General features: G+C 42.0%; 1 protein-coding gene across 2 annotated transcripts; it reads left to right on the top strand.

Moving 5' to 3' along the window:
* Positions 1-24,840: 24,840 nt before the first annotated feature.
* On the top strand, positions 24,841-68,623 carry SOCS6 (suppressor of cytokine signaling 6). Of its 2 annotated transcripts, XM_061594614.1 has the most exons (3): positions 24,841-25,790; positions 26,506-26,583; positions 60,334-68,623. In XM_061594614.1, the coding sequence occupies exon 3, from the start codon at positions 60,459-60,461 to the stop codon at positions 62,064-62,066; it is 1,608 nt and encodes a 535-aa protein (XP_061450598.1). In that variant the 5' UTR covers positions 24,841-25,790; positions 26,506-26,583; positions 60,334-60,458; the 3' UTR covers positions 62,067-68,623. The 2 variants fall into 2 exon arrangements, with proteins under 2 accessions (XP_061450598.1, XP_061450588.1); XM_061594604.1 differs by lacking the exon at positions 26,506-26,583.
* Positions 68,624-72,089: the final 3,466 nt, after the last annotated feature.

The raw sequence follows: 72,089 nt of genomic DNA, 5'->3' as shown, positions 1-72,089 counted from the left end.
CTGCAGGCTCAATCAGAGGCAAGTGCGCTGGGCCCAGTTCTTCGTGCTCTTCCACTTCAAAATCCACTATGTTTCCCAAGCTCAGAATAAGAGGGCAGACGCCTTGTCCCATAAACCGGAATATTTGAAGGACCTCACCCCAAAGCCACTGCAGTAGTGGTCGGGGCATGCCAAGATTCCTGGGAGTCTGAGTTATGTGAAGCACAGAAAAAGGACCTGTTCACTCAGGTGCGGTGCGCTGATTTAGCGGCACTGGCCAAGGGAGCATGGAAGGACTTCACGTGGAAAGGGGAACTACTGCTTCATCAGGATGCCCTCTACATTCCCCCAGGGGAACTAAGAAACAGAGTGCTACGTCAATGGCATGACTCCCCCACGGCAGGCCACTTTGGAGTCTTTAAGACTATACAGGCTGTAACCCGGGAATTCTGGTGACCCAAGGTGAGGAAGAACGTAGAGAACTATGTTCGATCTTGTCCCACTTGCATGAGAGCCAAACACACCGCTGGGAGACCAGCAGGCCTATTAGAGCCCTTTCCCACTCCACCCGGACCCTGGCGGATGGTCATTATGGACTTTGTTACAGACCTCCCTTCTTCTCAGGGGAAAACCACAGTCTTGGTAGTGGTAGATGCCTTCTCGAAGATGGCTCATTTCATCCCATAATCTGGACTTCCCAACGCTCAGAAAACTGCCAGTTTGTACGTGCAACACATGTACAGGCTGCACGGACTGCCAGACAGATAGAGTGAACGCCATTTTGGAACAGTATTTACATTATTACATTGGCTACCAGCAAGACAACTGGGTGTCCTACTTGCCGTTGGCAGAATTCACTTATAACAACGCTGTGCATTTGCACACACAACAGACTCCCTTGTTTGCCAACTTCGGCTACCACCCCCGTGCTTTCCCCATCCCACGGGACAATCTCTCCATACCGGCAGCCAAGGAATTTATGCAAGAATTTCAAGCTATGCAACAGTTGCTCCAGGAGCAGTTAGAACGAGCCAAGACGGATTACAAATGGCCGGCTGACTAGCATCATCAAGAGGGGCCCCTCATACAAGTGGGTGACAAGTTGTGGGTGTCCACGCATTATTTACCTATGACTGGCAGGTGTCGCAAACTGCAGGACCGGAGAGTGTGACCTTTTGAGGTGGAGGCACAGGTTAACCCCGTGGCTTACTGACTCAAACTGCCTCCCACTTTCAAGATGCACCCAGTGTTTCACTGGACGCTACTCACCAAGGACTCTCCTCCTGACCCCCACCGGCCGCAGATCGAGCCAGCTCCTCCTTTGCTAGTGGATGGAGAGGAGGAGTATGAGGTAGAGCAGGTGTTAGACTCCTGGAAACGCCAGGGGAGACTCCAATACTTGATCCATTGGAAGGGATACGATCCATTGGAACGTTCGTGGGAAACTGTGAAGGATGTGCACGCCCCGGATTTGGTGAGAGACTTCCATGAGGTGTATCCAGAGAAGCCCAGACCTTGGGGTGGGAAGGGTTAATGCATGGAAGGGGGGATGATATTGAGCCTCCGCTGCCCCACGAGGGCCAGGGAGGGGGGAGACATGAGTTCTAGGTTTCCCAGCTGTCAGAGGGCATGGAAGACCAAGGAATTGTTGAGTCTGAGCAAGACCTTGGGAGGGGGAGTGAGTTTGACTCCAGGTCAGTTCCCACGGATGGTGTGGTCTCGGAAGCGGAGAATGCGCCACTCCCTGACAGGTTGGAGGAGCCGTTGGAAGATGTTCCAGAGGGGGCGGTGACTCTCCCTTTGCCACACAGTTCCTGGGATGCCTCAAGCGCATCACCACCTCCTGACCTCAAGTAGGTTGCTAAGGAGACGGTTCTTTCGGACAACCCGTTGGAAGCACACACCCCGTCACCCTCTCTCGATGCTGCGAGAAGCAGACAGGACAGAGGCAGGACTTGCAAAGGAGTCAGAGATTACGATCTAAAACTTTCCCTACTTAAGACTGCCGCTCTCTGGGTTAAATTGCTGAGTCAACTTTCTTCACACGTTGCAGAGCATGTCTAGAGTGCAGTTAGGGACTTCTAGTGAGCTAGTTTAGAGATTTCTATGAAGCATACTGCTTTTGATGCATCCATTACTTTAATAAAACAAGATTTGATTGCACCTGCATCTCAGCCTCGTGAATCCCGCTCTGAACACAACAGTGTCAAGTTTGTGTTCATTTATTCTCTAGTGTAGAGTCTGTCAAGTTTGTCTTGTGTGTGTGGATGTGTCTTTCTAGATATCAAAGTGACCAACCTAAAAGCGAATTTCAAAGACGGCACAGCGGGAGACCACAGAGATACCTCTATAACCACTGGCCCGTGCCCACCTTTTTCTAGGCTTGCCAGTCAGATGATGATTCAGGCAGACCCATGACAAGAGAAGCCAAATCCAACAGAGAACACTAGAGCCATAAGATAGCACAAGTCTTACAATCCCTTCCCCTAATTATCACAGAAAGCAAATTTTTATTGTTTTATAATCTGCAAATTATAGTTAGCTACTAAATTACTGCTATAAAATACAAGGTAAGAAAAGATGCAGAGGCTTCTGATGGTAATATATCAGTATCTGCCACCTTAACCATTTGTAGTCAGTGGTATGTGTTTTAGTCCAATACTGACATAGGCCTAGTTAAAAAGTGGCTTAAGACACTTTGGTTGCAGTCCTGCACATAGGCTGCAATGGGATTTAAGCAGATTTCTTATCTTGCTTGCACTTCATCTTTTTGCTTTCCCCCCCCCTGATTTTCCACTCAACTATCAGATTAATTGACTAGTGTTTGTGGCACCAACTATTAGTTAAATTCTAGACTTCATTCGTCTTGACCTTTATAGCCATTCATGGGCATGGCTGGGGATATGCATATCTCAGTAAATTAGGCTGACGCTTGGACCATATTTAGGAATGGAGACACTGAGTGCTACACATGGAGCAGCCCAAATTAACCATCTACCACAGATTAAGAAACACACATGTGCTTCTGTTTCCTATAATTATTTGTGAGCATTCCACAACATGTGGGGTCTTACTGGCTAGACTGTAGAGTAGTGGGGGAGAGTCATTTTTTAGTGTTGATACAACTCTTTTTTTAAAAAAAAAACACCCTGCATATCTGTGAGCTTTCAGCTTTCAAACAATGTAAAAACTTAGGTTTCCAAAGCTTGGATTCAGTTTCATAACATGACATAGGTACAGAGGCATGACAGACTGATAGTGGGTTGTATCCCAGTGGTTCCCAACCTCTATGAGCACGGAACCCCCTTTATAAGCTGAACCTTTTTTGTGACCCCCTCCCCCCAGGGAGGCAGGCTGGCTGCCAGGAAGGAAGGGGGAAAGCAGCCTTTCTTTGCAGGCTTGCTTCTTTTTGCTTCACAAAAAGCTCTCTCCTCTATTCTAAGCATGGGCGTTGCCAGTAGCGGCAGTGCAAGGAGATGGGAATCAGTGATAGTAATCCCCTCTTTTTCCTGGTAGCTCCACCCTCAGCCTCCTTTGGCATCTGCCATGTATTTTATAGGCAGATGCCTGCCCTTAGTGCGCCTGAAAGACGCTCTGGCGCTTCAGCAAAAGGCCTCCCCTCTCGTTTGGAGCAAGGGGGAGGTGTCATCTGCAGCGGCAGTGGAAAGCAGACAGTGTAGAAGGAGTGAAGACTTTTTTAAAAAATTAATAAATAATTCATTTCTTTACTGTTCACGGCCCCCTCTGGATTACTTCTCAGGCCCCCTGGGGGTCCTGGCCCCCAGGTTGGGAACCACTGTTGTATCCAATGTTGCTGTTCTGCCCATGCAGTAGGGTTATGCAGTGGAACTTCACCCTCCTTCCCTGGAGTGCCCTGTGCACACTCCAAATCTGCTCCACAGGGTTGGGGGACCCTCTGAAGCAGAGTTTGGGGAAATGTGAGGAGAAAAGAAAGAAAAGTCCTATTGCGTGAGTGGAACTCCACTTGCAGAGAATTGGATACAATCCAATTTTTCACTATGTAGAAATCCTGTTCAATTGTATTGTTTTGTTTCTGTGTTATACTATTGGACTGCTTTGGACTCTCATTTTCATTCTTCATGTCAAAACAGCAATCATTGCAGAGAACTGAAATAACATCACTGCAAATCCTTTGCTAACAAAGAAGAGTAGTGAATGCTCACAAGTGGCATTGTTTGTTAATTTGTAATGTGGCACTCACATATAATGGAATCTGACCCCTAAGGGTGAGAGGAATTGCCTATATGCTATTCCCAGAACCAAAAACAAAAGATCTACACATAAACGGAGACTGCTGCTCAATGGCTGTTGCAAAAAGAACAGCTTGTGCTTTATTTCTTCGTTTATTTGAGGAATCATTTTTTTCCAAACTCAATTACAGTGGAGTGGACCAACAAAACTATCACCATTGCTTGTTCTATATGGCAAAAAGCTCAACTTCAGGCTGAAATAGGAAAGGGAAAGGAAGCCAATATGACATGAGACTATCTGGTCATACAAGATGAAGCTGCCTATCTGACATAGCTTTAAAAGGGTTTTAGCTCAAGGGTAGAAATAAAACATCTTGCACTTGTCCAAGAGAAAACAAAACGATTATATTTTTGGATAGTTTTATTATGACCTTACCTCTGCTGATGGGTGATCTGCACAAACATATGCAAGAGGCTCCTGTAAGAGTATAATACCCTCCCCTGCCTGCAGATCAGTGTGTACGTGTGAGTGAGCAGGTTCTTTGTGGGGAAATCTGCTTGTACAGTGGCTTGCTCTACAAACATGTTCACTCAATTCATGGAGCCCCTGCTTCTCCTTAGTTGGAGTGAAGGAACTTCGGTCGATCATCTGTTTGTTGGCAAGATGGGTAAGTGAATTATGAGCATAGTGGAGTGCATGAATATAGGCTTATTGTGCCCCGCCCCCAATGAATGATCTGAGTGCAACTAGTGCTTTATCACTACTGAAACTAATGAAGTACAGACCTGGTCAGTGTTTCAAGAGAAAGTCACAAGGAGCTTCATATAAGCTGCTCTGAACTTTTCTTTCATAAACTGAAAGTTTAGCAATAGCCCATCAGAAGAAAAGATGGATAGTTTATTGTTTTCATGGCAAACGAATACATTACTGTCCCTGTACAACACAATTAGCATTATACAGTATTAACATTATACATTATTAGCATTTACAGTTTCTGAATGGTTCAAAAATTCAGGTGTTCATATTTTGTCTAGAATCTAGATACAGTAGAGCCCCACTCATATAGTGGGTTACGTTCCGGACCCCCGCCGAAAAGTGAAAACTGCTGAAAAGTGGAACTCATTTAATAGAATGGTGTGTGACGCCTGAAAACCGCCATAAAAGCGGAACAAGTGCCGTATGAGTGGGGTTTTAGTCTGAGACTGCTGCATTAGCGAAGTGCCGTAAAGTGAAGCGCTGTAAAGTGGGGCCCTACTGTAATAAGAAGGATGGTGTTTACAGCTTGAATTTTAGGACTCAAGATGTTCCAACATAATGCTTTTATTTTCTATAATTTCTGAGTTCCAAAAGTAGTAGGCTATTCGCTGAGGAAAAAAATAAGTGGACACAGGATGAAGAGGTTTAAGTCAAGAGTACCAAACTTTTAATGTTTCCATTAATGCATGCACTTTGTTTGATTATACAGCCACAAGAGTGGCTGTATACTATAGCCAGCATGGATTTTTTGCATTCCTCCATGTTAAATTGAAAATATCCCCCATGCAATTCTGCTGCTTTCCATAAGCTCATTTCAAAACAAACTCTTACAAAACATATAGTCCTGAACTCAGAAACACTTGATTAACAACCCTGTAAGTTTTAATGGCAATACACAAAACACTCAGAGAATCTAGAGTTCAAAGTCTAAAAAGCGTAAAACAATCCAGACCCCTGTTGGACTTTTTTCTTTCAGTGGTCTCATAATTTGTTGAAATTAATTAAAAATCAGCCATGTTCAGAGTCCCTGCAATCCTATTACTGACCCTTCCCCATAATCTGACCTTCATCTTCTGCAGTTTAAAAGTTTAAAAAATGCCTGGCTGATTTTAAATTATTTAAGAAAGTTAACATTGGATGTCTGTGATACCACAGGCATGCTCAGTAAGAACCAACTGTCAGTGTTCTAAAAGCCAGACTGCTGTTTGGCTTAGCTAATCAGGGTCAGCTTTGGTTTACATTTGGGTGGGAGACTATAGGTGTCTACTGTAGAATGAAAGGGGAGGGGAACCAATAAATGATACTGTTAACAATGTTTTCCTTTAAAAAGGGGCTTTCCCTCTGCCCAGTGCCTGTCTACCCACCCAATCTCCTACCCTCTCTCCCCCTACTTCTCTCCCTCCCCTTCCTTCCCTCCCCCTCCCTGCTCCTCTCCCAAGTCAGTTTCACCTATCCTAAGCATGATTGCACAGGAATAAGTTCCACTGAACTCAAGAAACATGCAAATGATCAAACCCCTCCTATCCCCTTCCCTCCTGCCCCCTCCCCCTCTCCCCCTCCCTCAAGCCCCCTCCCCTTCTCCCCCTCCCTCCAGCCCTCTCCCCCTCCCTCCAGCCCTCTCCCCCTCCCTCCAGCCCTCTCCCCCTCCCTCCACTCCCCCCTTCCTTCTCCTCTTACCAACTTCTTCCAAGCTACACAGGAAGGGAAATGGACTGTGAAAGACCAACCCAAATTGTGTTTGCATTTTTACATATTTGTAGTGCAGTACAATATCTCAGAGAGGAGGTCAGGTCTCCTGCTCCCCTGGTGCATTCACTATAGCAGCCCAATTTCCCTGCTTTTAAACATTTAATAGAAATATCTGTTGGCTGTAGGTAGGTTCTTAAACCACAAGGTTTTTGCCTATTAGTGAATAAAAATATATGATGAACCCCCTGATTTAACAGCCTTTGAAATATTTATTTGAGCCCCTAGATGTACATTAAAGCCACTAGAATAGAGCTTTAGATTTCAGGTAGGTGTTACATTTAATTATTCAAAATATATACAGAAAATGCCAATAGAAATGTTCTAAAATAATGGTAAATTGATCTCGCAGTATTGTAGCTGAACTAACACTTCCAGATGTACTTATGATTCATTCTACCTTTATAGATGTTTTCAAAAACTTTGCTTGTTTTTTTTTCTATTCCCAGCTAAAGCAATATTTTTTTGGAGGACACCTTTTAGCTTTGAAAATCATTATTTCTTAAGTGCTGGATTGCACATAAATAAATTACGTGCACATCACAGGTAATAGAAGATGGTTCTCTTCACCCCTATTCTTCATGGCTTTAGTGCTACATATCTTGAATAGCAAAACATGCTATTGTCAAACTGAGGATGCCTAGCCATTTCAATACAAGCTGACAAACCGATGTTTGGTGAGTTATTGTATAAACAGCTTCCTCTGAACAGTATAATGAGCTTTACTAGGATGACTTGAACCTGCAAGAAGGGAAAATGCTGTTGAGGTTAGATGCTTCCCATAGGGATCTAGTTGGCCACTCTGAGAACAGGATGCTGGACTAGATGGGCACTGGCCTGATCCAGCAGGCTCTTCTTATGTTCTTATGTCATCCTGACCAGGGGTCTTCAAAGTTCAGGTCTTTTAGTCAAGAAAAAGTTGACTTAACTTAGATACCCATTGTGCTATTAATCTGTGAAATGCAGGGTGGTTTTTTTCCTCATCATCCCCGATAAACCCCAGTAACACAAGTTGGTGAGCATACTGCTGTGGCTTCGAATCTAAGTGCACTTCCTTGGAAATCACTGAATTTTGCAAGACTGGGGAATAAATTGGGGAGGGGGGACTGTGACGATCCCACCTTTGGCTCCACCTGTCAGGTTCCCACCTGCTTGTGGCTACCGCCTTTCACTAGGCACCACCTCAGGACACCACCAGTCAGGATCGTCATTTTTATTTTTTTCTCACTTGGCTCTAGCACAGATATCTCAAGATCCCACTGCTAGGCAGCACCACCAGCCACTCCCTGTAAACAATACTGCTAGAGACTTCGCCTTAGTCTCCCTATGGCTTGTTACTTTGGGTCTGGGTGCCCTTGCTGTCCACAACCCCCCTGTATCTTTGTCTATAAAGCATACAATCCTGGGTTGCTCTAGATACTTGATGATGTTACAATTTCTTCCTTCACCGCTACCACCATTAGATACAGTTTCCCTTCAGCCTTGGTAATTACCCTGCCCTCCCTTCTGGTCTGTATATCCCCAGCCAAGGATCAGGCTTTTGGTAAACCAATAAAAGTATTTATTTGATAACATTAGGAAAAAACAAGATTACTTTAGGAATGTTTAACAAGTGTATGGTTTCATATAGTTTCATTTCATTTCATTTTATTAAATTTATATACCGCCCATAGCCGAAGCTCCCTGGGCGGTTCACAACAATCAGCATAAAATACAATGAAACACATATTTAAAACAGTTTTTTTAAAAGCTTAAAATTTAAATTTAAAAACATAAACATTTTTACACATACTAAAATGCCTGGGAAAAGAGGAAAGTTTTAACCTGGCGCCGAAAAGATAGTAATGTCGGCGCCAGGCGTACCTCGTCAGGAAAACTATTCCATAATTCGGGGGCCGCCACTGAGAAGGCCCTCTTTCTTCTCGCCACCCTCCGAGCCTCCCTCTGAGTAGGCACCCAGAGGAGGACCTTCGATGCTGAGCGTAGCATACGGGTAGATTCATATCGGGAGAGGCGTTCCATCAGGTATCATGGTCCCGCGCCGTATAAGGCTTTACAGGTTAAAACCAGCACCTTGAACCGGGCCCGGAAACATATAGGCAGCCAATGCAAGCGGGCCAGAATCGGTATTATATGTTCGGACCGCCTGGTCCCCGTTATCAATCTGGCTGCTGCATTTTGCACGAGCTGCAGTTTCCGAACCATCTTCAAAGGCAGCCCCACATAGACCGCATTGCAGTAATCTAGTTTAGAGGTTACCAGAGCATGGACAACTGAAGCGAGGTCATCCCTATCCAGATAGGGGCGAAGTTGGGCCACCAAACGAAGTTGGTAAAAGGCACTCCGTGGCACCGAGGCTACTTGATCCTCAAGTGACAGTGAAGGTTCTAAAAGAACTCCCAAACTACGAACCTGCTCCTTCAGGGGGAGTGTAACCCCGTCCAGAACAGGTTGAACATCCACCATCCGGTCGGGAGAACCTCCCACTAACAGCATCTCGGTCTTGTCTGGATTAAGCCTCAGTTTATTAGCTCTCATCCAGTCCATTGTCGCAGCCAGGCAATGGTTCAGTACATTGACAGCCTCACCTGAAAAAGATGAAAAGGATAAGTAGAGCTGTGTGTCATCAGCATACTGATGGCAACGCACTCCAAAACTCCTGATGACCGCACCCAGGGGCTTCATATAGATGTTAAAAAGCATGGGGGACAAAACTGACCCCTGTGGAACCCCATACTGGAGTACCCAGGGTGTCGAGCAGTGCTCCCCAAGCACTACCTTCTGGAGACGACCCGCCAAGTAGGAGCAGAACCACTGCCAAGCAGTGCCACCAACTCCCAAATCAGCGAGTCTCCCCAGAAGGATACCATGGTCGATGGTGTCACTCTTATGTTTCCAGTTACATATATTCTGTCCAAATATCAGCCTAACAGAATCCAAACCTCCCTCAGAACTCTGTCAACTCAATCCCAACTGCCTCCCACTTCAACTCCTTTCCAATCACTCTTCTGTCAACTCCCTCCTACTCAACTGTCATCCTATCATTTATACCTTCAGCCATTCAAAACACTCAGCCAATCATCATCCAACATTCTCCCGCATTCTGGCCCATGTACTCCCCCCTCTTACTCAATTCACTTACCATATATCCCTATATAAACCCGCACTTATCATATTTACAGTTTTTAACATATAAGGACATCACAGGGACAATTAACAAATTAAGCTTACTTTACTGTTTCATAAGAAAATAGTGAAATGAACTCTAGCAGAATATTACTCTAGCACTCTCTCAGCCTTTCCCAATCTTTGGGTCACCAGACGTTGCTGGGCTACAATTCCCATCAGCCCCAACCAGTTTGGCCAATGGCCAAGAATTATAAGAACTGTAGTCCAACAACTTCTGGGGATCCAAAGGGGGAAAGGCTGCAAAACTATAAAAAAAATTGGTTTTTGTCAAAGCTCTACACTAAATTTAAACCAAATATAGCTAAGGATTCATGGTATGGCTGGCTGCTCTTATCTTATGGGCACATGTACCCTGTCATGCCAAGGAGAACAGGCACATATTGCAAGTTAATAAGCTTGTGCCTATGAGTCAATAGTTTCTCTGTGGTGTTCCTTTTCACACAGAAATGCCTCCAGCCACTGTCCCTTTAGCAGAAGACAATGCAGGCTTTATCTTTAGAGAGGCTATGTAGGAAAGTCTCACACTACATTGCCACAAGCTAGGTTCCTCTGTGAATAAATACAGTCTAAAATGACTGATATGGACATAATGCAGATTAGTTGGGTGAAAAAATAGTTGCATGTGATGCTTTATTAAGCTGCTTTCTTAAGTAAAAATGTAGTTATTCCAAACATTTTGCATATCCCCTCATGCTATAACAATGAAATACCATATGCAAGTTTGATATGAAACAGATATCTGGAGAGCTTGTAAGAAATATTTGCATATAAACAAAGTATGATTCCAGTGCATTTATTAACTTCAACTAGCAATTTTCAGAAGCATGCATGCTTACATTGTGTTTATTTTTCAGAGCAGCTCCATCCACAGTTTATATTTATGCCCTCCCCACCTTCATGAATCGAAAATCTTAATACTACAGAAAAGGCAACAGCTAGGCAATGCAGGCAGGGAAACAATAAAGCAGTGGCATCTGGCAGAATCAGAATGAACACTGCTCAGCAGTTGCTTAACCACTGTCCAGTCAACTGAAAAGCAAAGATTAAGGGCTAGCTCAGCATATTGTTTCTAAGATAGCACCTTCTATAGCAGGTGGAGAATCTGTTGCCCCCCAAATGTTGTTGGACTGCAACCCCCATAATCTCTGACCATAGGCTATGCTGGTTGGGTTTGAAGAGAATGCAAGTCCAACAACATCTGGAGAGGCAATGCTACCCTAGGCTATAGCATTTAAAACAATGTGGAGAGTTCAGAGCTTGGAAGATTACTTTAAAAAAGTAATAAATTACAATTACAATGGCCCAAAAAAGTAGCAATTACCATTACAATTACAATTGCTCTGAAAGTAACTGATTACTTTTTCTCAAAAGTAGTCACTACAATTACATTTCCGTTACTTTTTTTAAAAAACCGCCTACAAGATGCAGGTCTTGGCTGCTGCACATCTAAGTAGCCTAAAACAACATTAAAAATAAGCACACACATACAGAGGTAGTAGAATAATTCTTTTTATCCATAAGATAGCAATGGTGGTCTCTCCGCTGGTAAGGGAGGTGGGAGGTGGGGAGGGAGGCAGAGGCCACTAGAGACCTTTGCATGTCAAACCAAGTGCAACCCCTCCTACTCAGCCAGCAAGCATAATCTCTGTCACTTAACCGCCTCCAGGACCCTGCCCTGCCACCACCAACTAAGGGACACTCACCGAAGCAAACAATTTCCCCTGAGATGCAAAAAAGTTAAAATACTGCAAATGCAGCACAGTAGCCAGAGATGGTGGTGGAGGCCACTTTGTGTGCCAAGTGCAAACACAATATTCTCTCTCTCTCTCTCTCTCTCTCTCTCACACACACACACACACACATGTTGTCATCTTTCACCTCCACATTTCTTTATCTACATTCTGCTGCTGCCTCCTTCTCCTTTATCCATGTTCTTGCTCTCCAGCTCCTTTTTCCCTCCACTCCATTCTTAACCACCACCATCCATTTTTGTAAACGATTGTTTTCTCCACTCCACCCCATCTCACTCTCCACCTCCCTCCCTTGTCGCCTCCTAACCACCCATGGAGCATGAGGGAAGAGTGAAGCTGCACAGACATCCAGTTTGAGGCACATGATTTTCATCCACAAATCAGAAGAGCAGAAGACTTCCCCAGCTTCCTCCCCAAGTAATGCTGGAAACATTACAATTACTCCACAAAAATAATAAAATTACTCCTAGTTCTATTACAATCAAAATGTAAAGGAATTAACCACTCGTTCCTCAAAAAAGTAATGAATTACAAGTAATTTGTTACTTGTAACAAATTACTTCCAAGCTCTGGGAGAGTTGCAGGTTTGGAAGCTAGCTCCCCTATGTGTAAATTGCCACCCCATTTCAAACAGGTCAGAACTTTCACTGTTCTTCTCACCCCCAAGCAGCACTCCAAATGGGGTGGGATACTATCCTATAGCTGTGAGCACACTAATCGCCAACTGCAAAGTATTTCCATTGGCCACACCTAGAGGGCAAATGGGTTGATCTGCCAATCAGTTGTAAAAACTCTTTGAAATGAATTCTTTAAAAAACCACACTCAAGCTGATCCCACCAGATTTTACAATAAAAAGGGGTGGGGTTTGACTAGTGTTGTGTGCTCCTGTTTTCAGAAGAGAGGTGGAGATACACTGGAACTGGCAGAAATGTGTGTCTCTACTGTCCTTCTTTTCAGTTATACCTAAATGTATCCCACTTCTTTTCAATAGATATAAAACTATGTCTAAATGTTATGCACAGCAGAATTACACCAACAGTGTAAACGGAGGCCAGAGCTGTTTATGGAGCTAGGGGAGACTTGTCATTTGCAAAGACAACTTTGTTGGAAGTGAACAACTAAAGTTCCAAAGCGAGCAGAGTTTCTCCTGGACTTAGGCCTTGGAAGAAGAAGCGACTCAGAAGTTATCTTAGAGCAGGTGTGGGGAACCTTTGGCCTTCCAGATGTTGTTGAACTATACCTTCCATCAGCTCTAGCAAGCATAGCTTCTGGCCAGGGATGATGGGATTTGTAGTTCAGCAACATTTGGGGGGCTAAAGGTCCCCTATACCAAAGGGTGGAACCGAAATCAATGGACTGAAATAACAAGAGAGGGAATTTTGACAAAATATTAGGGAGCACTTCTTGATGGCATGAGCTGTTCAATAGTAGAATGGACTGCTTCAGATGGAAGTGCTCTGTCATTAGTCATTTTTCAGCAGAGGCTGTATCAGGGATGCTGCAGTAATGGATTTCGTTCATCAATGATGTGGAATAGATGAAATCTGGGGTCATTTCTATTATTTCCGTTTTTCCACTTTGAGCAAGATGGGACTTCGAGGAAGGTAATGAGATGGGCTGTGTGTGTGTGTGTGGTAGTGGTGGTGAGGGAATAACTGGCAAGGTATTCAGGGTCCACACAATTTAAGGCAAGCCTAGCATCTGAAATGGTGTCCAGAAAGCATATTGGTGGAATGTTCAGCCACCACAATACCAGCTGAGTATGCTCATAAGGAGACAAGCTGTGGCATTCTATACTAGCTGTAGCCTCCAGGCTCTGGGAAATGTATGATTTAGTGTTTGGGCCTTGGACTCAACCTGCTGTCTTGAGCATCTTATTTATTCCATCTAGTACAGCATTTTGTTTCTGACAGTGATCAGCCAAATGCCTCTGGGATGCTTGAAAGCAGCACATGTGGGCAACAGCATTTCCCTGTTGCTTTGTCCTCAGCACCTGGTATCAGGGGAGCTGAGTTTGGCCCTAGATCAGGGTGGAAAATCTCCAGCCTATGGGCCTAATTAGGCCCAACAGGGACCCCAATTTTGCCCATTAGCCATTTGCCCCAAACCATGCCCTCTTGCCTCATACTGCAGATGTGGGGCAGGTAAGGATGTAGTTCCAAAGGACAATTGGGAGTTTAAAATAAGCTCCTAATTGTTACTTTGCGAGTGGGGCTCACTGATAGTGCTGATTGGCATGAGTCCCACTGGGATTGGCTGCATTATGGAGTTCTCCATTGTGAATTCCCTTCTGCAGCTGAGGGAGCTCGCTGTCAGCGCGAATCAGCAATCCCCTTTGAAGGCATATTTTCATTGACAGCACACCTTCAAATAGCGAGCCCCACTTTGTCAATTTGCAAATGCAATTTGAATTCTAACCATGCCTTCAAATGGACTTCAAAAGACCCCACCAGCTGATCTGTAGTTACAGTGAAATCTTTTGAACTTTGACAGGTAGGCAGGGCTGTGGGGAAACAGCAAATTAAGGCTCTGGTCTACTAGTTGAATCTAGTTCCCCATTTCTACCCTAGGCAAAACGCACTCTGATGGGCAGTAGAGAACCATTCTCCAAGCCGTGTGGAGCTAACAGCCACAAGGGCAGCCCCACTTAAAACACATTGGTGTATCAATTCATATTATGAAGATGTAGATGGCATAGGGTGGATTATTTCATTTCAGAAAAATATGCACTGGTTTCTCCCTTGGAAAATATTGTATTCTTCCCATTTTGTGTACTGTCAATTACTGCACTTATTATTGACCCAAAGACAGTATTGTCATAAACCTTTTGACTCAAATTTGAAATAAAAATGTGTGATGACAAACAATCCTTTGTGGATTTACAGGCACTGCTCAGACACATTTTGCTTAGTATATGCACATCTCATTTATGAAAGACCAGCCATTTCCCCAGATGCTCAGTAAATTTCTAAATTCTGTGCTTAAGCTTACAGCACCACAAACTTTGGGATTAAGTATCCAAAATTGAGGTTGCAGGTGAAGGAGTGGGTATTACCAGTTTCTGACACTGCTCTGCTGGGAAAGAGGATACAGCACAATTGAATACTCAGTCATTTGAAAATACCTTCATATGAGATTGGTTTTTATGCATTTATTTGGCAGCTAAACAGCAGCACATTAGGCATTCTACTTTTCTCAGCTTGAAACAGGTATTACTTTATACTTTATTCCTAGTGTTCTAAAGGTATATGTATCAGTGTCCCAGAAAGCATTAGAAAAAGAAAATGAAAAGCATTTGTTCCCACTATCTAGAACATTATGTGGAACAAAATTATTACTTGATCAGTGCAGTGTAGTGGAAATCAGAGATGTGAAATGCCAGATGAAACAGGCTTAGATTGAAAAATGTAAGCTGTGTTTAGTCTGTGTCTGGAACTTAAAAGACTGGTTCAATTTCCATGTTCACCGAAGAGTTCCAACTTGACTTAAACTAAGTCACTTGGTTGTTGTTGTTTTTAAAATCCTTATACAACAGAATGCATTTCATTTTCATTAACTTCAATGTAGCATTAAGATTGTACCTCCAACTTGGTTCTCAAAAAATTATGGCACAAGTACATAATAAACAATCATATTGAATGTATATAATCTCAGTGCAACACAGATCTTAGTAGCCTCAGTTCTTATCAGTCCATATCCAACAGCTCTCTCTCTGCAAAACTTGGGAAAAAAATGAAGATGGGCATGAACAGATATGAGGTATCTGAGAGGACAGAAGAGCCAGCCTGATACGTCTCTGGATGTTTTTACCACTTACAAACGACAATGCAAGCGAAGAGCAAGGATTTATATAGCAATGAGCTGCTGTAGCCGTCTTCACTCAGCAAGTCCCTCCCTTCCTAACATCAACTGTATAAAGCTAGGAGGTGCAGGTACTCATATATTTATAAAGGTATTGTGGGTGCCAGCACATAATGGCAGGCATGGGCAGCAAAAAAAGAGGTGCTGGTACTCTGTACCAGTGAGTACTGTCACAAAAATCCCTGTATTTCTGGACTATGGCTTTTACTTGTTATGTATTCATAAAGGAATAGATTATTGGCAGGGGTGGTTCTACCATTAGGTACTTTAAGATTACTGCCTCAGATGTCAGATGCTGGTGGACAGTGATCACAGTTCCTTAGTTTTTCCTTCTGTTGGAGGACAGAGCTGTCCTTCACATGAATTGTCCTGCACTACAATAACTAGCCTACTGCCTTCTGGTGCAATGCAGAATGCCTTCCTGAGCTGTCATGGGAAGAAAGGTGGGATAGAAATTTAATAAATGATATCATGTTGTCAATAGTGACATAATATTCATCTGCCACTCCAGTTGGCTTCTGTATATAGAATGAGGGTGGAGACACCATCTTAGCCTTTGTCTCAAGCAGAAAAATGCCTTGGACCAGCCCTGGACCAGGCTGAAAAATATTTTTAATTACCTATATTGGTTGATAATTCACAAGAAAAATTTCATTAACACAGAGGATTAAATATTTACTTGTCCAATAAGTAGTACCTTAATTCTAGTGAATACCCATAGAAAAAATACTTTCTGGGGACCACTAGTAAAAATTGTTTAGCTTGCATTAGTCATATCCATTGATGTCAAGGAGTCTACTCTGAGTATGACTTAACTGGATTCAATGCAGTGCTTTCCAATAGCAAATGGAACGTTTATATTATTTAGTATTTAATAGATTTCTATTTTTCTTTCTATTTTAATCTGCAAAGAAGGTTTATATTATTTTCCCTACCTGAACCATCTGCAGGTTAGCTAAGATGAAGGAATGTGGTTTCAGAAAAACAGCAGTACCATAATAGAAAAAATAGTGAGAACACTGCTGAAGCCAGGGTGAAAAGAGAGAGAGAGAGAGAGTGTGTTTAACCAAATGGAACAACCTTGGATAACTGGGTGATGTGTCAAAGGGGGGTATCTTGCCATGATGCTGAGGTTTTGTCAACAAGGTAAATGTGACCTCCAAATGCTAAATTGGAGTTCAAATTGTTCAAGGACATTTTTGTTGTTAAAATATTGTATTAAAATTCTGTATATTTCAAAGTAAGCATCTGGAAATTAGACAAGCATCCTAATAAAATGAGTCCTCCTACTACCATTGACAAACTTTTATTGCTTCTTCCAATATTCTGTCATTATAAGTGCAATATAGCAGCAGCAAATAGTCTATTTAAAATGAACCAAAGAACATAAGAATGTTATAATAGCAGAGTATAACAAATGCAATTTCTAATACATATGTAGCATAAATGGAAAAATATGAATTTGAAGCTAATTAAAATTAGTGTACATTGCTTTGAAGACCAAATCCACCAGATTTAAATTTTTATTATGCGAAATTAAGACAATAATAAACAATGTTAATGTTGCTTCTGAAAAATAAAAGTGCTGTATGGTTGCACTGTTTGCAGAGTGTAATATGTATTTGTAAGATAAGAAAGTTTAAGCAAAAGACTTTAGCTATTGTTAATTTGAGGAAGCCATAAAATCTATATTACAGGCTTTGCATGACTGGCAAATAGCCTACTACTAAGACCAGGGGCAGCGCCAAAGGGCAGCCAGGATGGGCCATGGCCGAGACCCCTGCAGCCCGGAGGGGCCCCTGAAGGGACCCTCTTTAGGGTGGATGGGTAGCGCTCCCCTTCTGTGATCCTCAGCAGGGTCAACTCCCAACCCTGCCTCAGATCGCAGAGACAAAGCTCCCAGCCCTCTTCCAGACCATGCGGACCTGCAGCGCCTGCCCACTCCACCTACCTCTCCTCCCTTTCTGTGAATGCCCTGCATGCTGTGCGCACAGCTGCCATGAACTAAGATGGCAGCAGAGGCTTCTCTAAGAGGCTGATGCCCCATCTTGATTGATGGCAGGCATGTGCACATACGCAGTGTAGCACGCATGCCTGCCATCAACGAAGATGGCGGTGGGGGTATGAGCCCCTTAGAGAAGCCTCTGCCCCCATCTTGGTTGATGGCAGTGATCTGTGTGCCCAGTGCTGAGGGCATTCACAGAAAGAGAGAAGAGGTAGGTGGAGCGGTCCCACATAGTCTGGGGGGGCTGGGAGCAGGGCCCCCGGGCAGGGTGGTACCGGCCCTGACTAAGACACATTACTTCAGGATATAGATCTGTATTTCAAGGCTAATAAGGGTTGATGGACACTTGTTGACAGCAGAACCTGTGGTAAATTATTCCCAAGAATAGGTTACATATGGGTTTTGCTGTGAGTTCATTCTACCAGAAAGTGATTTTATAGCAGAAAAATGGTTGTGCAAATTGGCCATAATGCCTTTTATGCATATGCATGTGCAGAGATGCATTTATATTTTTTACCTTGCTCTTCAGTGGAAAAGGCTAACAGAGGGGCTTACATAAGATCAATAAAAACAGTAAGAAGCAAGACAATCCATGCCCACAGCTTACAATCTGTAAAACACCGCATAAAAGACACAATACATCTCTTGATCTAGTCCAAAATATTCATTTAAAAGTCAAAACAACTTAGTATGAATTAAAAAAAAAAGTTTAACAAAGGAGATATATTTTGTAGGATAAAAATTGAGGATCCTATAAATGCCTTCAAACTACAAGCATGTAATATTTTGTTGCGTTTCTTGCAGAATATCCACCATTTTTGCCTGGAAATGCTGCAAATACCTTCTGCAAGCTGCATTTAATCCTACCTCCTGGTCCCATAAGTGCTCCACTTCCAATGTTCTTATCTCAATAAGCAAGCACTAACTTTACTGAGATATCCCTTAATGTGATACATTTTTTCTCAGTGCCCCTTATCTCATCCATTATCTCCCACTTCCTTCTTTGCTATCAAGCATAAGAAGTCTCTTTCCCTAAATGTACCCGCAAGTGTTCAGTGGCACTTCAATCACTGGTTTTAATTAAATTAAAACAAAATCCAAATCAGACACCTTATAATAATTGATTTTGAGTTTCAGTGTTTCAATTCAAAATATCATACAGAACAAAATTACAGTGTACCATTTGTAAGTCAGTAATATGAGAACATTGGTCAGGGGTCTGATTACTTTTGCAAGGCGCGCACGCATGCACGCACGCACGCACGCACACACGCACACACACACACACACACACACACGTTAGTATCCCAAAGCTATGATAGTCATCTCTTCTTTGAAAGTGAATTCACAACATTCTAGTGTGCATTCATGCTATAACAAGGAATGAGTGTTCACATGGTTCCCCCATTGCCCCAGCACTGCTGTCTGAAATCATTTCAGCAACAGCAGGTTGTACCCCACAAAAAAACCCTTAGCCATTGAAACAAGGGTCAGAGCATATGTGCACCCCTGCCCCCTGAAAAACAGTGGTAGTCCAGAGGAGTCCACCTCAAAAGAGGACCAACAAGCCCATGCAAAGGACTCTATTTCTTATTTATTTATTAAACTTCTATCCCACTCTTCCTCCCCGAACGAGCCCCGGGCAGTAAACAAAGAACAAAACACTAAAGGCATCTTAAAATATTTCAGAAATAAAGCATCTTAAAATATTTTTTAAAAATCTTAAAAAACATCTTAAAAAGCAATTTCAGAACAGACTCAGACTGCAATAAGGCCTCTACTTAAAAGGCTTATTGAAAGAGGTCTTCAGTAGGCGCTGAAAAGATAAGAGATGGCAGCTGTCTAATATTTATGGGGAGGGAATTCCGAAGGGTAGGTGCCACAACACTAAAGTTCCCCTTCCTATGTTGTACAGAGCAGGCCTCTTGATACGATGATATCTGCAGGAGGCCCTCTCCTGCAGATCACAGTGATCGACTAGGTATATAGGTAAGAAAAAAGATGATCTTTTAGGTATCCTGGTCCCAAGTTGAATAGGGCTTTGTAGACAAAAACCAGCACCTTGAACGTGGCCTATAGCTAATGGGCAGCCAGTGCAATTCTTTCAGCGGTGGAGTAACATGTTGGCAATACCCTGTCCCAGTGAGCAGATGCACTGCTACATTTTGCACCAGCTGCAGCTTTCAGACCAACCTCAAGGGCAGCTCCACACAAAACACATTACAGTAATCCAGCCCGGAGGTTACCAGTGCATGGACAACAGTGATAGAGATCCCTGCTATACACTGCCAAATACCATCAAGAGCACTAAATTACATTGAAAAGTCTATTGATGAGGCAGAAGACAAATAAATACATTTAATGTGAGCCAAGGAACTTGCTGTTGGGGGTCTCCTGCTTGTGTAACTGATATGTTCTGATATTTGCTTTGATGGCTGGGGTTTGGGGGTTCAGGTGAAGCTTGTTGCTATTCCCCTATGTTGTAAAATGAAACTGGAATCAAAACATCTGTGTGGGTGCATGCACCCAAGAGATAGCCAACCATCACAATAACCAAAGACTAGAATGATGATTTCTCAGTTCTAGCATTTTCTTTCACCAAATCCCCCAGTTAGCAACCAATGAGGAAGGACCGCTCACACACAATCCCACAGAGAATTATCTCAGGGCAGAGGTCTAACAGACCTGACTCACTTCTCAATATAATGCCTTCTATGACAACAGGACTGAGGCCATAGCTCAGAGGTAGATTAGATACTTTGCATGCTTCAGGCTTCAGGCTCAAACCCTGACATCTCCAGCTATAAGGATCAAGTTGCAAATGATATGAAAGACTTTCCCCTGGGAGCTACTGCCAGACAACAAAGAGCTGGATGGAGAACTAATCTGCTCTGCTATCAGAGAGTTTCCTATGTTCCTTACACCCCCCTACCAAACCAAACTCCATTCCCATGTCCTGCTTCTTTCTTTGCAATAGTGAACTGATCCACAAGCTCCTTACTGTATGCTTTCCTTTCCTCAGAGGCATTATTTTGGGGGATTCAAGTGCATACCAGAAATTCAGGTTTGCACAATTAAAGAGCTCTGTTGCCCAGGGGCAACAAATCCACTTTTTCTTTTTTAAAAAATGATTTTTTTGCTGTTAAGAAAATGACACAGAAATGCATAGCAAGCGTGGGATGAACAAATGATTAACAAGAAGATGTATAAACACCAAGCAAGCAAATCAGGTTGAATGTTCATTCTTGTAAAACTGCCTGCAAACAAACCAGAACAAATGCTCCATAAAGCCCAGACAATGGGCTTATCCAAACGGAGCGGGATAATCCACAGTTTCCATATTCGGTTTGTCATCTGATAGTCCTCACTTTGCCTTTTAGTTCGCTCTTTCCCAATTAAAAAAAAACGCTTTTTTGCACCCGCACATGCAGCAGTAAGATCCCTACATTCTTTTCGCTTTTTCTAAGCTCCGCCTCTAAAACCTCTCCCATCAACCAATTGGTCAGCAAAAAAATGACGTATGCTCCTCTCCCCCTTTGCAATGAAGCACAATATGGTTGTAAAGGAGTTCTCGCTGCGGAAGGAAAGGGAGAAGGAGGGGGGGTCGGTTTCAGCCTGCCTCCGGAAAGCTTTGTCAATTTCATTCTACCGCTGGGGTTTTTGTTTTAAATCATTTTGCCAGGGAAGGAAAGGGAGAAGGAGGGGGGGTGTTCATGTTTCTTGCTTTTTTGGAGAATTAAGTGCAATTGCCAGCGTGTGTATCTCCTTAAATATCCATAAAGGCAGAAAAGCACACATTCGTTTAAGCATAATATCTCAAATACAAACAAGAAAGGGTCTGCTGGTCGTTCCACGCCTGCCTCGGGAAAGCTTTGTCAATTTCATTCTCTATGGTTCTCCAGTCTCTAAGCAGATACACACGCTGGCAATTGCACTTATTTCTCCAAGGTGTCGCAAGGTGCCTATATGCAAATAATTACTACATTTTGGTTGGCTTGTTTTGTGATATTTTGCAAAAGTGACTGTATGCTTTTCTACCCTTACACAAAAGCAACCGCTCCTCTCTCTTTTCCTTAAACACACACTGGAGTTTATTGTTTTTAAACACACACACACACACACACACAGAGCAAACAGGTCTTTGCAGGAGTGGCGGGCGGGGGAAGGGGAGGCGGGGAGGCTAAAGCCACTGAAGCAGGTTAAGCCATGGCACCAAACAAATAAAGTATATCACGCCGAGGTAAAATGAATTCCCTCCACTGTTTGCAGCTTGAGACCAGCTGTGCCTGCCAGCTTTCCCGGAGTGAAGGCAAGCCCACCTAGGAGCACACACGAGGGGTGGGCTGCCCGCTGCTCCCTTTGGGACAATTGATAAGATTTGGGGAGGGGAGGGGAGCTGAGGACGAGGAGGCGGCGGCGGCCGTGTGATAGGCTTTTGCTGGCAAAATGATTTGAAACAAAACCCCCAGCAGGTAGAATGAAATTGACAAAGCTTTCCGGAGGCAGGTGTGAAACCGACAGCAGCCCCTTTCTCGCTCGCTGTGCATTGCAGATCTCACCCAGAGCAGCCGCCCAGTTTGCTGGCTGGCAAAAAATAAAATGCATCTGCGCAGTAGTTGCAGAACCCCCCCCCAACACCCCACCATTGCGATGATTGGTCGGGCTTAGGGCGGTATATAAATTAAATTAAATAAATAAATTAAATAAAAATAAATAAATTAAATAAATTTTCCCGGGCTTATTCTCGCACATGCGCAAAAGTGCAGATACGTGATTGGCTGGAATGAGGAGAAGGGGCAAAGGGAAATGCCCAAGAACCACCCATCAGCTGTAAAGTCTGCGGTATTGCATCCTATCTGCTGAAGGCACAGCGGATTATTCCCAATTTTAAACAGCAAATCGCATTTTTGCCGGTATTGCAAGGAGCGAATTTAACCTGTGAAAGTGCGTAACAGCATGAGACATCATTTGGACAACTGAAAAATAATGAACACACATAGCGGGCATGTCACACATTTTGCAGTCGTCTGGATGAGCCCATGGTCTAGCACAGTGGTTCCCAACCTGGGGGCTGGGACCCCCAGGGGGACCGCGAAATAATCCAGAGGGGGCCATGAACAGTAAAGAAATGAATTATTTATTATTATTTTTTAAAAAGTCTACACTCCCTCTACACTGCCTGCTTTCCACTGCCGCTGCAGATGACACCTCCCCCTTGCTCCAAACGAGAGGGGAGGCCTTTTCCTGAAGTGCCAGAGCATCTTTCAGGCGCACTAAGGGCAGGCATCTGCCTATACAATACATGGCAGATACCAAAGGAGGCTGAGGGTGGGGCTACCAGGAAGAAGAGGTGATTGCTATCACTGATTCCCATCTCCTTGCACTGCCACTACTGGCAACGCCCTTGCTTAGAACGAGAGGAGAGGGCTTTTTGTGAAGCAAAAAGAAGCAAGCCTGCAAAGAAAGGCTGCTTTCCCCCTTCCTTCTTGGCAGCCAGCCTGTTTCCCTGGGGGGAGGGGGTCACAATTTTTTTCCAGCTTATAAAGGGGGTCCCGTGCTCATAAAGGTTGAGAACCACTGGTATAGCATCTGGGTAAGCTCTGACCAAGCAAATCAGGATAAATGCTTGCGATGTTCCTGCTTATGTTGTAAATATGTTAAGTGCTAGTTATATAGAAGATATATGGTAAGTGGAGTGAAAGAGGAGGGGGAGTACATGAGCAGTAGAATGCTGAATGATTGGCTGAGCATTTGAATGGCTGGGAGTATAAATGGAAGAATGACAGTTGAATCTGGGTGGAGGTTTGGTGGTGAATTGAGGTGGTGGCTGTGAGGTGGTGTTTGGAGGTTGTTGTTGTTGTTGAGAGTGAGTCGGAGTTCTGAGGCAATTAGTAAGAAGTCAAGTACATAACAGAATATAGATGAAACCATAAGCTTGTGAAACATTCCTTAAGTAATCTTGTTATTTCTAATACTAAATAAATATTTCTTGGTTAAACAAAAGCCTGATTCCTTCAGCTGGGAAACACAAACCAGGGGGGATAGCAAGTAACCAAGGCTGAACAGTTGTATCAAATGGTGGCAGCAGCGGAGGAAAAGATATTGTATCCAGTACCACAGAGAAACCCAGGGCTGTAAGCTTCAGTGCAAGAGGCTGCAGGGGGGGTTGGGAATTACCTATACCCATAGACACAAGGTATCTAGATAGCCTGGCAGAGACTAAGGCACAGTCTAAAGGTTATAAGAGATACAGAGTGTTGGGTAGTAAGGCCTGGCAGGGGGATCTTCTGAGATCTGTGCTAGTGCGGTGAAAGGTAAAAATAAACCTGATGATCCTGTCTGCTGGTAGCCACAAGTGAGAGCTTCACAGGTGGTGCTGGGGAAGGACGTCACAATGCTCAATACGCAGGTTGTCTGGAGGTGCCTCTGATCTATAGATGCATGAGTATCCACAGGAGGTAAAATATATGGCTGGGGTGTGTACCTTTTTGAATGCTCACCTACCTTCCAGCAAGTAGCAAGTAAAAAGCTAGCATGGGGGGGGGGGATCCAGCAAGCTCCCTGTTAAACTATGTTATTTTGTTTTAAACTTCCAGTTGTTCATTTAAGAAAAGATTCATCTATGTGATTCCCCAGCACCTCTGGAGAGCTGCCATCAGTTATAGTTTTGGCCTAGTAGCACCTCAGCATGGAACCATTAGCATAGAGGCAAATTCAGAACTGCAGGGTCTCTTCATGTTAGTCACAGCCCCTCCCCCGTTTTTGCTGTGGAGTTGAGAATGAGATCCTTGTTGACACCTTCTCCCACAATAACAGACATCCCTAGGTGCCAATAAGCATGAGAGAGGACTGCATTAGCTACTGAGGAGAGTCTTCTAAGTGACTGACTCACCTCTTTTTACTCTGATTGAATCCAATCAGTAGGAAAGGGGAAGGAAGATCCTTCTCACTGGCCAACACACTCCCCTTTTATGCTGAATCGCTTGTAGGATATTGGACACATTGGGACCCTGCTCTCAAAACAGTAAGGGATCTAGCATCCCTGAGACCCCAGACAACTACACCCCTACATCGGACTCCCTCATTGGGCAGCGTGTACGTATCAGGCTTTAGTATTCCCACATGATGACATGCCCAACGTTCCCTCCCACTCCTCCCAAGCCACTTGCCACTTTGCCCCGCCTCTCCCCTGCCGAGAACCTCCCTAGGACCACCCCCGCCATCCTCTTAGCCACCTCCCAGCATCCAAATCCTTCCCCAGGCAAAGATTACCACGGTCGAACACTGCTTCCCTCAGGTTCCCTGCCAAATCTCTCACGTCCCCAGCTGCGCTTGTATGCTCCCCGATTTCCTGCCAGCGTCGCATCCATCCGTCCGGGACCCTATATGGACATTTTCCCAGCACATGCACAAACTCTGGTCCCTTCTTTGGCCCTGCAATGTTTTCTCTTGTTATGCCATCCCTGATTTGTACGATCAGCACAGCGTAAATGAAAATGTTGGGCAGAAATTAGTCCCAGTGCGACTTCCTTCCCTGTAAGACTCGCGATCCTAAGCACACTGACTGGGCAGGCAGGTAAGAAGCTTCAACAAGAACAGAGCCGCAGCTAGACTTGTAAGGAAAAAGGTGCGCTTTCTCCCCTTCCGGGCAGGATGAGGCGCAAGCTCTTAGACTGAAAATGCAGAGACAGCCAGTGAGTGAGTGCGAAGTGGAGAAAAGCATTTACTGTCCCAGGTTAAGAGCTGAGCGTACGTTTAGAGGGGGATTGAAAAGCTGCTGTGCTGAGTAAAGCGACCCTGACGCCAGCCACCACGAGAGAAGGCAGGACTGAGAAACAAAAGAAGGGAGGGAATGCCTGCGGGGGTCAGCAGGAGGGAGAGAGGCGACGAGGGGCTTCCTCGCGTATGTGTGGAGAGGGGGAGCCAGCAGGCACTCAGCGGACAGCGAATAGGCAGGAGAGGCCGAGCGGGAGAGCGCCGACTTGGGCTCCGTCCTCTTATGCGGGCTGCTGCAGGCGCTTGAAGCTTTCTTGTATGTGGGCTGACGGCGGCGGTAGCGGCCTCGCTGCCCTCCTCGCGCCCCTCCGAAGACGGGGGGGAAGGAGGGGGGGGAAGAGGAGGTGGAGGAAATTGCAACGCCAGGAGCAGGGAGGAGGAGGAAACGGCGGCGGAGGCGACCGACGAGAAGGAAGCCTGGCGGAGGCGGAGCCGGCGCTCGAGCCCGGCCGGCCTGGACTCCACGCAGCACGGCCGCCGCCGCCGTTACTAGCAGCCGCAGCAGCAGCTCCCGGTGAGTTCAGCCTTGGATAAGCATTGCTTGCCCCTGTCCCGCCTCTAAGAGGTTTTTTTGCTCCGAGGCCAGTGTGCATGTTTTGCAAACACAGGGGAAATCGAGGACGCGGTGGATATTGGGGAGCCAGGCCCAGGGTAAGAGAAGCCGCGGCCTCCAGTAAGAACCATCTTCCTGGCTGGCGCGGCCACAGTTCGCCTTGCCCTGCACAGCATCGCCCTCTCCTTTTGTTCCATCTGGAACTAGAATTTGCACGCCTGGGGCCTATGGAGAGAGGTAGAGAGAGACGGGACTATGCTAGGGCCTGCAAAAGGATGAAGGCAGGCAGCGTGCTAGCCCTGTTAGGGGACCCTCCCCGCAGTTCCATCTCAGCCGCAATGTAGCGGGTGTTCTCACACACAACCTTCCCCTCAATAACAAGTGCCCAGAGACCAAGAATGGGTGGGATGTGTGCTTTAGCGCCGTCAGGAGTGTAATTATCCTATTTATCCCCGATCCTAAACAACGCCCCTATATCTGAATCGGTTACTTTTACACTTCAGGATATCTGTGAGAGCCCTTCTTGTAAACTTCTTCTCAGCGTTACGCCCCTAAACAGTTTGTTTAGTTTTTGTCAACCAGGACCCCAAATATTCACTCCCTCACCCTGCGCAGTTTCAGATATTCAGAATCAAGGTTTAAATGCCTTGTTGTTTTGGCTTTCTTTCCTGTGTAGTTTTTAGACTCTCCTTTCAGCTGGAGAGAGCAACAGCATGCTGGAAGAAAAAGGGGAAGAGATCTGAAAAACTCTCAGGTATACATGCTATACTGCCATGCCGATCCCCTTTCTTCTTCCCCACATCAGAAAGAAGTTTATAGATAATTGATTCTGTTTTGAGTTAGGCCTCTTCGTTTCACAACCAGATTGAGTGCAGTGATTTTTCTCATGTAAACACTCATTAATAGAGCACATAATTCCATCTTCCACCATCTTGAAAAGTTGTCTCAGACTTGTTGAGTAGACAGTGACTGACCTTCAGGTTCCAAAGTGTAGAACATTCAAAATAGATATAAACTTAGTCTAGGAGCAGGCCAGTTTTCAAATGTCACAGAACTCTTTGGGCAGAAGTGATCCAGTAAAAGTTTTTTTTTTTTTAACGACCTTGTATTTCAACTTTTTCTAAACTTTTTTTTTTCATACTATTTCTGTCCATCATAGTATTGACACAGGAACCAGATATATATGCCATATATTTACGGACATAGAGAGTGACAAAGTTCTGACAAAGAAGAAAAGGGCCATTAATCAAAATGGGGCAAATCCAGCTGAAGTCAAAGGTACTTACTTCCAAGTAAAGTGTTTAATATTGGTATCTTTGATTCCAGATGGAGTACTATCCAGTTAAGATTAATGTCCATGTTCTAACTTATTCTGTAAAATTATTTAGCCAGTTATCTTCCCCCCCCTTTTGCTCTTCATTGTGTTAACACAGGAGTAAAATGTGAATCCAAATTACCCCAACAAACTTAAGTAGGGCAGCTGACAGACCGAATATAATTTTGGGGTTGTACTGAATATTTTAAATAAAATAATGACTTTTAATAAAAATGTTTATTGAGATCTTATGCAAAGTATAAAGTGTGGGGTGGGGGCGGGGAAGAAGCCAGTTCTATATAATTGAGTAATCACTAATCAATCTACAATTTAAACAAAGATTGGGGTACTTCTTTACCGTTCCTCTCCTTCCTCAGCATAGTGGCCCAATTTATTAGTAGGGTAGAGGAAATCTGTTCAAAATTCTTTTCTTCTACCATGGCCTCTGAAGGAATTTTGGTTAGGCATACTGACACAGCCATTGATTATTCTGAGCTTTGATTCCTTTGGAAGAGAAACAGTGCACAGGGAATTCTTCATACTTTTTTAAAAAAAAAATCTGATTGTATTTTTGATGCTATAGCAGCGTAAATCCAGACCAGTGCTAGTATTCTGTCCTGTTTCCACAGTGGGAACAGCAGATGGGGAGGATACCTTTGTTGCAAAATGGGCTCCCTGTTTGCTTTGGGTTTTGTTTTTGTTTTTCATAGAATCATAGAATAGTAGAGTTGGAAGGGGCCTATAAGGAATCCAAATCAAAGCATTCCCAACAGATGGCTGTCCAGCTGCCTCTTGAATGCCTCCAGTGTCGGAGAGCCCACTACCTCTCTAGGTAATTGGTTCTATTGTCGTATGGCTCTAACAGTTAGGACGTTTTTCCTGATGTCCAGTTGAAATCTGGCTTCCTACAACATGAGCCCATTATTCTATGCCCTGCACTCTGGGATGATTGAGAAAAGATCCTGGCCCTCCTCTGTGTGACAACCTTTCATGTACTTGAAGAGTGCTATCATATCTCCCCTCAGTCTTCTCTTCTCCAGGCTAAACATGCCCAGTTCTTTCAGTCTCTCCTCATAGGGCTTTGTTTCCAGTCCCCTGATCATCCTTGTTGCCCTCCTCTGAACCTATTCCAGTTTGTATGCATCCTACTTAAAGTGCGTACCAGAACTGGACACAGTATTCAAGATGAGGCCTAACCAGTGCTGAATAGAGGGGAACTAATATTTCACGCGATTTGGAAACTATACTTCTGTTAATGCAGCCTAATATAGCATTTGCCTTTTTTGCTACCACACTGTTGGTTCATATTCAGCTTGTGATCAATGACAATTCCAAGAGCCTTCTCACATGTCGTATTGCTGAGCCAAGTATCCCCCATCTTATAACTGTGCATTTGGTTTCTTTTTCCTAAGTGTAGAACTTTGCATTTATCCCTGTGGAATTTCATTCTGTTGTTTTCAGCCCAATGCTCCAGCCTATCAAGGTCCCTTTGAATTTTGTTTCTGTCTTCCACGGTATTAGCTATGCCCCCCAATTTTGTATCATCTGCAAATTTGATAAGCATGCTCTGTACCTCCTCATCCAAGTCATTAATAAAAATGTTGAAGAGCACTGGGCCCAGGACTGAGCCCTGTGGTACCCCGTTGGTTACTTTTGCCCAGTTTGAGAAGGAACCATTGATAAGCACTCTTTGAGTACGATTCTGGAGCCAACTGTGGATCCACCTAATAGTTGTTCCATCCAGCCCACATTTAGCTAGCTTGCTAATCAGAATATCTTCGGGCACTTTGTCAAAAGCTTTGCTGAAATCGAGGTATATTATGTCCACAGCATTCCCACAGTCTACAAGGGAGGTTACCAGATAAAAAAATGAGGTAAGATTGGTTTGGCAGGATTTGTTCTTCATAAATCCATGTTGGCTCCTAGTAATCACTGCATTGTTTTCAAGGTGCTTACGGATTGACTGCTTTATAATCTGCTCCAGAGTTTTTCCAGGGATTGATGTTAGGCTGACTGGTCTGTAGTTCCCCGGTTCCTCCTTTTTGCCTTTTTTGAAGACAGAGACAACATTAGCTCTGCTCCAGTCATCCGGCACTTTACCAGTCCTCCATGATTTTGCAAAGATAATAGACAGCGGTTCTGAGAGTTCTTCAGCCAGTTCCTTCAATACTGTAGGATGCAGTTTATCAGGCCCTGCCGATTTGAACTCGTTCAAAGTGATTAGGTATTCCTTGACCATTTGTCTATCAGTCTCAAGCTCCAATCCTGCCCCTTCTACTTCATGTTCCCCGGGAGGGTCACAGATCCTTTTTTGGGAGAAGACTGAGCCAAAGTAGGAATTGAGCACTTCTGCCTTTTCTTTGTCATCTGTTATCATTTTGCCATCCTCATTGAGTAGCTGTGCCACCGTTTCTTTTCTCTGTCTTTTACTATGGACATACCTGAAGAAAGCTTGTTTGTTGCTTTTAGCATCCCTCGCTAACCTCAGCTCATTCTCAGCTTTTGCCTTCCTGACACTATCCCTGCAATTCTGTGATACCTGCCTGTACTCTTCCTTTGTGGCCTGGCCTTCTTTCCACTTCCTGTCTGTGTCCTTTTTTGTTTTCAGGTCCTCTCTAAGCTTTTTGTGAAGCCAAATTGGCTTCTTCTGTTGTTTCCCCCCTTTTTTCCTTGTTGGAATTGCTTGCCATTGCGCTTTTAGAATTTCCTTTTTTTTAAACTCCCACCCATCTTGGACTCCTTTTCTCATTAGGGTGACTTGCCATGGAACCGTACTTACAGTTGTTCTGAGTTTATTAAAATCGGTTTTCCTGAAGTCCAGGGTGCACGTATGGCTACTCTCCGCTTTTGCTTCTGTTAAAATCAAGAATTCAAGTATGGTGTGGTCACTTTCCCCCAGAGTTCCCGTAACTGCCACTTCATGCACCAAATCATCTCTGTTGGTTAGAATCAAGTCCAGGTTAGCTGATCCTCTGGTTGCTTCCTCCACTTTCTGTAGGAGAAAGTTATCTCCAACACAAGTCAGAAATTTCTTGGAGGGGCCGTGTTTGGCAGAATTTGTCTCCCAACAGATATTGGGATATCTGTATGTGTAATATAGTGTTGGATGTATGTGTAATATAGTGCTGGAAAGAAGAGTTGCACAGTCTAAAACTAAATATTAAACACAAATAAAGGTTTTATTAAATATGGAGGAATTTCACGCATGAGGATGAAATCATGCTTGTGAGTGTTCACCAAATCTCTCCATCCCACTTACTTAATGCTATATTAAATGTTCCAGCTGCTATGGCAGTGTTGAAGGCACAATCTCCTTTTAACAAAGAAACAAGCAATCCTTAAAAAGTTTCACAATGACATGAAGAGGACTTGTCACTTGCCATTAGTGATGGCATGGGTTCCTATGAAGTTTGCACAAGCACAATATATATAGCACTCCAGAAAGTAATGAATGAGGAAAGTGGTGAGAAATTACATTTGTTCAGTGACAAAATATTGCAGTTTTGATTTTCTGCAAAACATGAGTAACTAGTGTGTGATAATTGCGTAAAAGAACAATTATATTAAAAGGTGCTTAAATGTACTTGAGTTTTGTCTCTATATATCTACTGATACATAGAGAACCTGTACAGTAGGGCCCCGCTTTACGGCGTTCTGTTTTCCGGCGTTCCACTGATGTGGCAGCTTTCAATTAGGGGAAATTCCCCGGTTTAAAACTGCTTTTGCGGCATTTTCTCACAACGCGGCCCATTATAGTCAATGGGTACTGCTTTACGGCGATTTCCGCTTTACGGTTGGGGCCTGGTCCCTAACCCGCCATTTAAGCGGGGCCCTACTGTACTCCATTTCTTTACAAGCACCGTGTTTCCTTCCTCCTTTAGAATTTCCCCTTCTCTCCTTGTGCTTCCTGCATACGATAAAAAGCAATATTATATGTAATTTCCCATACTGCACCATGATCCAGTCTACTGTATGAATTGCTTTCTCTATTTTATAGTCAACTTTCATAATTTCTTCTTCCCTAAATAAAATTTCCTGCTGAAAATTGCAGTTTAGTAACTCAGTATACATGTTGACTTCTCTCAGTTACAAGATTAGGGATAGAATTCTTTTTCATCATCATCGTTTTATTTGAATGCCACCTTTCCACACGAAAACATGCTCAAAGCAACTTACAGCAAAGAGAACAGCAATATATCTCAAAATCAACAATTTGCAAGCATAATGTTATAAAGCAAAAATAATTCACTAATAGGCAAAAAACCTTGCGGTTTAAGAATGTACCTATAGCCCATAGATATTTCTATCAAACTTCAAAAAGCAGGGAAATTGGGCTGCTATAGTGAATGTACCAGGGGAGCAGGAGACCTGACTTCCTCTCTGAGATATTGGACTGCCCTACAAATTTGTCAAAAAGCAAACACAATTTGGGTTGGTCTTTAACAGTCCAATCCACTTCCTGTGTAGCTTGGAAGAATTTGGTAACGTGCCTCTGAGCATATGATGAATCCATATGGTAATCCCCTGGTGGATTCACTATAGCTGCCCAATTTCCCTACTTTTTAAAGTTTGGTAGAAATATCTGGGCTATAGGTACATTCTTAAACCACAAGGTTTTTTGCGTATTAGTGAATTTCCCTGCTTTTTAATCCGGGAGGTAAGAAATGGGATCCTGCACAAGCTTGCTGAGAATGGATTGATCATTTGCATGCTTATTGAGTTCAGTGGGATTTACTCCTCTGCAATCATGCTTAGGATAGGTGAAACTGACCACAGGGGATGGGGGGGGCAGGAGGAGGTAGGGGATGAAAGGCAGAGGGGAAGACAGGGATGGGAGCAGGCAGGAGGGGGAAGCGAGGAGAAGGACAGGTTTGATAATTTGCATGTTTATTGAGTTCAGTGCAATTTACTCCCGTACAATCATGCTTAGGATAGGTAAAACTGACTGGAGGGAGGGAGGGATGGCTGGAGTGGGCAGGGGAGGAGGAAGAAGGAAGTGAGGGAAGGAGGAAGGGAGAGGAGAGGGAAAGCAGGTCTGATCATTTGCATGCTCATTGAGTTCAATGGGATTTACTCCTATGAAATCATGGTTAGAATAGGAAAACTGACCATGGGGGAGGAGGGGGGGAAGGGGAAGGAGCATATTGGAGGGGGGCAAAGGAAGGGGGAGGGGAGGACAGGTTTGATCATTTGCATGCTTATAGAGTTCAATGGCATGCCTCCCCCAATCTCCAAGCAGTGAGATTTCCGGGGACCCTGCACTCATCCAGGGTTTGGTTTCCTTTGGGAAAGAAGGTCAGCGGAGACTGCAGTGTCTTTATGAAATATGGTTTATTTATTTACACACATTCCAACCTGAGCTTCAGATTGAAGGGGTTCAAGGCATCAGCAGTCCAATATCTAGCTTTTCCATCTGGATTGCAGGAGGCACCCCAAAGGCCATGGTGCAGAGAGCCAGTCTCTCCGCCTGCCTTCCAGTTCCCAGCAATTCTCTAGACACAGCTCAAAACTACAAGCCTCTGCTGGGCTCCAGGGGGGGGATGCTCTCCTGAAGAGTTTCAATGACAAAAGGGTCTTTCTGGCCCATTCACCACTGCTGGGCAACTGATAGGCCCGTTATCTTACCTGGCCAATCTGTTTGGTTAACAAACGAGAGACTCATCTGACCAGCAGAGTGAGTTTCTGTCCCCAAGGCATAGGATTCCAAATCAGAGGTTGGAAGGGGACCCACAGGAATCATCCATCCCAATGCCCATGCTCCTAACAGTATTTACTTGCGTGCAAACATGCTTAAGATAGGTAAAACTGACCATGGGGAGGAGGAAGGGGAGGGGGAGGTGAAGGAGGGGATTGGAAGGAGATGGGGAGGGAGGGAGGGGCAAAGGAAAGGGGAAGGAAGGGGCAAGAAGAGGGGATAGGATGGAGAAGGAAGGGTGGGTTTGATCTGGGGTTGCCAGGCTCAGGGACTGAGAATGATTCTGTATCTTTAAGAGAAGAGAAAATCCAGCCAAGTGCAGGCTTTTTGCAACACTGTAATGGGAAAAGCCCCAAGGTGAAATTCTCCCTTCCCCCTGCACAACTTTTAAAGATATAGAAGACCTCTTGGAGGCTGGGCCTGGCAACCCTAGTTTGATCATTTGCATACTTTTTGAGTTCAGTGGGATTTATTTCTGTGCAATCGTGTTTGAAAATTGAAATGGACTGCCTTCAAGTCGACCAGACTTATGGTGACCCTTTGAATAGGGTTTTCATGGTAAATGGTATTCAGAGGTGGTTTTACCATTGCGTTCCTCTGAGGCTGAGAGGCAGTGACTGGCCCAAGGTCACCCAGTCAGCTTCATGGCTGTGTGGGGATTCGAACCCTGGTCTTCCAGGTCCTAGTCCAACACTAACCCAGGGGACGGGGAGGGGAGGAAATTGGGTGGGTGGGCACTGGGCAGAGGGGAAGCCCCTTTCCAAAAGGAAAACATTATGAACAATATCATTGCTTTTCAGCGTTTCCCTCACCTTTTTATTCTACAGCAGGCACATGTAGCCTCCCTCCCAAATTTAAACCAAAGCTTTCCCTGGCCACATCCACACCAGGCCTTTATTTCACTTTGGACAGTCATGGCTTCTCTCAAAGAATCCTGGGAAGTGTAGTTAGTGAAGGGTGCTGAGAGTTGCTAGGAGATGGCGTGTTCCCCTCACAGACCTTCAATCAGAGTGGCTGACTGTTAAATCACTCTGGCCAATGGAACTCTGTCGGTGGAATAGGAGTCTCCTCTTAGCACTCTTCACAAACTACACTTCCCAGAATTCTCTGAGGGAAGCCATGACTGTCTCATGTGAAATCAAAGTCTGGTGTGGGTGGAGCCCCCTGATTAGGCAAGCCTAGCAGCTGTGAGGCTTTTAGAACACTGACAGTTGGTTCTTACTGAGCATGCCCAACCCTTATCATTGGCCTCCAGCCAAAATTTATTAAATTAATTAAAAATCAGCCAGGCATTTTTTTAACTTTTAAACTGCAGAAGATGAAGGTCAGAGTATGGGGCAAGGTCAGTATTAGGATTACAGGTACCCTGCGAACATGGCTGATTATTAATGAATTTCAACAGATTATGAGAACTCTCAGAGAAAAAAGTCCAAAAAGGCTCTGGGTTTTCCCCCCTCTCTTTTTAGACTTTGAACTCTCTGTTCTCTCTGACTGTTTTCTGTATCACCATGAAAATTGAGAGGGTTGTTAAGGATGCATTTCTGAGTTCAGGACTAAATTTTGTAAGATTTTGTTTTGAAATGAGCTTATGGGAAGCATGAGAATGGCATGGGGGTATTTTCAATTTAACATTGTGGAATGTGAAAAATCCACACTGGCTGTAGAATACAGCCACTCTTGCGGCTGTATAATAAAACAGCAACATAACAGCAAATGTAACAGGAAACAAAAAACAACTTTTCAGTACTATAAATGTAACAACATTACATCTCTTGGCAGGCAACAGCAAAAATAAGAAGGAAGTTTGGTAGTTTCATTTTGGTCCCAGAAACACCCATCCCTTGATGTTATTTGCAGTTCCTCTCCTGCAGCAACTTCTTACAAGGCTTCCAAAAGTGGGGGTGGTGGAAATGACCCCTCCCGTAATAGAGTAGAGCCCTGCTTTTCGGTGGCCTGCTAATACGCCGGTTTTCAATTAGAGTAAGGCCTCACTCATACGGCACTTGTTCCGCTTTTACGGTGTTTTTTGGGTGTTGGGCACCATTTTATTGATGGAGTTCCGCTTTTCGGCGGAGGTCTGGAACGTAACCCGCCATATGAGTGGGACCCTACTGTATTACTCTCAGTCTCTCTCCTGCAACAAGCAAATAGCATAGTGGCAAACCTAACAACTTATAAAACAGCACAGATACAGGGTTATACTACATAGTTGTCTTTTTCAAAAAGGCGAATATTTGCTACTTTAAGATCTTAACATAATTGGAGTTATCTGATGCCATGTTTATTAGGGCAATACCTTTATTAAGCCAAGCAGTGTCATAAATTAGTGTGCAAAAGTTGAAGTTCTCCAGACCTCTTCATTAGGCTAGGTGTTAAAACACAAGCTGGGGGATCAGGGAGAGAAAATTGCTGGTGTTAGTCAAGCCATCCATGTCTACAACTGGTAAGTTTTAAGGTGGGGCATGAGACCAGCTAGCATGAAATGCATTTGGGTTTCATGTTGCACGGTAGCCTCCTGGGAAGAAAAATAACACATAATGGCCACACCACCATCTCTACAAATACAACAGCCAGCTGTTACTCAGTTATGCTTCTCTCCTTAGGTGAAACAGGTTCCTTTGCTAGGTGGGGAACATGAATAAAAAGACACTAGGTAATCCTTATCTAAACAGAGGTAAAGATTAATAGTAGGAGTGCTAGATAAAAAAAGGTAGTAGAAGTCAAATTAGATAGCTTTACCCAATGATTGGAAGGAATGTTCCTTAGAGAATAAAGTTCCATCTTCAGGTAGTATTTGCTCCTCTTAAAGTTTAGAATCCTGCTTTTGTATGGTAAAATTTGGTATTTTACAAGTTTATTGAGTTGTGATGTTTTGTTTTGTTTTAAAGCTCAGAAACAGTTTTCAATTCTCTGTATAGAACAGCAATTGACATTTGTGTTTCATCATCACTTATCTGGTTTCACTGATACCATTGTGCTATTTTTCCCATTATCTTTAAAATTTCCCCCTTTTTCCCCTTGATATTATTATATCTAACCACCTTCATTGATTTTAATATATGTGTTCTATTTCCTCCCTATCTGCTTCATCCCTTCTTGTCCATTGCTCTTTCCAGTTATTCTTTCTTACCCCTATTCTGTATATTATGTAATTACAAGAAAGAAAGGGGGGTAGGCCTTGATAAATGAAGTCTATTAAACTGAAAATTCAAATCTGTAACAAACAAACAAGAATATTATGTTAAACCAGTTAAATTCTATTTCTGTAAATAAATTACATGGGGAAATGTTACCTTCTATTTACTTGTACCAGAAATTGATGGAAAAGGCCCACTTCTCAATGAACCTGTTTGTATTTATTTAGTGTTCTTTTTTGATACATTAGAGCCTGGCTGGGAGCCCAGAGTCTGTGAGTTCAAATCCCTGCTCGTGTCTCCTGGGTGTCAAGGGCCATCTAAAGATCACTCCCACAGCAAGTGGCTCAGGGGTTACGTGCCCTGCCACCTGTGCAGCCATGGGCAAGCTGCAGAGTCCCAAGGAGCCCAGTTGCTGAGGGAGCTGGCAGTTGCGGACAAGGAGGGGGCTGGCTTGTGTAGCTGTGGTCAGCTGAGCAGGCCCTAGCCCGCTGGGGAGGACCAGCCTCAGAGGGAGGCAATGGTAAACCCCCTCTGAATACCGCTTACCATGAAAACCCTATTCATAGGGTAGCCATAAGTCGGGGTTGACTTGAAGGCAGGCCATTTCCATTTATCTTAAGTAGTGCAGCAGTTTTTCATACTCTCTTTAACCAATCTAGTATAGTAGGAACAGTTTTCTTTTGCCATAGTTTTGCGATATTTTGCCATAGTTAATAGGCTCATCACAAACTGTGATCTTTATTTCTGCTTTTTTTAAAATTAAATTGTATAAAAGCTTAATATGAGATTGCCTATTGATAAATTTGGAATTAGGAATTATTTCTCCCCCTTCTCTTTTGAAGAAGCCAGAAAACTCAAGATTCCGTGCATAATAATAAAAAATTTGGTGTTTGTTCATATACATGTCATACTGAGTTTAGTGGGACTTATTCTTTGTTGTGTGTGCACAGGATTGCATCTTTGGTTTAAATATGTGAAAGTGTGTTGTTAACAGTATAGTTCTGTGTACATTTACCTGGAAGAAACGTACACTGAATACAGTGGGACTTACTTCTGAGTAAATATGTACTTAACTGCACTTTAAAGAAGTAATTGAGTATCAATAAAACTTTGTCAAAACATTAAAATGAAATAACCGTCATTGTTTGGCTTCTGATGGTACTTCACAAAAATTGTGTCTAGAAATGCACATAAGAGGAAGCATTAAAAGACAGATTTGGTTTGTTGTTCACCATACACTCCAGTTGAAGTACACAATGCATTACACTTATAGTAGCATCAGTTTGTAAAGAAACATAAGAAGAATGTAGCTAATGATATGTAAGTAACTTGGGTGACAAGTTACATGTGCCCTTTTTAAACAGAGTATAATGTTATCAGAAGAAGTGTCTTTGAGTTCATGCAATGGAATATTCATGAACCATGTTTAAATAAGGCAGCAGTGTCATTCACAAAATGTATGGCTCTGATCTTCTAGCAGGTGAACACTATGATGTTGGGCGTATTTTATTTCTTTCAAGTATTAAAAGGAACATTCTAGTTAAAGCATTTCATGGATAGAAAGTTGGATAATAACAGATGCAGGCTGTTTTAAGCCCATAGAGCCCTGTTGAGGAACTGAAGTGAACGCTGGCTGTACTTTTGAATTGAGCAAGTAGGCCAACCTTCCAGCGTTAGATTCACTTGCTGATTTGCTCCTGCATAAACTGTGACACAAGCAGAACACCCATCTCTTTTTTTCTTTGAACAGCAAAAGTGGCATTGGTAGAGCTTCTATTATTTTTCATGAGAGGTAATTAAAGATCCTTTTGCCAGGATGTTAGAATGAGCAGCTGAGGTGCAATATGAGGGGAGGTCTCTACCAAAATAATCTCTACCCTGGAAAAATGAAGCTAACCAGTCCATGACAGAGGGCTGGTTCATACATGTATGTGCATTGTTTGATTCTTCATTGTTTAATTTCTTGATCATTCACAGCTGACAGTATGAGCTAATCCTACCAAATTGTGTTTGAGGTGATTTAAAGTTTTATCTCTGCTGCTTGATATGTGATGGCTTATTAGTCACAAGATACTGAATTATCTGTTAGTTAACATACATGTGTGAACTGGCCTTCTGCCTCAGCTTTGTGGGAGAAAACTCAAGTATGCTGTATCTTGATTTTTTAAACTCTGCAGTCATTAGAAACTGTAGAACTCAAGAAATAACAGAAAAAAACCTCTAAAATAGTGTATTTATATTCCTGTTGTGCTAATGGGTTAGGCAATTTGAAAAAGAATTCATATGTATTGTTGTTGCAGAAATCATGGAAATATTTTTTTATTTGTTTCATAAAATACAAATGTGTTTACAGACATTTAACGGAAAAACCCCATCTCTCTTAATCCCACTGTTTTGGAAAGTTTCTGGCAAATATTTCATTTTGGGGCAATATGCTTGGGTCTGTTCAGTCCAGCTTTAGGCCCAATTTTGGGACTGAGACAGTTTAGGGCTCCTTGGTGTCTTATACTGGGAACTGGTCAGGGAGACTACATTGCTGATGATTCTTCACATGCTATTTAACGAACTATATGAAACAGCTGGGGGAAAACCATCTGGAGTTGGGAGGGTTAGTGTTACCTTGGAGTGAGAATTGGGGTTATAGTGGATAGCTCTATGAAGATGTTGACCCAGTGTGTGGCAGCTGTGAAAAAGGCAAATTCCATATTGGGGATCACTAGGAAAGGAATTGAAGATAAATTGCCGATATCATACTACTGTTATACAAATCTATGGTGTGACCGCATTTGGAATATTGTGTACAGTTCTGGTCACTTCACTTTAAAAAGGATATTGTAGAATTGGAAGAGATTCAGAAAAGGGCAACCAAAGTGATCAAGGAATGGAGCAACTTGCATTTGAGAACAGATTGCAGCATTTGGGCCTTTTTAATTTAGATAAAAGGTGAGCAAGAGGTGGCATGATAGAAGTGTATAAAATTATGCATGGTATGGAAAATATGAGTAGAGAAAAGTTTTTCTCCCTCTTACAACGCTAGAACTCATGGACATCCAGTGAAGCAGAATGTTGGAGGATTCAGGAAAGATGAAGGTATTTCTTCACATGTGCATAGTTAAACTATGGAATTCACTCCCACAGGAGGCAATTGCTGGAAACTGCAGGATGGGGGAGTTCTTTTGCACTCAGGTCCTGCTTGTGTACTTCCCATAGGCATCAGATTAGCCACTGTGAGAACAGGATGCTGGACTAGATGGGTCACTGCCTGATCCAGCAGGCTCTTCTTATGTTCTTAATATGCAGATGACTTTCAGCTCTATTTCTCCTTTTCCTCGCATTCTAAGGAAACTGTGGTGGTCCTGAATTGTTGCCTAGGGCAGCCATGGACTAAATATGAGCAAACAAATTGATTCTTTATACAGACAGAGATGCTTATGGTCAGTTGATATGAACCAGGAACTGGGATTCAACGATTGTTGAAATAGGTAGCACTCCCCTTGAAAACACATGTCATAGTTTGTGGGTTCTTTTGGAGGCAGGCTTTACCCTAGATGCTCAGGTCTCGGCTCTGGCCAGGAGCACATTTGCCCAGCTGAGAAGTTGCATCAACTATGCCTGTTCCTGGGGAATTCAGATCTGGCCATGATGACACATGCCATAATTGTATCACACCTGAATTACTGCAATGTGCTCTATGTATAATAATAATAATAATAATAATAATAAATTTTATTTCTAAGTCGCCTATCTGGCCGTATGAAACGGCCACTCTAGGCAACGTACAAAAGAATAAAATAATATATAAATACAAATGAACAGCAACTCTACATAATCAAAACCCATTCACATCTTTACAGAATAAAACGAGATTATCCAAAAGTCCCATAGGCCCGCCGAAACAGCCAGGTTTTCAATTCTCAGCGGAAACCTGCCAGGGAGGAGGCATGGCGGATGTCATAGGGCAGAGAATTCCAGAGGGTGGGGGCCACAATCGAAAATGCCCTCTCTCTGGTCCACACCAGCCTAGCTGTTTTAACTGGCGGGACCGAGAGAAGGTCTTGTGAGGCTGATCTCTTCAGGCGGCATATTTGATGATGCTGGAGGCGCTCCTTTAGATAAACTGGACCGAAACCGTGTAGGGCTTTAAAGGTTAATACCAACACCTTGAATTGGGCCCGGTAAACAACTGGTAACCAGTGCAGATCTTCTAGCACTGGAGTGATATGATCACGGCGGCGGCTGTTCTTAATCAAACGTGCCGCCGCATTCTGAACCAGCTGTAGTTTCCGGACCGTCTTCAAGGGTAACCCAACGTAGAGCGCATTACAGTAGTCTAAGCGAGAGGAGACCAGGGCATGTACCACCCGTGGGAGCAGATGGACAGGAAGGTAGGGTCGCAGCCTCTGTATTAGATGTAACTGATACCAAGCTGCCCAGCTTGCTGCCAGAACCTGAGCCTCCATGGACAGCTGGGAGTCAAGAATGACCCCGAGGCCCCATTCAACACCAGGTCAATATCTCCCAACCTTCTCTTGTCTCCCACAAGCAGTATCTCGGTCTTGTCGGGGTTCAGTTTCAGCCTATTGCCTCCCATCCATTCACTTACGGACTCCAGGCACTTGGAAATGGTATCCACAGCCAACTCTGGTGAGGACTTAAATGAGAGATAGAGCTGAGTGTCATCCGCATATTGGTGGCACTGCAACCCAAATCTCCTGATGATGGCCCCCAGCGGCTTTACATAGATGTTAAATAGCATGGGAGAGAGGATAGAACCCTGTGGCACACCACAATTGAGAGGCCAAGAGTCTGAAACCTCATCTCCCAATGCCACCCGTTGATGCCTGTCCGAGAGATAGGAACGGAACCACCGTAAAACAGTGCCCCCTATTCCCATCCCCTCCAGGCGATCCAAGAGGATACCGTGGTCAACAGTATCGAAAGCCGCTGAAAGATCCAGGAGGACGAGGAATGCATGTTCTCCCCTATCCAACGCCCTCCTCAAATCATCCACCAGAGCGACCAAGGCTGTTTCAGTTCCATGTCCAGTCCTGAAGCCCGATTGGAATGGATCTAAATAATCTGCTTCATCCAAGTGTGTCTGTAACTATGTATGACTATCTTTAAAGAGTGCTCAGAAAGAACTAGTCCATAATGCAGTAGCTAGGCTGTTACTAGAGGCCACATATAAGGAATCTGTAATTGCCTTGCTGAAACAGCTACACTAGCTTCCTATCTGTTTCTGGGCACAATTCAAAGTGCTGCTGATGACTAAAGCTGTGAATGACTTGATGCCAGAATATCTAAAGACCACCTTCGCTAGTATGAGCCTGCCTGCCTATTGAAATAATCTTTGGAGACCCTCCTGTGTGTTCCAGTATCTGCAAAAATACATTTAGTTGGATCCAATGAGATGGCCTTACAGGTGACTATGTCTAGGCTTTGGAACTTCTTTCCAAAGGAAGACCATGTTGCCTCCCTTTGAATGGTCTTCCATACACTGGTAACCCCCTTTTTTTTAGAGAGGTGTTTGTGCTATGAATTATTGTCTTACAGTGGTTTTTTTTAAAGTCTCTGATTTTTTGAATAATTTTATTGCTATTTTCTGTTTTCTGCTGCTGTCTTTACTGATACATTGGAAGGGTTCTTCTACAATGTTAACTTGTGGTTTATTTTTGTTATTAATCACCTTGAGGTCTCCAGAGAAAAGGGGCAGTATAAGTGCTTTAAGAAAAATGAACAAATAAATAAGGTATTAATATTGTAAAGTGGGGAGCAGGGCTGGTTCCATTATTTACAACTGTATTGTAATACAAGTGCCACTGATTGTCCTGAAGAAGTTGCAATGCATGTGCGTGTGTTTGTTGAGGCGGATAAAATGTATATTGGCATGAGGGTCAGAGAAGAATTCCAAAATGTCTTTTGGAGGCCTGTGTGGAGGACTAGACTAGGCTATGTGGGGAGGGGTGTAGAAGAAGATGAAAGAAAAAAAAAGGTGAAAAATGGGTGGTGATAGGAGAAATTTGGATGTGATATATGGGAAATTGAAACCCACATTAAAAAATCGAATTAGTTATTATTGGCATTATTATTATTGTTGTTGTTAGTAATTACCCACCTTCACCCAGAAGTCCAAAGGCAAGTTATAACAGTTTTAAAACACATAATTAAAACAGTTAAAAGCAACCTAAACAACATCACAGGAAATAGGGTGGGTCCTAAAAATAGACATCTCAAGTGTCAAAGGCCAGGGTAAGGAGATGCATCTTAAGGATTTGCTAAAAGTTGTACAATGATGCTGCCACGCACACCTCAATGGGGAGGGAGTTCCATAGCTTAGGGGCTTCCAGAGAGAATGCCCTCTCCTGGGCCGCCTCCTCCACCCAAGCTTCCCAGGGTGGCGGAACTACCAAAAGGGTCCCTTCTGCTGATTTCAACACCCCAGAGGATCTGTAGAGAAGGCGGCAGTCTTTCAGATATTTGGGACTTAAGTCGTTTAGGGCTTTAAGCACTAATGTGAGCACCTTGAACTGGGTCCAGAAATGAACTGGCAAACAATGCAGCTGATTTGAAACGGGTTATATAAGTTCTAAGGAACCCCTGCCAGTAATCTGACTGCTGCATTTTGTTTCCGAGTCATCTTTAAGGGCAGCCCCACATAGAGCTCATTGCAGTAATCCAGTCGGAAGCTACCAGAGCATGGAGCACTGTAGCCAAGTCTTCTCTGTCCCAAAGGGGTCAAAGCTGGTGAACCAGCTGGAGCTGGAAAAAGGCACTCTTAGCCACTGAGGCCACCTGAACCTCCAGTGACAGTGTTGGATAAGGAGTACCCCCAGGCTGCAGACCTGCTCCTTCAAAGAAAGAGCAAGCCTATCCAGAACAGGCCGTCTTCCTACCTCCTGGACATGAGAACTCTGGACATATAACAATTATGGCTTTTCAGGATTCAGCCTCAGTTTATTGGCCCACATCCAGCCCATCACTGTCTCCAAGCACCGGTTAAACATCCCAGCTGACTCTCCTGATTCAGATAGAATAGATAGGTAGAGCTGGGTGCCATCTGCATATTGATCACCTCACTCCAGATTTCCTGATGACAGCTCCCAGTGGCTGTATATAGATGTTAAATAGCATGGGGGACAAGATGGAACCCTGCAAAACACAGGGTAATTCCCATGGTGCTGAACAGTAGCCTCCATAACTAATTTTTGGAAGCAGCTTCTGAGGCATGAACTGAACCACTGAAGCACAGTGCCCCCAGCCCCAGTCTCCTCAAGACTTTCCAGGATACCGTGGTCAGCAGTATCAAAAGCTTCTGAGAGATCAAGGAGAACCGGCAGGGTTGCATTCCCCTTATCCCTGACCCAACAGATGTCATGAATCAGAGCAACCAAGGCAGTTTCAGTGTCATGGCCAGGCCTGAAGCCATGCTGGAACGGATGAAGTAATCCATTTCCTGCAAGCATGTTTGAAGCTGGATTGCCACTGCCCTTTCAAGCACCTTGCCCAAAAAGGGGATATTTGCCACCAGGTAATAGTTGTTTAACACCAGGGAGGTCTTCTTAAGGAGGAGAGGCACCACCACCTCCTTCAAGTGAAACCTTATAAACCTTTGCCCCCCTCAAAAATAGTTAGTTAATTGGAATGAACATGAAAATTCTCCCTTCTTTACCTTTATTGGTGGTATTGGACTTTAATCTGCAATGAAAATTTAACCACTTATCCAGAAGGCCCAGCCACTCCATTTGTGAAAAGCCCTCCTTTAAAATCCCCCCCATGCATTCCTTCAATTACCTACAAATGCAACTAGGCACATTTACTTGGGAGTAATCACTAAGGAACCCAGTGGGACATCTCCAAATTAACAGATGTAGGACAAACTGCATATTTATTAGAGCACATTATCTAAATGTGGTGTAGTTGCTTCTTAGCACACTTTAACCTTTTGGTATTCATAATCAGGGCAGTTAGAGTGATACAAGTGTGACATTTAGTAGCAGATTTCCTTGTATGTACACAGCTGCATACATTATTCCATTGTTTAACAGCCATCAGTTTAGTTACTAATACCTTATACCAGCCTTCCCAACCTTGTGCCCCCCAGACATCAGCCCCAGTATTAAAAAGCTGTCCTGGCTAGCTATAGGTGTATATAGTCTATAACTATAGGTAAATGAAGGTCAGAAAACTATAGGAAACTAGTTCAAAATTGGGAGCGTTAGTTGTAGAATATTCCCAGTGACTCATCTCCGTCAGAAGGTGCTTTTTTCTGCATCAGCCATAGCTTCCTAGGGCAGCTCCACATAAATGAAACCTCAAGGTTATATGGGTATTAAATATTCAGAACATAGGCTGTATAATGAATATGTCTGATTCAGATGTTAAAGAGACATAACGCTTAATGCTGCACATTGACTTGGTATAGGATCCAAATATGCAGCATCCCACTGAAATTGATTGTGTATACACAGACATAGGCAATCTTTGGCTAGCATTAGATTGCAATTTTGGCCAAAATATTCTGTTCCACAGCCAACTATGTCAGCTGTAATGTCAATCCTACAGAACTTTGCAGGCACATATAGTAGCAGAACATCTCTCATGTATTACAAAATCAAAAGGAAATTTCATTAATATCTGCTAGCTGAAGACAGCAAAATATAAAAATGTGATATTGAAATGTTTGTTCCCTTTTGGAGGGTGATTAACTATTCAAGCAATTGTGCTGACATTATATTCTCATCTCTTGCATTGTGTTTTCTTCCTTTAAAGGAGAAAATCTTTACTCTGGAGAAATTTGTTTTTCAGAGATTTGTATTTGCTGCGATTTAAAACTTGTCATGCAAATTTCTTAAGAGTGAATATTTAGGCTTAGAGCAATGGACCAGGCAGTTGTTAGCAGGTAGTTTTTTTATTTAGATTAACTATTTTGCAGGACTCTTGTTCATAAATTACAAAAAATCCATATTCTAAAAAAATGAAAACCATACCTACAAACTCCAAAAACAATAAAACCATTCCTACAAACTATGAACAACACAACCATTCCTACTGATGTACAATACATAAATGACTGAATCACACCTCAGGGAAACAAAAACATCTTCAGTAGGCACCTAAGCATCACGACACTGAGTGCCTATCTAATTTCAGTTGGTAATTGATTCTGAGGGTCTGGAGCTGCAATCCAGGGAAGCTTGCCTGGTACCCACTTTGTCATCTTTCTGGCATTAAGGAAATACATTTTTATTCTCTCCTGCATTTGGACAGTGCTAACGGTCTGGCTGTTGGTAGCTTATATTTGTTATCCATCCTTTTGTGGATGGGATGGTTACTTTTATTTTGCTGGGTGGCATTTTTTTGTGGATGAACAATTGTTTTGTTTACACATACACACACACACACACACACAGGATATTGTTGTTGTAAGCCACTTTGGGCTCTTTGTGTGAAGCAATTTTTAAATTGAATATATTGAATTCAATATTGCAGTTACTTAAGACAGGTAAATATATTTCTGTGTTGCTACACAGCACATATATGGAACAGAACTAAATTTATTATGCCTTCTTATTCAAAGTAAAATGGGGCCAAGGGTTTTCCTGTAAAGCTTTATTTTAAATATCTCATATACCAGCACTATGCTAGAAGCTATACATAATACAGAAGACTTACAACCTAGGTATGATGTACAGGACAAAGAAAAAAGAAGACAACATACCTGATTAAGGAATAATGAGGGTGGTTCGTTTTTTAGCTCTGGAAATCAGTCAAGAAAACTGAACTGAAGTGGGAAAATACCCTTGGAAAACAAGTTTCTATTTTAACCAGTAGTGTAGTTAATACATTAGAAGTGAATAGTCTGTTCCTGCAGTTTGTGTCAGTGTTTTATGTAGTCAGATTTTTATCTGCTGTGTTAGGCAAGTAAATATGATCAAGGCGAGAGTTGTGTATCCCAGTGTTTTGTTTTTAATGGGTCAGGGTAGTGCTTTTATATTGCAAGGGACTTTACATTTTGTAAATGGTGCCACCATTGGCAGGGTAGCAGCATGGAGCAGTATGGCATGAGGTGCAGAACACTGCAACATAGAAGAAGGAGTGACAGGCAGTTGAGATCTGTCACCTTCTCCTGTCTGTCCCAGTTATGTCAAGATCTGGGTAGCCTTGCTGACTGCCCTTCCATCTGGTGCTGCTGCTGTTTAATGCCAGATCATCCCATACAAGTCCTCACTCGTCATGAGGGGGCCAACCTGACATGTATTACTGAGACCTGGGTAGAAAAGCTAGGTAGACCAGATCTGACCTAGCTGTTCCCATGTTGGTGCTCAGCTCAGCATCAGGCCAAATTGGAGGGCCGGGGAAGGTACATCACAGTTATCCATGCAAAGTCCATCATCTTCACCAGGAAATCAGTCAATTTTTCCACCAATGTCAAGGGACTATATCTGGCGTTGGGACATAGAGAAAATACAGGTAATATCGCCTACCCTGCTTCCCAACAACCTCTCTGACTGAGCTGGCAGAAGCAGTCTCTGAGATGGTCTTAGAAAATCTGAGGACAGAAATCCGGTGAGATTTAAATATCCACAGGGTTAGGTCAGAACGTCATGTTGCCATAACAACCATGGGGCTGTTTCACCACATCATTGGCCCAACAGATAGGGTAGGATATAATCTCGACCTTGTTTTTTTTATTTGCTTCAGAGCAGATATGGGGGGATTATCACCCTGTTGTCATGGACAGACCACTTTTAGATTTGGATTGGTGGTAACTGACTCCCTCCATTGTGTGGGTGAGGTCAGTTAGGATGGTCTGCTTTTGGACACTTATGGAATCCAGTGGATTCCTGAATGCTCTGGAGAATTTTTTGGTTAGCTTCGATGACATTTAGGTTGTCTGTCCAACTGTGGATATTCCTGGATGAAACAGATTATCTAGACCCATTCCAATCTGGTTTCAGACCTGGATATGGCTTTAGTTTCCCTGATTGATGACCTTTGGAAGAGATTGGTTAGAAGAGAACGGGGAGTGCTATCTTGGTGATTCTCCTTGACTTCTCTATGGTTTTCAGTACCACTGATCACTGTCAACCTCCTGGAGCAACTCTGTGAATTGCACGTTGGAGGACTTTGTATTACAGTGATCCCACTCCTACTTAAGTGCAGGGTTGCTACCAGAGAACCACATTGGAAGAATCCTGTTTGGCTGAATAGCATTTATGTTATGGGATTCCACCAGGTTATATTAGTACTGTTTAACTTCTATATGAAACTGCTGGGAGGTGTCATCTAGAGATTCGGTATGGCGATATTAGCATGTTGAAAACACTCAGATTTGTCTCTTCATTCCATCTGAATCAGGAGAGACTGTGCATGTTGCCCAACCAGTATCTGGAGGCACTGTTGGGAAGGATAAGGACCAGTAAACTGAAGCTGAATCCCAACAAGAAGGTGGTTGGTGGTTCTCAAGTCTGAGGATTAGTTAGGCAAGCTATTTTAGCACTCTCTCTGAAGGAGCAGGTTTGTAGTCTGGGGGCTGGGCTTCTTGATTCCAATATGTCACTGGAAGCTTAAGTGGCCTAGGAGAAGCTCCTGAACCCAGCTCCAGCCATTTCTGGGCCTCAGTTATCCACACACTGATAATTTCCAGTATAGACCACTGCAGTGTGTTCTGTGTGGGGCTTCCCTAGAAAATGGCCTGGAAACTGCAGCTGGGGTAGAATACTGCAGTCCTGTTTTTACTGGGTGCAGTCAGACAGGATCATATCACTCCAGTCCAGAAGGCACTGACTGGCTGCCGGGAATCTATCAGTTCCAATTAAAGGTTCTGACATTGGTCTATAAAGCTGAAAACAACCTGGGACCTAGAACTTGTCAGAATACCGTTCCCAATACCTGACAGTCCAAGCTTTAAGATCTGCCGGAGGGTTGCTGTTCATGGTCCGGTTGGCTAGTGAGACAGGTGAGATATTGACACAAGACAGGGCATTCTTAGTGGCAGTGTCTCTTTTAGAACTCTTTCCCCATTGAGATACAACAATCCCCTCCATGTTAGCTGTGTGTAAGCCAGGGCTGTGGAGTCGGTACATCAAACCTTCGACTCCGACTCAGACTCCTCTATTTTTCTACTGTCCGACTCAGACGCCTTCATAAATGGTAAATTATATCATTTATTTATTTATTATTTGATTTATATCCTGCCCTTCCTCCCAACAGGAGCCCAGGGTAGCAAACAGAAACGCTAAAAACACTTTAAGACATCATAAAAATACCTTAAAATACATTAAAACAAAAACATTAAATTATTAATTTTATTTTGAAGTCAGAGTCGGTACATTTCTACCGACTCCGACTCCACCCAAAATTGCTTCCGACTCCACGACTCCGACTCCACAGCCCTGGTGTAAGCAACAGGTGAAAACCACACCTTGGGAACCTGATGGTGTTGATGCTGCTTGGATTTGGGGCTTAGTGTTGCATGTATGATTTTTTTGTTTTACTTTATATATTATATTACTGTGCTCTGATCTGGAGAAAGGGCAGGATGAAAAATCTGTAATATAAACAAGTTTTGCATGGGTACTTGCAAGACTTTATGGAATACAAATAAATGCAGGTTGAATCCCCAGTTGTCTGTGCTAAGGCTTCTGAGAGACAACCTTGAATCCCATTTTGGGGCTATGTGGGTGTGCCCATATTAGCTATATTTGTTAGCGTACGTCCTTGAAACAGTTAGTACAGTTTGTGTTTGCATCTCATACAGATAGTTTCATTTAGGACTGTACATCCATATCATCCATCAGGAAAAATTATACCGTTACAGAGGTGCTTGCCTCTCCTAAAGTGTTCCCTCAGTTCTGACAATAGGCTTCACACTGCCAAGCACCACAGTGGCTTTCAACAATAGTTGGGAATGTTTTCATGATGAAAACTGTTTATATTCCAGGAAATACCTTCAAATAGTCAACTAACATTTAAATATTTGTAAAGTTATGCCATCAGAGGCAATAACTAGTTTATTGCAGAGTAACCATTTGGAAATAAATGCAAATATATACATTTCTGCTATCACTATTACTTGGTAATATAAGTAGAAACCTATTTTCTTGTTCCATATTCATCCTACATAGGGTTTTTAATTTCTAAACCATATTAAACCATGAGCATTATTCAATGTAATTGGTTAACAGAATGGCTTGTAGATAATATTTTTCCAAACACTTCAGGCATAGTAGTTACAAATTAGTGGCAACTTGTAGTTTAAACACAATTCTGATGTTCTGACTTATTTTGGTTTTAAAGTTATATGCTTATTATTTCATTTGATATGAAGTATAGGGCAGCGTTAGTGTGATTGAAAATACTAGTGTTATGACATAGTTTGCCAACTGTTAAATACCAATTATGATATAAGCACATTTAACAATTCTTTAAAATAAATAGTTGGATCATCTTGAGGTTGTAAGACTTCAGGATCAGAGGCTTTTGCATATCAGATTCAGCTTTGCAGACCTTACAAGGAAAGCAATGAGAACAATGTTAACATCACATTGTAGCTTTTTAACATAGACCCATGAACTTCCTTCCCCCCTCCCACCCCGGAAGGTATCCTGAGCATTTAAAATCTGTTTGGGTAGGCAATATTATAACAGGTGAGTTTTCCCCATTATATGTAAGCCAGATACACCTCCTAAATTTTTACTGAATTTTTACTACAGTTTGCTAAGATGTATCTCCAATTCTGAATTATTCTGCCTGAGTTTCTTAAGGTTTGTGTTTATTATATTGATGCTATTGACATAGCAGTGTTTTCTGAATACCTATTGTAACTGTCTATAAAAATATAATTTTTCAAATATATCCTTGAAAATATTTTCTCAACCAGTAAACTGCATACCTTATGGGAACCATTTAATAATTGCAAAACAGATGTATCATCATTTACTTATTACATGCACAACAGTCCACAATCTAATCTGACACTGTCACAATAGTAATTTGAAAGTGCTTTTTAGAACTTTGTTTGGAACCTGTAATTAAAACGCAAATAACAAGATTTGTTGCTAAGTACAAATTTAGTCGCAGCCATGCACATTGCTTTTCTTCCTGATACATGGTAGCCACCTTCATGCCTTTCAACACACCTAAGTTTGATCTGAAATCATAGAAGATTTCAGTATATTTGTTCCATATTTGTGATCCTACAGAATACCTAGTAGTTTCATTTGCAAACTTCTATTTAAAATCACTCAAAATGTAAAAATAAATAAATAAAAACAGATGGAAAATTTGTTGTTAGGGAAAAAATGAAAAAAATTGAAGGCAGTTGGATATTTTGTAATGTAAAAAATTGGTGAAAATTGGCAACAGTACACTAGGAAAAAATGAAGTTAAAATTCTTATTTGAGTAAGTTTTTTTATAAAGAGGATACTACCTTCGAAAAGGAGATGCAAGTAGTCTGTTTACATCATGTATTTATATTTTTGTTAAATTGGTCAGACCTGACTTACCACCATTTACTAGGATTTGCTAGTAAAAATCCTAGTAAAAGGATTAAAAACCTGTCAATATGTCAAAAGCTTTTTAGTTGAAAACAGGACTTTTCCATAATTAGGTATAGGAAGTATGGTGCTTTACTGGTATAATGCCCCTTACTCTCCTACTCTATAAGTTTACAGACTGAAACCTGAACCAGATGTTACAGACAAGGTCAAATACACATTTAAACATAAATGCTCCCTGGGGTGGGGAGAGGTAAACAATGCTGGAAGGATTTGGAGCATGAAAATGGTGGGCCTTTAGAGCCTATATTTTTGAGACACTGGACTTACATTTGGCCTCTTAACAAGGTCTGTATGCTTCACTTACTACAACCTTCATTCAAGCACAAGAAAAATATATTCTGCAGTCATCTTGTGTACAAACTGTTCTACCATTTAATGATGTGGAAATTTTTCATACATGAGAGGCTTTTGTTGTGTTTCTATCACTTTTATGCTAATTTGGAAAAGGGTATCTTGCGGCAGGTTTTATAAAAGGTGGTAAGTTATTAGCTGTGCTGACAGCACCTTTGTTGATAGGCAGGTTTTCTTTAATTTAGCCTACATGTTTCTGAAGTTTGATGTGTCTGAATGTATCAGTTTGTTAAGTTAGACATGGAAATGTTTGAAGGGGGAATGGGAAGATTTTAGTCTTAAGAGAAGAGATGGCAAAAAATAGGTTTTTTTGCCCAGTATTTTAGTGTCTTTTGTGATTTCTTTTCCCCTTTTAAAAAAGGTAAAGGTGTCCCCGCACTTGTAGTGCAAGTCGTTTCTGACTGTTAGGGTGACATCTTGCGACGTTTACTAGGCAGACCGTATATATGGGGTGGGATTGCCAGTTCCTTCCCCGGCCTTTCTTTACCCCCCAGCATATGCCGGGTACTCATTTTACCGACCACGGATGGATGGAAGGCTGAGTGGACCTCGACCCCTTTTACCAGAGATTCGACTTCCTCCTTCCATTGGAATCGAACTCCGGCCGTGAGCAGAGCTTCGGCTGCGTAACTGCCGCTTACCACTCTGCACCACGGAGGACCTTTTAACTTCTCATTATTTCATTACATTTGTATTTCGCTTTCTTCCAAGAACCCCAAGGCACTATGCTGTTATCCCATTTTATCATTACAACATCACTGAAGTAGGTTAGGCTGAAAAATTGTGACTTGCGTAAGATCACTTGCCACTGAGTGAGCTTTGTGATTTGAGTGGAGATTTATGTGTAGGCCTCCCAAGTCCTAATCCAACCAGAACTTTATGGTAGTATGCACATTGAATCTGTATCTGTTTTAATTTGGAGTTCAAGTCCATAAACAGTGGGAAAATAAGAGTATTTAGGATATAAATATATGTAGCAGCAAGCCTAAAATCAGATAATAGAAGGGGAGAAAATGTTTTGGCAATTCTGCCACTTTTGCAGGAACCCTGAATGACTTGGAGCCCTGTTTTTTCCACATTTGCAGAACAGGAGGTTGCAGGCAAAAGGAAGAGGAACTGAGAGTAGGTGCTGAACAAAGTGGTTGTGGCAAAGCAGTTCTTAGCTTGGAGAAGTTTGTTAATGACCTCTTAATTAGGTTGCTGGGCATGTCTGCCATAACAGTTTCAAGCATTTTTCCTATAATATCTATAGCAGCCTTTCCCAACCAGTGTGCCTCCAGATGTTGTTGGACCACAACTCCCATCTTCCTTGACCATTGGCAATGCTGGCTGAGGCTGATGGGAGTTGTGGTCCAACAACATCTGGAGGCACACTGGTTGGGAAAGGCTGATCTATAGTTTGAAAGCATAAAACAAAAGCAAAAATTTCCTCAGGTGTCACTCAGCCAAGAAAAAATACGGTGAACTAGAGAAATGTTAGCTTGCCAATTGTACAAAATACTGCTTAATAGTTGCCTTAGAAATGGTCAGGGTTTGAAATTGATCATCCTTATTCAGTGGTTATATATGTATGTGGTATCAATAAGGATATATTAGATGTTGCCAAGTAGCTCAGGTCAGCCGGTACATGGCCTAAAACAATTAATTTGATAGATGTGTGTGCCAGCAATAGTCCCAGCACATGCCAGTCACAAGCCAGAGGTTACACCTCTGCCCCAGTTTTCCAGTCTGGTATCATATTTAATGTGAGCAACGCTCTCAATTGAGCAAATAATCCCCATTGGAATAAATGATTATCAGCCGGAAAACAATACCTTGCCCTAATTAAATCAAATAATCCTTTCTGCCCATCTTGAGAAGTCCAAGTCTGCCCTCTTTCAGCAGGACAAGGGCACATTGCTAATTATGTCAAGAATATTCCTTTTGCATTTCCTAAGAACTTCCAAACTCAAGCCCTTACCAGCCAAGGCAAGAGAACCATGATAAAGATAGATTGAATAGGCAGAGACACCTCTGCAACAAGGATTTCAACCTGTGGACCTGGGGTGGCTTGCCCTGTGGGGGCAGGGGAAAGTGCATCAATAGCCTCCTGGCAGGGGTGTCACTGCCATTTACTGGAATGAGCAAGGAGGCAGCAGGGTGGGAGTGCCAGATTGGCTGTGCTGGTGCATCTGCATGCACAGCCTCACTCACTCCCAGTGAGTTACAGTGATGCTCCTGATGAGAGGCAAATGCTGCAGCTCTGTGCCACTATGCAAGTGGCTCCTGGTCATGGCTGTAATTTACTTAACTCAGGATGTCCCAGGAACTGTCCACCTGTGTCTTTTGTTATTAAACGTCATTGAGACACAAGTCTGGAACCTTTGTGGAAAAGCCTCATTGATATTCAGGGTGAGGCAGTAATATAATTTTTTTCCTATAGCATGCTGCACAAGGTCCTAATTTTGTTCATCCTTCTGCCAAGAAGTTTATACCATGTTGCTCTAGTTCAGCTTTTTGGGACACTTCCAGGAGGCTACTTCATGTCACTCTTTTCTAAGATGTGCTCTGTCTGATGGGCCTTGGGAGTGAGCGTCTTTCTTTCCTTTGCTTAGGCTTCCTCATCTCCACCCTTCCCATACATACCTCTAAGCCATGTTTGTTACTTTGTTCGGAGTAGTCAGGATCCTCCATAGAGTGGTATGAGCCAGTACATTTCTAAAGGGGAAGATATTTTTATTGTTCAACTAGCTAAGCAATTCAAAAAAAGGAAACTGGACTTGGGTTCAAGAGCTGCCTTATTGTCCACCCCATCACTGCCTGATCCTTATCAAGGATAAAGATCCATTCCACATGATATGTGCAAAGGAACTCTGGAGGATAATTGTGATTCCTCCCAGTGTGCTATTTGGCTCTTTGTTGGCAGGGTCCCTGCCTGTCACAGCAAGAACTCCAGAAACATTACTTGGGGTTAACATCTCATTCCTTCCTTACTGAGATAGGTAGCCACTACATCTCAACCCTTCAGCTTTTTTTATCTTCTGCTTTCCTTCAGTCTCACTCTAATCTGGCCACAGCATGCCAAAGTATCTTCTACTTTGCATGTGACCTTTCCCCCTTCCTGGTCCATTAACTTCTCCATAGCAAAGGCTCTGCCTCATAATTCATTATTACATGACTCTCTATCTCTAGTCTCTCTATTTTAGACAGAAACGTCCCTTTAAGGATATTAATTTTGGATGTTCAGTCACACTTTGGCTACATTCAGATGTCATGCCAAACCATGGTTTGTTATGGCAGTCACAAAGCATGGCTTCTGAGGCGCCGCTAAACTAGAATATCAAACCATGGTTTGAAAATAGTTTGCAAGCCATGGTTTGCATTAATTGTAGTTTGTCATGACATTTAAATTCACAAATGGGTGACAAATCACTGCTATGGCTGTTGCTCTGCCTCAGAAGGCTGCTCTCCATAAAGATTTATTATTATTTATTTATTAAATTTATATCCTGCCCTTCCTCCCAGAAGGATCCCAGGGCAGAAACAAAAACACTGAAAGCACTTTAAAACATCTTTTTTAAAAAATACTTTAAAATATATTAAAACAAAACATATTTAAGAACATCTTAAAAAGCAATTCCAGCACAGATACAGACTGGGATAAGGTCTATACTTAAAAGGCTTGTTGAAAGAGTAAGGTCTTCAATAGGAGCCAAAAAGATAACAGACATAGCGCCTGTCTAATATTTAAAGGGAGGGAATTCCAAAATGTAGGTGCCACAACAATAAAGTTCCACTTCCTATGTGATGGAAACAAACTTATGAAGATGGGAAAGAACTTATGACCCTATGATATTCAGGGTTGAGCAGATGGAAAACAAAAACAGACAAGCAGTTCTATACCATAGATTATTTGTCTGAAAGCTCAAATCATGGTGGTGTGTGTTCTTATTTATGGTTAGCACAAACCATGTTTTGGTGTCATGTTTAAATTGATGTGAAGGAAAAATCTAGGTAGTTCACAAATATTAAAAGCAAAAACAAAATACTATAAACACAGTAAGATATTACAGATAAAATCAATAAATACATTATAATGAGAATACAAATCTAAGTTTTGATAGCCAAATGAGGAGAATTTGCTTAAGGGCAGAGGATGACTAGAATTCAGTAGATCTTTTTGAGCTCTCTTATTTTCACACATGATTTATATCTCAACATTTCTCACAATTTGATGACTCATAGCTAATATGTGATCAGACTTCACTGAAAGGCATTATGTTTGTTATAATGTGATGGGACAATAAGTTCTGCCAGTGGTGATTGATCTATAATGGATCATTTACACATGCAAGTTATCACTTGATGCTGCAGTCATATTGGACATTGATGTGTGAACTAGCTCATATTTTATAGGGGGAAAACCTAGTTCTGATATTTCATTGTAATATTTCAGTTCAGTTCTCATTTTTACCTGCACAGTTCACTTTAGATGCTCAGAAGAATATCAAAGCACTCAGAAGACAGAGTTAAAGTCATCTTCTAGTTCATGAGAACAAACCTACACAAGCCTCAGACTTGGGCATTTTCTCCTCCTGTCGCCCACTGTACACATAAGAGGTGGAGATTGATATGAATTTGAGAAACTGGCTTGTGCTAATAGTGGCTAGCTAAAACAAACCATAATCAAGCCATGGCTATGTATATTTATTTGTTAAATACCCTGCCCCAGTGAGTAGTCGTGCTGTGGCATTTTGCACCAGCTGCAGCTTCCAGACCAACCTCAAGGGCTACCAGTGCATGGACAACAGTGGTCAGGCTGTCCCGGTCCAGAAACAGCCACAGCTGTCTTACCAGACAAAGGTGGTAACAGGCACTCCTAGCCACTGAAGTCACCTGGGCCTCTAACGACAAAGATGGATGCAGGAACACCCCCAGACTACAGACCTGCTCTTTCAGAGGGAGTATGACCCCATCCAAAGTAGGCCACTGCACAATTATCTGAACTCGGGAACCACCAACCCACAGTGCCTCTGTCTTGCTAGGATTCAGACTCAGTTTATTGGTGTCCGGTTCAGGGCGGGAATCACGAGTCGGAGACGAGGGTGCAAGGAACTCTAGCTTTATTAATGTAATGGATACATCAAAGGCTGAGCGCCTCATAGAAAAGAGCCTATGCTAACTCACTACAAGTCCCTAACTACCCTCTAGACATGCTTTGCAACGTGTGATGAAAGTTGACTCAACGCCTCATTCACAGCATGGCAAATAGGAGAGGTCTTGGAGCATAACCTCTCACTCCTTCGCACGCATGCCCTCTGCCCTGTCCACTTCTCCCTACGTCGTGAGCACGGTGAAGGGGGGCGAGTCTCCACGGGCTCATCTGACAACAGGGTCCTCATCTGCAGGCGGGGAAGCAGAGGGCATCTCTAGGATACTGCTTGGCACAGGAGGAGTTACTGCTCTTTTGGAATCCTCCCCTAACGGCTCCGTGGGGGTGCTTGATGACTGAGCGCTGTCCCATTGAGGGGCAGGGCCATCTGTGGGAACTGGTGGGGCGGCTAGCTCGCTCTCTTCCTCAAGGTCTGGGCTAGACTCAAAAACAGCTGGATCGTCCATGCCCGCTGACGGCTGAGGCACCTGCAACTCATGCCTTCCCCCTCCTTGATCCTTAGGAGAGAGGCTGGGCTCAACACCCCTGGACTCAACAATTGGCCCTCATCCAGCCCACCACTGAGTCCAGGCAGTGGTCCAGAGCTTGCACGGCCTCTCCCAATTCAGATGTTATGTAGAAATAGAGCTGGGTATCGTCAGCATACTGCTGACACCTCACCCCAAATCTTCTGATGACCACTCCCAAGGGCTTCATATAGATGTTAAACAGCATGAGGGACAAGATGGTACCCTGCGGCACCCCAGAGCACAACTTCCAGGGGGCTGAAAGACAGTCACCCAATGCTATTCTCTGAGAATGACCTTGGAGATAGGATCAGAACCACTGTAAAACAGTGCCTCCAATACCATCTCACCAAGTCGGCCCAGAAGGATACCATGGTCAATGGTATCAAAAGCCACTGAAAGATCAAGTAACAGGGTCACACTCCCCCTGTCCTTCTCTCGATAAAGGACAACAGGGCAACCAAGGCTGATTCAGTCTCATAACCAGGCCTGAACCCAGCCTGGGATGGGCGAAGATAATCTGTTTCATCCAAGAGTACTTGCAATTGCTATGTCACAACCCTCTCAATAACCTTCCCTAAAAAGGGGGTATTTATGACCGGTCGATAGTTGTCACAAACCAATAGGTCCAGGGTGGGCTTTTTCAGGAGCCGTCGTATCACTGCCTCTTTCAAGGCAGCTGGCATTACTCCCTCCTGCAGTGATGCATTGACCACACGCTGGATCCACCCAGTCATCCCCCATTGGCAAGCTTTAATAAGCCAAGAAGGGCAAGGGTCGAGAGGAGACGTTGCTGGCTTCATCATTGCAAGCACCTTGTCTCCGTCATCAGGCTGCATCAACTGAAACCTTTCCCAAAAAGTTGCAGGAGATGTTGCACTGGACACCTTATTGGGAACTACAGTAGATGTGGATGGGGCATCAAGACTGCTATGGAGGCGAGCAACTTTACCCTCAAAGTGCCTTGCAAACAATTCACAGTGGGCCTCCACATAATGGTTTTAGAACCATTAAGGAAATTAAGCTGCATGCAAGTACTCCATATTAAGTAGTTTGTGGCTCACACTATTAAGTGGTAAAGAAATCAATTTGGTAATAATTTATTTTCCATTCAATATATTTACTGCCTGGAGATAAAGGCAAATATCCCAAACAACAGCAGTAGATCTCTCTCTACACTAACACTTTAATCTCACAGATACAGTATGAAGTAGAAGTTCTAACAGCACAATTCAGTGACCTGTACACTTTTAAAGTTCCTATGATTTGCCCAAGTACTGGAAATCTACTTAAGTTGCAATCCAAAGTACACTTATTAGTGAGTAACCACCATTGAACAGAATGGTACTTATTTTTTTAGTAAACTTTCATAGGATTGCATTGTAATCTTTTACAATTATAAATACTTGTGTGACAGAAATTTTGTTTAGAAATTAATGTTTCTAATTTCAAATTCTGTAAAGCAGTATATGCAGATAGGTATGGGCTTGATCCTTAGTGGCTCCAATTAAGTTATACGGGGGGGGGGGAGTAAAGAGACTACTGTTTGCAGGCAAAGAGCAAAATCTACATAAAGTAACTAGATTTACCAGCAACAGGTTTGGGACCCATGGCAATTATGTCTATAAGTATATTTTTATTTTCTCCCGCTGTTCCTGCTCTTAATTATGGGCATTCTGATGAACAGTAAAAGCTACTTCTCTATTCCATTAGTACAATTTAAAAATTAAAAACTATAATGAAGCTACATAAGAATGTATTATTATTCTGAAGGTCCAGTAATGCAAAGGCTAAATTAATAAGATCAGTACGTTCAATTTTAGCTTTACCAGAAATGGCAGCCTAAAATTAAATGAACAAATACAACATTTTCATTTGTAAAGGGCATTGGCATGGAAAAGAACATGCCCTAGATTGGAATTTGCTGGTTTTACTTAGAAAATCAGACATGCAGTCTTTTTCTCTTAAGTAAATCTTGCTCAGTGGGAGGCCATTATTGTATACTTTCCAGAGCAGTTTTATTAGATACTGTCAAATGGACATCTAAGCAGTAAATGTGTTAATCTGAAATCAGAGATTGTTGCTTGGAGTTCTAGAGATTATGGAAAATGTGGAAGTTGCAAGCTAAAGCTGCATAAAAAAAGGCAGTCCCAAGCATATAATTAAGATATTTTGGACAAAAATACATCAGAAGAAATCCTAGAATATTGTCTATTCATCATGCAGAATCTTTTCATTAACAAGTCTAAAATATTAATGCTTAGCCTTAATGAAACAATTAGTAAGAAAGTTGACCCATGTTCAGAAAATGAGTGTCTTATTGGGCTGCACTATTCAATTTAATTATTTTAGCTCAAGACTTTTTGTTAAAATACTCTTTTTTTGTTTGTTTTATGAAATGTACTGTTTTATACTGTACTGATATTTGTATACCAAAAATGAAATAAAACATTCTTGGGGAAATGTTGATTGACAGATATTTAATTACAGTGATGTGTATTTCATCATGTAATAGGACATAAAAATACTGGAAGTCCCAAATTATGAAAAAAATGTTGTCTAGACATCATGCTGCTATTTAGATGGTAGCATAAAAGTTTCTAAACTTACCTATCTCTCTCCCAGTGACATAATAATAATAATAATAATAATAATAATAAAATTTAATTTGTTAGTCGCCTATCTGTCCAATTTTTGATAGATCCTATCAGTCATTATAGAAAGGAAGGGTCACAAGAGTGTGTCAGTTATATATAATGTGAACAGAAGGTGTCTGTTGCATCTAATGTTGCATTCACAAGACTAACTCTACATGTCTACATAAAAGGAAAGCAAAATGTTAATATATAATATAAATATGCTCTGCTTGTGTAGACATGCAGAGTTCCTCTGAATACAGTAAAAAGGCATTGCATAGTACAGTAAGGCCCCACTCATATGGCGGGTTACATTCCAGACCCCCGCCAAAAAGCGAAAACCGCTGAAAAGCGGAACTCATTGAATAGAATGGTGTGCGATGCCCCAAAACTGCCGTAAAAGTGGAGCAAGCGCTGTATGAGTGGGGCTTTAGTCTAATTGTGTCTAATTGTGACCGCCACATTAGCGAAGCACTGTAAAGCGAAGTGCCGTAAAGCGGGGCCCTTCTGTAAAGACATCTGTCTCATACTCATATCTTTGTATAAGTGGTTGATAACCATTTGCATTTGTATTGCCAGTCCTGGAACCTTATTGTGTTGTCAATACTGGGCTAGATGAATCAATGGTCTGGCTCAGTATAAGGCAGCTTTCTATGTGCCTATCTTTCCACCTTCCCTTTCACATGTGTCTTTCCTCAGCGTCAAACTAGATGATACATTAACTCTTCCTACCCTGTTCTGTCATCTTGATCAAACTCTGCTGCAGCCCAAACTTGTAGAGAGGAATAGCACTCACTATAGTTTGCCAATTTGGTTACTATGGAATGCTGTGTTTAGTGCTAAACTGGACACAGAAGAGGAGACCGAGGAGGATGACGCATGCATGTCCACAGCTTGTTCTCATCCAAACTGTAGTTGTTATTCAGACCCAAAGCTTTTAAGGAGCAAAGACTGATAAGGCAACCAACAATTAATACAGTAAAGAATATAAAATACACTTTGCAAATAAATATTGTGTGTGATTTAACACTAGTAATGGTGATATTTCTTGCTGTTCTTTCAAGTTCATAATTTGGGTATACAGATCTCTTTGATGTTGCTTTTTTGTAAAGGACGTGTCTTCTGTAAAATTTGTTTTTCTTTCTTTCAGGAAATGGGTCTTGGAAGTTAAATGAGACTGGATAAGGCACATGAATGAAGAAGCTCCTGCATTTTATACTCTAGGGGCAGAACTCCAGAAGAGTCGAACTGACAGATTTTTGCTGTACTTTCATAATGAAGAAAATTAGTCTCAAGACCATTCGTAAGTCTTTTAATTTGAATAAGAGCAAAGATGAAAGTGACTTTGTTGTAGTTGCACAGCCATCATTAAATGATTTTGGAAAAGATGACTCCTTGTTTGGTAGCTGCTATGGTAAAGATTTGGCTAGCTGTGACATCAATAGCGAAGATGAGAAAGGTGGCAAAAACAGATCAAAGAGTGAAAGCTTAATGGGTACGTTAAAAAGAAGACTTTCAGCAAAACAAAAGCAGAAAGGCGGCAAAGGTAGCACGCCATCTGTTAGCTGTGCTGATGATGACACCTTTTCTTCTTCTTCTGCTCCAATAACCTTCAAAGATGTGAGAGCTCAAAGACCTCTTAGATCCACATCCCTCCGAAATCACCATTATAGTCCAACTCCGTGGCCCCTTCGTCCTACAAACTCAGAAGAAACATGTATAAAAATGGAAATGAAAGTAAAGGCCTTGGTCCACTCCTCAAATCCAAGCCCTGCACTGAATGGTGTCCGCAAAGATTTCCATGATTTGCAGTCCGACAATGTGTTCCAGGAACAAAACAATGCATTAAAAAGTACAGAATCTCAGAATGGAGATTTGCATCTCCATATTGATGAACATGTGCCTGTAGTTATTGGACTTGTGCCTCAGGACTACATTCAGTATACTGTGCCTTTAGATGAGGGAATGTATCCTTTGGAAGGATCACGTAATTACTGTATGGATAGTTCATCACCCATGGAGGTTTCTACTGTTTCTTCTGAAATGGGTGGTAGTGTATTTCATGAAGAAGAGGGTTCAGTGAGTCAAGATGTAGTAGTTACTCCAGATATCTTTGTTGACCAGGCAGTGAGTGGTTTATTAATTGGTACCACAGGAGTCATGTTGCAAAACCCAAGAGTTAATCACAGTGATGTTCCTCCACTCTCTCCATTGCTACCTCCAATACAGAATAATCAAATCCAAAGGAACTTTAATGGCCTAAATGGCACAGATGTCCATGTGGCTGAAAGTATGCGCTGCCATTTGAATTTTGATCCTAACTCTGCACCTGGAGTTGGAAGAGTTTATGATTCTGTACAAAACAGTGGGCCTATGGTTGTGACAAGCCTCACGGAAGAACTGAAAAAGCTTGCAAAACAAGGATGGTACTGGGGCCCGATTACACGATGGGAAGCAGAAGGAAAACTGGCCAATGTTCCTGATGGTTCATTTCTTGTACGAGACAGTTCTGATGACCGTTATCTTTTAAGTCTTAGTTTCCGTTCCCATGGGAAAACTCTTCATACTAGAATTGAACATTCAAATGGTAGATTTAGCTTTTATGAACAACCAGATGTGGAGGGACATACTTCAATAGTTGATCTAATTGAACACTCAATCAGGGACTCTGAAAATGGAGCATTTTGCTATTCAAGGTCACGATTGCCTGGATCTACAACTTATCCAGTCAGACTGACCAATCCAGTATCTCGTTTTATGCAGGTGCGCTCCTTGCAGTATCTGTGTCGCTTTGTTATACGCCAGTATACCAGAATAGATCTGATTCAGAAACTGCCTTTGCCGAACAAAATGAAGGATTATTTACAAGAAAAGCACTACTGAAGGCTTATGGGAACCTTGCATCTTGCACTTTGGGAACAACAACAAAATAAAATAAGAGAGATTGAAATACCGTTTACAAACTTTAATTGCTATCAGTCTTTTGCTGCCATAATTTCATTTTTGTGCATAAAGAAGGGTAATTCATTTTTATTTGTTTAATGGGTGGTCTGGGTTTTACATTTTAAAATAATGATCTCAGCATTTTTTTTAGAAGAATGATTAAGCTATCTTTCATTCATTGTGCAAAATAATCACAATGTGAATGATAAAAGTTTTCCTAAAACTCTGCATCTCCTTTGCTGCTAATCCACTGTGATTTTTATGCATTTGAAGCACATTTCATGTGTTTTCAACCATAAGTAAAAGTTGAAACTTGATGGGCTATGTTTGTCTTCTTCAGATAGCCTGTTTTTGTTTTGTTTTGTTTTTTGAATTGAAAAAAATTGTGGATAAAATGTGCTGTTATACAGAATTTAGATGTATGGTTATAATAATTTCCCCGTATCTTAATTAGAAACATAAAAGTTAACTGTGGGCTGGAGGGAACATGTGATGCAACACAGTTACACAACACATCTTTTGAAAATCTCCTTTTTCCTAAACAGTTTCAAAGATTGTATATATTGTTTTGCTTTTTTGTTCATTCTTAACCCCCCTTTTTTGTAGTTTAAAAATGGCCTTTCAAAACAGACTTGGAAAATAGATATTGAAATCTTCATGCAAGTATTTTGTATTTAGACAAAAGTTAAATGTAAATTAAAATTATTTGATTTCCCCATAGAAACTATGATTTTGACTAAGCCATGGTAGCACATGGCAAGATAACTGAAATCTGTCTCCTTTTCCAGATAATGTCAACATTATGGGTCCTGTTCCAGTGGGAGCTTTTAAATTATTATTTGACCAGCAGAGCTAAATGTTACCTCACATTTGTTGCAAAATTAAGACATTATCCAGCCAAAATTAAGCAAATTCACATTCAATTAATTTCATAGGATGGATTTTGCACACACTTAAATTTCTCCTGTAGAAATTGATGGGATTAATAAGTGCTTTACTTTAATAGATCATATCTTTTGGTGTTTTTTTAAATTGTTTAGCATTCACATCCCATCATTATATTCATTTCATTAAGTGAGGTGAGAAGAGAAGAAATTAAATTTATCCCTAAAGTTTCTTTTTTTAAAGCCTTGCCTGTTTTACAGTCAAGGATTTATTTACTTCATTGTGGCATAGTCACCATAGGAAATGTTTCAGTGCATTATCGGTATCATTGCTACTTAGTCTTATTTGAAACAAGGAAAAGCAGTTCCATTTAAAATACTAGGCACAGGAAAATCCACCGGCTGCTCCTGCACTAGGTTTTCCAGAGGAAGATAGATTAACATAGTTTACACATTGGACCCAATCCAGAAGAAGTCAGTTCTGTGGAAATCATTGGGAGGTGTTGCAACTAATTTGAATCCTGTTGATAATAATTGGACTTAAGCATAATTAACTTTCTCTGGATTCGGCCCGTTATGATTTCCGTTCATGGGACTGCTACTGAACATTGTACTGTGTAAAGGAAGTAATGTTGTTTCCTACAAAGGAAAGATCTAGTTAATCAAAAATTTAGCAAGTAGTAAACTGAACTCTGAAACTTCTTGAAATTATACAATTTAGGGGTGTGATTTTTAGGTTACAAAATTTATTTTGTGCCATTTTCATGTCTCTCTCCCCCTTTTTTGCTATCCTCTGAAAGATATGGTCATGAGTAACCTTTTTTATTTTCCCATCTAAAATAATTGAGTATGTTTCTAGAAAGAAAAAAAATGGGTGATAAAGTTGAAAAAGTCTTCACTTTTGGATAATTCTCCATCGCTTGTTCTACCTTGCCTTTTTTGTGCCCTGAATGAGTTTATAATATTAAAGTACAGTGCTGCTGCAAGGTGCTGCAATGGCACTACATCCTGGATTGCCTGTATCAATATGCTAAACTTCTATTTTTAAAAAAAAATATTTTTAGATCATAGTGTTTAAAAATAATGTCAGAGGCAAAGCATGACTTTTGCTTTGGGAGATAGAGGTGGTAGTGTCTCTCTTGCCCAGTTAAAATAGATTTTGGAAGAGAAAATATATAGAGAGATGTATTCTTAAATTCCTGAGGAAAATATGTGTATGTGTTTCATTTACTGGCTTTGCCATTCTGATATTTATGCAAAACCTTCATTTTGTTTTCTGATTTTTATCCCCAAACAAGATTTCAAATTTTATACATTAAAGGCACAATAATATATAGTATGGTACAGTGTTTGAGTATGAGGAAGCAAGAGGAAATCCTTTTTATACAATAGGAAACATACTTGATAGTATAAAACCCATGTCATTTGGCAGGGGAGGGGATTTCCCCTTCAAAAGTAGAAAAGGACTGTGTGGTGGTGGGTGGAGGAAGTAATTGTGGCAAAGGTCTAAACCCTGTAATGTGTGAAGCTATAAGGGTATTACAGTTCCATATGAGTTATATATTTACATCTCTAATGTCTCAGTCATATTGGTGTTCTGAGGCAGCATGAGCATGCATGCTGCACTTCTTCTCATGCCTTCTCCAGTTCATCTGTATTGAAAACAGGTTTTCTGAGATGGTACTTGCAGTGCTGATTGATTTGTTTTTCACCCCTTTTCTTGTTGCTGTTGTAGCACAGTGCTACAGGAGCAGCTGCTTTTCTCAAGTTTACAGCTTAGAGAACTTGGGAAAAACAATGTGCCCTAATAAATGGCAACTTATGGTCATGTACCCCAGAAAAAAGTATTAAATGGGTGGATCTCCCTTCTTCTCTGTTTATGCTTCTCACTCCTAGCCCTTCATTTCACAGCAAGTCCACCTATTATCAGTGGGAGCAACAACAGCCAATGGCATGCACTTGTTCTCACCCACCCAAGAATCAAGCAATGGCAAACAAAATGGCAGCACAAATGCACCTTGAATTATTCTCATTTGGGCTGAGCAAGCATTCTAGCTAGAAAACCCTCCTAGTAGGAGCAGATATTTTATCTCTTGCCGCTAGTAGCCACCTGGAAAATCTCTGAGGGTGGATGACTAGACAGCATTGCCATACTGATGCTAACCTTTGTTTCTGTTCTGAATGGTCCCAAAGCAAGTAACTGAACCTGGCCAGGAGGTGGGGAAACATTTGAAGTGTAGCACAATACTAGTATCTGTACTAGAGAATCTTTCTGCCCCAAAACTGCATAGGGCAATAAAACAGATTGAACTATTGGTAGATGCACTGTGTGTTTCCAGGCTTTAGTTTGGCATTTGGGGTAATTGCTATTTGAGGTGACTTGCACTTACGTATTACATAAAAGAGTGAAAACTTTCTGATTGAATGAATCCATTGAGAATGCTTTTTTGAATTGCCTTTCTTCCTCAGTTCTTTGAACTTCATGGAAAGTTCGTATCCTGTTGCCACACACATCTGTGTTATATTCAGTCACCTTTTTTGTGCTTTTTAATCGCTTATGTGACTGGTCTGCTCGTGTGTTTAGTGTTATGAAAGAGCTCATGCAAAGCTTTATAACAACTTCCATGAACATAATCTGCTTGAAAGCAGAAGCCACTGCTCACAGAAGTTGCTGTTTCAGTGTTGGCTGAGCTACCTCCTCCCACATTACACTGCTCATGCCAATAGATTACTTATGGAAGCTCTTATGCTGTAACAGCAGTTAACACAGTACGTTCTCAGATGCACAGTTTGTAATGTTGAAGAAAACGGACACCTCAAGTTATGGGAGACCTAAATCCATCTAGCAACTTGGCATTTCTTATAACCTTACAAAGTGATTTCCTCAGGTTCTGTTCTGTTCTGTAAACAAACTGCATTGATTACATATTGACATTTTTGTGCTATTGAAACACCAGCAGAAATAACGTGACTTCTTAATGCTATTGTAGATTGTGAGAAAAATAATGGTATAAATTAGAATGTTACAAAGTTTGCAATGAAAAGAAGACAAGCTAAGGGTTGTATTCAACTAAGTGTTAGACCCATTGAAGTTAATGTCCATGACTAACTTAGATTCATTCATTTCAGTGGGTTTACTCTGTGTAGGACCTAGTTGAATACAACCCAAAGTTTCTCTCAGAATGCAGTTTCTGTATAGAAAGCCAACAGTAAGCCTATATAATAGGAACACAGGAAGCTGCCTTATACTGGTCCATCTTGCTTAGTATTGTTGACACCAAGTAGCAGGAGCTCTCCAGGATTTCAGTCAGGGGTCTCTTCCAGCCCTACCTGGAGATGCCAGGCATTGAAACTGGGACCTTCTGCATGCAAAGTGGATGCTCTGCCATGGAGCTAAGGTTCTTTTCCATTGCAGTGTGCCACTTTAAAACAAAACTATATATTTTGGTGTTCAGAAGGCAATAATTGTATTTTATTAGTCCACCAGATAAGTTTAGAGAAAACAAGTTTGAATTGCAGCAGCAGTTTCTGAGCTTACAAGGATAAAGGGCTTTGGCTAGAATCCAGTGTAAGAAACAAAGAGAATAACTCAGACTGAGGATCACACACAGATAGACAATAGGATCCCAAAGCCTCTGCCAATGCAAGCAGACTCCCAACAGAATGAGTATGTGGTGCAGCTGGCAGTCTGACACCTGCATACTTCATGTTGGTTGCAGTCCCAGCAGAGGCCCTCTGTAGCAAGTGGATCCAACCCCTTCCTGCTCCTCCCTCCTAAGATATGGTCCAATAAACCTGAGACATCTGGAAGCCCCCGCTCTTAAGACTAGGATGCCTCCTGTGACCATACATGCTGAAGCAGACAGCTGTGTACCTGTGCTGCTGTTCCTTCAGGCAGACGGGCTGGACCATGCTTTAAACTATTCTATCTCATTGCAGTTCTGTGCTTTCAACAATAAAGGGAATTTTAAGATTAGCTTATGAGCCTTTAATTGATTTCTTTTACAGCGAACACATCTGACAGTGCTGCCTTTAATAGACTATGAAATAAATTAAGACTATAGAAATATAGCTTACATTCATTTTTTCACACATCTGTATGTAATATGTGGAGCACCAGTTCTGGTATATCAGTCCATGGGCAGTTGGCAGGTTTCCATTCTCCAGTGCTTTACATCTGGTTTGTGATCATAGTACCAAAGTCTCTTTCCAAATTTTGTTTTGTTTTTTCCTAGTTGTTTATGGCCTGCCCCTTACACTTTTTGTTCTACATCTTCCTTAGACAACCACACACTCAGTCAATAAATGTTCTCACAGACCCAGTGCTGAAGTGCATTTACATGAAACCACCTAAGACCACCTTATAATCTCTGTGATCTTTTTTGTTTTAATTTCAAACACTGGACACAGTGTCTTAGAGGAGTTCCTTGATCAGCTGCAAAGCAAGGTTTTTTTGTATTCCCAAGGATCACTGTTTTAGGTTAGTAGCAGAACTTGTAAAAGTACCATAGTATAGCTGCAAGAGATGTTTGCCCAAAGTCCAGCTCTCTCTTGGGAATATAATATTATTCCAACCACCACCACCTCTCAGAGAGAAAATGTCCTGATGTATCTTGGAATTAGGAAAAGCAGTGGTGCAGCCCTGAACCCATTACACAGCATGAGTAGGAGCAGCAAAAGAAGGAAGATAGTGGCTGCCCCTCCCAAAATGGTCTCTTCCAGATTGGACTGTTGTGGGAAAAGAAGGAAAGGCAGGCTCAAGTGGCTAGTGACAGTGAGGGTCAGAGCATTTTTAAAATATAGTTATGTAGAAGGGAAATCTTAACAAGACCGAGTATGCAGATGAAGCTTGGAAGTATTTTCCGCAATAAGGTTTGAGTTAGTTCCACATTTTATAATTCTAGGCAAGTGATCCTTGGAAAGGGAGGGATTTAAACCAGAACTTATCCCAGCATTCTGTTGTCAGGAGATCAAGTTGAGCAAACCCAGGGGGATTTGTTTTCTAAATCCCCAGATATATTTAATACTCATGTCAAGGTGCTTATCTCCATATGAACTCTTACTGTTGAATTTCGCAAAAACTGTTTTTGTTTTGTGCAAATGCATTTCTTAATATGTAAATATTGGAACTGTTAAGTGAAACCAAAATACCAGCAATATACTGACTGTGAATTCCAGCAAGGAAGGGTCTTCAGCTACATAAGTTTGAAATTTTAAGCTAAAATATGGTCACATCAGCAATTGCTAATACTGTATCTTTGAATACTTTAAAAATTATATGAAAGAGGTGTTCTTTAAAAAGAAGGGATAGTTCTTAAAACAACAAAATACTGTAGAGTTTGATGTATTTGGAGAATGGTCCAAACTCTTTATGCCAATAATACAATGGGGGGAGAAATTCTTATAGAATTTTGTATTATTACATATTGGATTAAATAATTTTTATAGTGGTAATGGAGTGCCATGAAATTAATATTTAAAATCCAGATTGCTGTAGTTTACACTTTTCTGTATGTTTCCAACTGCGTGTGCATTATTTGTACTAAGCACACAACAGAATGAATTATCCAAAGTCCATTGATTTTAAATGTGTTTTGGTTTGTTAAAAAGATTATAGTAATTTCTTGCACATTGTTTTGAAAAATTGTATAAGGTTTTATGTATCTTCTTCTAGATACAGTGTGTAAATAAAAAAATAATTCACAAAAAAATATGCGGTGTGTGAAATGTTGATGACCATCCAGTAAAGTCAGTATTAAAGAATCTTTCCCGTTTTCCTCATTTGCCTGTTCCAGGTTGCTTTTTAAATAGAAAAAACCTGTTCATTTAATGAATTCTGAACCTTGTACAAATTCATAAATGCCTAGGCAAAGTAGGTGTTTTTAACAAGGATAAAATAGTAGTTTTTATATAAGCAATCAATCACTGGGTTGTGCAGGTGTGGACGTCCTGTCTTATCAGGAGGTCTGTTCCACACAACATAGGAATAGGGCACCTATCCTTTGGAATCCCATCTCAGGCACCATCTTTTTAGTGTCCGCTGAAGGCCTTCCTCTTTCAACAAGCCTTTTAAGTAGAGACCTTATTACAGTCCGTATCTGTGTTGGAATTGTTTTGAAGATGTTTTTAACTTTTTTTAAAAAAGATGTTTTGTTTTTATGATGTTTTACAGATGTTTTTAGTGTTTTGTTGTTCGTTTGCTGCCCTGGGCTCCTTCTGGGAGAAAGGGTGGGATATAAAAATTATTATTAGTTGCTAAGGGGCCTATAGTGCAACTCCACAACAATATAGAATAGGAACAACATATCATTCCTTCTCATAGGCACTCAGGCACCTGAGCGTGCTATCAGTTCTGAAACAAAACAGGGGCCACCCAAAAAGGAGGTAGTGATTTCTATATAATAGGTTTGATGAAGTATATAAGCTTGTAACTTAAAATAAAAGTAATTTAAAATATTATAAAGCCCACAAATTAAGACATGAGCCTGGAAGCTTCCAGGTGTATGGAAATTTGAAGGGAAAGGAAGGGAGAACTGGATTGCTTAAGTACCAAAGTAAGTATTCTAGTAGGGGGGAAGGGGGATTGAAAACATGCTCTTAGGTTTTTTAGAAATCCCCTCCATGTGCTGATATATACAGAGATGTTTAAGGTGCAACAACAACAAAAAAACACTTTCCGACTCTCCAAAATAACTGCCAGTTGGACCTGAGCGCAGCAATGCTGTCTCCACTTACAATTCCCAGCAACTTGTATTGAGATCTAACAGTGGAGGTAGAACATAGCCATCATTCTGAAAGTTTCCTCCACAAAAAGGCTCTTCTTACAGAATGGCTGGAACCTTCAGAAAGAGCCACTTTTGGGTGGGGGAGTAAGGATACATTGCAACATTTTATTGTGGAACAGAAACATGCTGGTGGCACTTTTTAAGGGGCTGTGGGCTTCTCAGGTATGCCTGTGCCAGAAGGGTTCCCTTGTGTCATTGCAATTAAGTTGACACAGGACTCCTCCCTCAATACACATACACATTTAATTTCTAACCATCCTAGCATTTTACTAATCTGATGTTAAAGATAAATAGACCTCAGATGAGCCATAGCAAAGAAACAGATGTATTTCACAATGAGACCAATTTGATGTAAAATAAATAAGATTATAGTAAGGATTGTTTACAGTACAAGAAAGGGTGGTACCGGGAATCTCTAATGATCCCAATTTTCTATGGGGTCTTACAAGGCTCTTTTTGTGTATCTTTTCCAGCTCCAAACCATTTGGAGCGATGAATTTAAAAAGTATGGGATGTCTGAATGGCTGTATCAGCTTATAACAATATATTGGTTACCTTCCCAGATACATTCTGCTCTGTTTGCAGTGGGTGGAGAAGTGTGTGTGTGTGTGTGTCTGTGTCTGTGTGACTGATCCTTTCTCTGTTTTTCTAGCTGCTTTTTCCACCAATGATGACGCTAGATACCTGTATCTTCTTCCACTGGGACTTTTCAGTGGAAAACAGTCCCAAGCGAGAAAAAGTAATGTGGTCCCTTCCCTTGCTCTGTTCTGGTCACACTCATCATCTTTAGAAACTGCTTTTTTTTTCTTTTTAATCGGTGCAAAACACGAATTACTTCATGGCAGCAGCCATACATCTGCCTAAAACCAGGGAAATACGAGAAGGATAAATCATCCAGTATGTTTAGAACTCGTGAGTTTTATGGATTGATACATATAGGACAACCTGGTGGCCTCCAGTTGTTGAATTACAACTCCCACCATCCTGGATGGGGATTATGGGAGTTGTAGTTCAACAACTTCTGGAGAGTGCTAGGTTGGAAAAGGGATGATGTAGGAGTGTATAACAGGAATGGAGATTTCTTTACATCTCTAGCATCAAGTGTGATTTCGAAAGATAATCATATTGTCAAGATAGTTCTAATTAGCCTTTAAGGATATGAATGTAATAAAGGCAAAAAAGCTAACAGTGCACATCTCTACATGTCTACACAAGCCTCACTGAGTTCAATCAGACTTATTCCCAGGTAAGTGCGTATAGGATTTCAGTCTTAATCTGCAATGCACCCAATTGTGCATATTCAAATTCTGTTTATTCTAATGGGGAATAAACGTGTACAATGTTGCAGAATTACAGCTTTTATTTTAAAAACCTTTTAATTTTAGCTGTATTGTGGAGCATCTTTGACAGCCTTATCTGAATTTTACCAGACATGTTGGCTATGCTCTGTCTCCATGTTCCAAGGCAGAATGCTTCTGAATACCAGTTGCTAGAAACTGCAGGAGGGATGAGTGCTCATGTGCTCAGGTCCTGCCTATGGGCTTCCATAGGCCTCTGGTTGGCCACTGAGAGAACAGCTGGAGTAGATGGGCCATTGGCCTGATCTTCCAGGCTCTTCTTATGTTCTTAGGCTTTTTATCAAATGAAAATTACTCAAGTGAGGCCAAATAGCCCTCCCCCCCACACACACACGAAAATTCATGCTGGGGAGCAGTATTTCATTTGGGGGAGGTTATTATTTTAGAGGTTATGGCAGAGGGTTTTCTTTTAAAAACTGCAGGCAAAGCACCCAGTGGTATTTTTTCTGCAGAATAGTTCCATAGGAGCAATGCTACATTATGAAGCAGTGTCATTCCTGGAATATTGGGCAGAAATATGGATGTCCCCCACTGGCCAAGAATTGCCTCATCACAGCTCCCAGTGGGGCAATCTCCTGCAAATGACACCACCACTGATCTGCTGTCCCAACACTGCTTGAAGTGGCAGTAAATCTTTTTCCTCCCCTTGTTTTAAAAAAAGGGAGGACATAACTCTCTGTTGGCACATCTTAAATCTGGGTGGCGAATCTGTGGCCTTCCAGATGTTATTGAACTCCAACTCACATCATCCTCAACCAGCATGGCCACTAATCAAAACTGATGGGAGTTGTAATCCCAAAAACATCTGGAGGACCACAGGTTTCCTCTTCTACCTTAAATAATGGTAAGTAACTTCCCCACAAAAAGTAATGGATTTCAGACCCACTTATCCCCTCCCCCAATCAAAAATAGCCTTAGCTGAATACTTCAGCCCCA

The sequence above is a fragment of the Rhineura floridana genome, chromosome 1 (genome assembly GCF_030035675.1).
Source record: "Rhineura floridana isolate rRhiFlo1 chromosome 1, rRhiFlo1.hap2, whole genome shotgun sequence".
Classification (NCBI taxonomy): domain Eukaryota; kingdom Metazoa; phylum Chordata; class Lepidosauria; order Squamata; family Rhineuridae; genus Rhineura; species Rhineura floridana.
This window is presented reverse-complemented; position numbering and strand designations above follow the sequence as displayed.

Bases quoted from the DNA above. Each gene is read 5' to 3' on its own strand.
- SOCS6 (XM_061594604.1), top strand. From the start codon at position 60,459: ATGAAGAAAATTAGTCTCAAGACCATTCGTAAGTCTTTTAATTTGAAT.